The 62,703-nt window shown below is 37.2% G+C and overlaps 1 protein-coding gene across 1 annotated transcript; it reads left to right on the top strand.

Moving 5' to 3' along the window:
- Nucleotides 1–7,432: 7,432 nt before the first annotated feature.
- Nucleotides 7,433–29,684, top strand: LOC127106131 (probable sulfate transporter 3.3). Its single transcript, XM_051043420.1, has 12 exons — nt 7,433–8,070; nt 8,179–8,386; nt 8,475–8,646; nt 8,762–8,827; nt 27,428–27,541; nt 27,636–27,752; nt 27,933–28,059; nt 28,152–28,438; nt 28,652–28,842; nt 28,937–29,016; nt 29,170–29,246; nt 29,481–29,684. The coding sequence occupies exons 1-12, from the start codon at nt 7,710–7,712 to the stop codon at nt 29,649–29,651; spliced, it is 1,971 nt and encodes a 656-aa protein (XP_050899377.1). The 5' UTR covers nt 7,433–7,709; the 3' UTR covers nt 29,652–29,684.
- Nucleotides 29,685–62,703: the final 33,019 nt, after the last annotated feature.

The following is a 62,703-nucleotide window of genomic DNA, read 5'->3' as shown; positions in this document are numbered from 1 at the left end:
ATCTCAATTGGGATGTTCATGATCAAGGGTTATTTTTGAATACATGATTAGGTTTCAACATTTAAGGTGATTACACTCATCAGTCACTAGGTGATCACATTCACCAATTCTCATATCATCACAACATGTTCCATACAAAGCCTATTGATTCATGATTCAAGCGAATACTCATCCACGATTCACACTGAGGTACCTTTGTATCCAAGAATTACACCTAAGTCATCTTCATACCTAACTCGTTATTACTAGTTCATTCACCTAGTTATTAACACAGGTTCACCTCACTCATCATCATAAGTTAATTCAATTATTATGCATTCAATACAAACAATAATTCATAATATAGTTCACAACATAAACATAATAATACATCAAACATTATGATATATATATACATTATTTACATATTAATAGATAGGGTATTATATTATCTTTCCAACGCATTCCACATCGCATCAATCGGAGTTACGGATCATGTTTTATGGTGGAAGCATGAAAACAAAACATTTTTCCCAATATCAAAACCCTCGTTTAGAGAGCTCTAACCAAGGCGAATCACAATGCTCAAGCCTCTGGATTTTCCCTTATCTCACTTAGCGAGACTCAGCGAGGCCTCCAAGTGAGGCTTAGCTGAGACAAGTCAGAATGTAATATTTTATAAAAAAACACCTTCCTCGCTCAGCGAGCCCAACCCTTGGTTAGCGAGGCTAGCAGAAAATCCGCTACTTCCAACTGCTGATATGCTCGCTTAGAGGAATGTTCCCTTTCCTAGTGAGGATGACATAACTCACCCAGTGGAAAAATGTGATAGGATGAAGGAAAATCATCAACAACCTCATAAAACACATATCATACCAAAACAACATATAAGGGTCATGGAGTAACACATAGGAACATGTAAAACAACAAGATCACCATGTATTAGCAACAACTTCATGATTAATTAACCACACATAAACCTTAACCCCATTCCCATGAAATTTTCCCAATTGCTAATACTAACTATAACCCACCTTAGAAGATGAAGATGAATAGAGATTTTAGATGGAAATATGATGATCCAAGTTGTTGATTTCCTCCTCTAAGCATTCCCTCTTCCTTTCTCCTTTCTCTTCTCTTCTTTTCTTTCTCTTTTCTTCTCATCTTTCTCCTTTTCTTCTTTTGGTTACTAACAAATGGAAAGGCAGAAAGAAAAGAGAGATATAAGAAAATATCTTAAGAGAGATATTTCTCTTAGAGAGCAATTGACCATTCATTAATGTTACCAAAATGTTCCTTTCTTTTAGTAACTAATAAAGGTCAATTAGATTGAATAAGAATTAAGCTCATATGAGTTTATTAATTACTCTATTTGTCCCAACTGACAAGAATTAGAGCATATAAGAACTCAATTGGTCTCAATGGATAACGAATAGAGTATTTAAGAGGATATTTGATATTACAATGATGCATCAAATATTGGCAAAGAAAAAGAAAAGTAGAAAAATAAGAAATGGGATGATGAAGTTTCTTAAGAAAACACAAATAACCAAAATGGATTCAAGAAGGTTAATATGAATGAGGTTCAATGTTATTGTTGTCGTAAATTTAGCCATTGTGCAATAGATTTCTACTTCAACAAAGACTCCAATACAAGTGATAGAAAAAAAGTACAATTTTCACATTCAGGCAACAATGATTCTGATAAAGTTATGCTTATGGATAATACACATTTGGCACAAGATAATACCAATGTGTGGTATCTTAACACAAGTTGTAGCAAACATATGACTGAAAATAAAGACTAGTTTATCAGACTTGATAAATCAATGAGAATAGCCGTTAAATTTATGTCACATTCGAGGGCATGAGGAGCATTCTTGTGATGCGGAAAGATGGCCAAAAAGTAATAATCAACGATGTGTTATATGGTTCTTTTTTGATAAGTAACTTTATTAGCTTGGGTCAGTTACTTGATAAAAAATACACCATGAAATTAGAAAATAAGGAGATGAAGGTGTTTGGTGCAAATGCAAAACTAATTTTGAAATCACCTTTGTCAAACATCAGAACTTTCAAAATTAAGATCAATATGCTTGACCATCAATGTCTTGCATCAAGAGTTACTTATGATCAAAACTGGATATGTTATCAACGGTATGGCACCTAAATTCTAGGAGTTTAAGCCTGATGTATATGATGAAAATGATTTATGGTTCTTCTAATTAAATTGCCAAAACAATTGTGTGAAGAATGGTTCCTCTAATCAAGGAAGTCATTCAAACACGATTTTCCTATGAAGTCTAAGAAAAAATTAGAGATTATTCATTCAGATTTTTATGGACCATTTGAAGTGAAATCAATAGGAGGTAAATGTTACTTTCTAAGATTCTTATGTGAACTCACTAGATACATATAGATTTATTTGATGGAAAGAAATAGTGAAATATTCACATAGTTCAAGAAATTTAAGTTATTGGTTGAAAAACAAGTGTATTACAATATCAAGAAATTGTGAACTTGTGGAAGAGGCGAATACACTTCAAACGAGTTTGCATAATTATGTGAGAAATAAGGCATTTATAATGAAATTATAAGTCCCTACACACCTCATCACAATGGCATTGATGAGAGAAAGAATAAGAGAATAATGAATATGGCAAGAAGCATGCTCAAAAAAATACAAATTCCTAACAACTTATGGGGTGAAGCAATTTCAAATGATGTGCATATAAGAAAGGTGTGTTCAACAAAGAATAGGAGGAATATGACACCACATGGAGATTGGACAGGTCTGAAGCCCAAGTGTTGATTATTTAATCATATTTGGATCACTTTTTCCAGACATGTACTTGAACAATTAAGAAGGAAGATTGATGACACGAGTCAAGTTACGACTTTCATAGGTTATAACTCAATATTGCATAGAAACTATTCTCATAAAATGAGAATAAATTGGTAATAAGTAGGCATGTATCGTTTAATGAAAGAAAAGGATGGAATTGGATGAAATTTTCAAGTAATCCAATGCAGAATGTTGAAAACTCAAATAATATAATAATTGTGCTATAAGAAGATCAAATATAGGAGGTTGAATAACAAAAAGAGGTAAAAGGGTAATCTAGATCAAGAACATAAACATTAAGATTAACTGATTATTATAAATTTCCAAACAAAGCAGTAGCTGAAGATCGTGACTTGATAAAAGAAGCTATGATGGTTAAATCAAAACTAATTGACCAAAATAAAACTTTGAAAGATGAGAACTAGCAATAAGCTATGAAGAAGGAACTCGAACAAATTGAGAATAACCAAACCCGAGAGTTGGTAAGTATGTCAAGCAAAAAAACTATACATGTGAAGTATGTTTGTAAATTGAAGCTTAGTCCAAATGGTGAGGTAACCAACTACAAGGCAATGCTAGTTGCAAAAGGCTTCCTTCAAATTCCATAAATTGATTTCAATGATGTATATGCACAATTTGAAAGGCCTGGAACCATAAGAATATTGTTTGAAATTGCAGCATACGAAGGATGAAAAATGCATCAGTTGGATGTAAAGTCTGTTTTTCTTAATGGACCACTAAAAGGGGAAGTATATGTCAAGCAACCACCAAACTTTGAGATCAAAGGCAAGAAGAGAAGGTGTACATACTAAAAAGGCTCTCTATGGTTTTGAGCATACTCCTAAATTCTGGAACAAGAGAATTGGCAACTTTCTCATAAAATTAGAATTCACCAAATGCACATTAAAACATGGAGTATGCATGGAGAATCCAGTTAAGCCGAATAAAATTATCATGTGCCTATATGTAGATGACCTATTAATCACATGATCAAATAAAGATGACGAGATTCAAGGATAACATGATGCATGATTTTCAAGGCTAGGGAAGTTGTCTTATTTTTTGGGAATGGAGTTTATGAACACATTAAGTGGGGTCTTCTTGCATTAGAAGAAACATACATAAGACATCCTAAAGAAATTCAAGATGAGCATTTGCAGCCTTATAACCACCTCTTTAGAAATAGGTATAAATCAAAGCAAATAAATAAATGATGAACTTATAAATGCAACTATATACAAGCAAATCATTGGCTCAATCATATATTTATGTAACACAAGGTTAAATATTTGTTAGAGTGTTGGTTTTGTAAGTGGGCTCATAGAGAAGCCTATAACATGTAACTTACTAGCTGTTTAAAGGATTCTAAGTTATATAAAAGGCATAATATATCATGGTGTAATAATGAGTTATGCCAAACCAAAAGAACACCAATAAGAAAGTAATGACTTTTTCATGACTAAAGCAGCTTCAATCTCATAGAGCTCAGAGAATCAAAGGATATTGGATTTATCTTCCCGTGAAATAGAATATGTAGCAACTTCATATGCATCTTATCAAGCACTTTGGATAGAAATGCTATTTAAATAATTGAAAATCATGGGGAAATTGAACATCAAATTATTGGTTGATAACAAATATGCAATTGATTTGACTAATCACTCAACGAGTCATGGTATAAGTAATCATATTGAGAGAAAATACCACTTCTTGAATGACCAAGTGAACAAGGGCAAGTTGGAGATCGATTATTGCAAGATAAAACTACAACTTGCAGACATACTCACCAAACCTTTAAAGAAAGAAATGTTTGATTACCTAAAGAAACTAATGGAAATGAGAAATCTAGCAAATATGATTTATGAGGAGTGTCATGGATGTAATTTAGGGTTAATTGGAGTTTAGTTGGGTAGCAAGTTACTTACAACACAATTCAGTTTAAAATTGTTGGGCAATTGCGTAACTCTAGGAAGCTAGTTAGAATTATTTATTTTCTATGTGTATATAGATAATCCAGATCAAAATTGTTAGAAAATTTCATAAGTCTAGGAAGTTAGTTATAATTATTTGTTTTCTACTTGTATATATAGATTGCTCATGTAACTCGCTTGGTTAATTCTAATCAATCTATTTTGTTTTTTTATAAGCAAAAATTATATTATGAGGAGCACAAGGGGTACTCAATCCTTAATACAAGAGAAAGCAAACAAACAACAATCATTCAAAAATAAAGAGACTAGATTCTACTCGATAAACACCTACTCAAATAAGCCCATCAATCCTCCCTCTTAATAGATTGATGGCCCCTAAGCTTAACCAAGAACCATTCCCAAGTCAGATACTTAATTCTACCCAAAATGTCCCACTTAGACAACAAACCCTCTTGGAAGAGAATGTTGTTTCTAGACATCCCAAAAATCCAGCATGTAACAACAAAAGAAACTGAGTGATTTCCCTTTAAAATTTCTTTCAGTTTTATCACAAAATTTAGCCAAGTGATCCTTCAAAGTTGCTCATCACCCCCCTCAAAATCAAGCCATGATAACACTTTCACTCACACCACTTTGCTGACCAGATAATCAATGAAGAGATGAAACTCATCTTGACCTGCAAAAAGACATAAAGGACGGACAAAGTTGTATGGACCTGATAAAATAGCTTTCGACACCTAATTCAATCTGGTTAGCAGCCATTGCAACAAGAGCCTCCAACAAAAAATCTGGATTTTACTTGGAAGCTTTGATTTCTATATTCGAGATAGGCCTGTAAGAATCGACTCAGACTGCACTAGAAAATTCATATCGAAATCACAAATAATAGATTAGCTGCTCTTCACATTGAAACCTTCACCATCTTTCCACCACTTGAAAAAATCTTTGACACCTTTTGTCGGTCGGACCTGGGCCAAAATTTGAAGCATCATTTTCAGTTGGGTTTCTTGATTGTGATGCATATTATTCCTTATAGACATAACATTCCAAGCCCAATCTTCTCCTTGCCACACTACCATTTTAGATACATAAGCTTCTTATTTTGAGGATAATTAAAAAAGAAAGGGAAATTAAGACATAAGAGGAGCTTAGCCTAACCACTTTGATTTCCAAAAACTAAGAGTATTACCTTCCCCAAGTTTACACTAAATCAAATTCAAAAACCAATTCACACCAGACCTAGAGCACAATATTACAACCACCAAATCACGCCACCAAAGTGAATCCTTCTTATCTGTAAAATCCTTAGATGTACATATCATTTTTATTTAATGTTATTGTATCTAAACGTCGGCAAATCCGACCATACATAATATGGTTCTGATATAATTCTCCAAAGCCATTGGCTAAGAAGTGCTAGATTAAACAAACCACAATGCTTAATCCCCAAACCACTCTCTTCCTTACTATGACAAATCAAGATCTATATGGAACTACCGAACACCAAAGCTCCCATCCACTTCGCCCATCTCGAACCAAACCTCGTTCTATTCAAAACATATCTCAAATAATCCCAGGAAACTTTACCATAGGCTTTTTAAAAATCCACCTTCGCCGTCTAGCATTCCTTTTTGTTTCTCAAAGCATAGTTCAAGATTTCATTCACAATTAAAATTACATCCTGAATGCATCTCAGCCCTAGAAAGCCCGATTGACTTTTGGAAATTAACCTCTCAACTACGTCAAAAATTTAGTTAGGATATTGAATAGACTTAAAATTGAACAAATATGTGTACACTCCTCAAGGGTTTGAGGATTATCCGTTTTTGGGATGATCGCCAAGAAAGATTAAGTCATTGTTTTTGGAAGTTTTAGATTGGAATAAAATTCATTAAAGTTAAGAATTTCCTTTTTTTAGATCTCCCAACGAAGAAAAAATGTTAGAATTGTCTTCCCGGGGCTTTTGTCTTTAGCACTAGACCAAATTACCTAAGAGTCTTCAAAATGATTTTTTACTACCATTCTCACTTTCTCTACGTCGGAGTATTCAGCCCGACTATTCTATTTCTTATGTATATTTGCTTTATACATTTTGCTAAGTCTAATTCTTATTTTATACATTATCTCTCTCTATTGATATTCAATCTCTTCTTTCCAGTTATCCCAACAAACACGAATAAATTATTATTGAAATGATTCTTCGTGGATCGAAAAACTCTTAAAACACTCTAATTTCATCAAATACTATATTTCTCTATCTATCTTATATATTATTTAAATCTATCAAAATAAACCATCGAAAACTTCAATAACATGAAAGAGCAATATTGAAAAATTATCTTTATCATCATGTATAATAACTCCATTTAGAAAAAACACTTCAATTCATTCAAGCAGTTATACATTATATATCAATTAAACTATATATTTAAGGAAAGCAACACAATATTTAACCAAAAGCAATATATATATATATATATATATATATATATATATATATATATATATATATATATATATATATATATATATATATATATATTATATATATATATATATATATATATATATATATATATATATATATATATATATATATATATATATATATATATATATATATATATATATACTGATCTGAACTCCCTTGATTTTCTCTCTCCCTCAAATTCTCACTCACATCTCCTCCACTCAACTCAGAATACTTATATACTCCGCACAATCAAAGAAAACACAATGAATGGCAAAAAAAAACTGTTAACAACATGACTAATTCATACTCATCATTAGCATCACACGCCATGTGTTAACTAACAACTTTTCCATAGTAAATCTGAAGAAATTATCAACGCCATGCACCATTACTCTCATGCATGTATCAAGAAAATTTTACACAAAATCTCCTAGTTTTCTCCATATTCTCATGCTCCTAAGGTATTCGACGTAATTCCAATATGGACGAACCTAGTACCAGTACTAGCGGCAACGCTATGCATTCAGATTTCGTGGAAATAACTATGGATGTGCACCAAGTTGTTCCACCACCACACGTCAGCACTCTACAATTAATCAAAATCAAACTCAAGGAAACTTTTTTCCCCGACGACCCTATACGGCAATTCAAAGGAAAAACTCTTAAGACGAAACTCATCCTTGGAGCTCAATATTTTTTCCCTATTCTTCAATGGTTACCTAATTACAGTTTCAAACTCTTCAAATCTGATCTTGTTGCTGGCCTCACTATTGCTAGCTTAGCCATCCCGCAAGGAATTAGTTACGCTAAGCTCGCAACTCTTCCTCCGATTATAGGACTCTGTAAGTATGTTAATTGATTCTACCTGATTGTTATAATAAGTTCAAAAATGATAATGTGAGTGAAAATTTATTCTAATTATAGTTTTTTTTTGTGTGTATGAATGATAGATTCGAGTTTTGTTCCGCCGTTAGTTTATGTTGTTCTTGGAAGCTCGAGAGATCTTGCGGTAGGACCTGTTTCGATTGCGTCTCTTGTGATGGGGTTCATGATTGCAGAGGAAGTGTCCCCTACAACACAATCTGATCTCTTTATTCAGTTAGCTTTTACTTCAACGTTTTTTGCTGGTATTTTTCAAGCTGCTCTTGGAATTCTAAGGTAATTAATTGAGTAATTGATCACAGTATATATAATAGTATATGCACATGTATATATCATTGTCTTATATTGAGTGATTGGATTACAGGTTAGGTTTTATCATTGATTTTCTATCTAAGGCGATTTTACTTGGTTTTACGGCTGGAGCTGCTGTAATTGTGTCTCTGCAACAGCTAAAGAGTTTACTTGGGATCACACATTTCACTAAACAGATGGCTATTATTCCTGTCATGCGTTCTGTTTTTGACAATATTCATGAGGTTGATTTTTATGATGAAGTTTTATTTTATTTTATTTTATTTTATTTAGGGACAATTTTATAACTAGTAAAAAGGTAGTATATTTTCAATAATGATTTTTGTGGTTTTTATGCAGTGGTCATGGGAAACAATAGTGATGGGGGTTTCCTTCTTAGGGATTCTTCTGCTTGCAAGACACATTGTAAGATTTTAGTCTAATTTTTTGTTGTTGTAATTATTGAGTTAAATGCTATTTTCTTTGTCAATCATTCCCATCATGCTTCTCAATCTAATAAATGACTCGATCTTCAAAGCCCTAGTCATGATATCGGCTACTTGAAAACATGCTATGCAATACTCCATAACTAGTTTTTCTTTAGTCGCTTCATCCCTTATGAAAAGAAACCTAGTTTCAATATACTTATTCCTTCCATGTGAAATACGATGTTCGGTTAGATGAATGGAAGATTTGTTGTCCACCAACAATGTCAAAGCAGATTCTTTCCTGTGTCTTGTATTTCTCTATTGATCTCAACTCCTCTAGCATTGCATCAATCCATTTTGGATCTTGCAATACTTCTTCAAATGTAACTTGGTCCAATTTTTGGAATGAGTGAAAAATGAACCAATTCATCTTTGTTCTTGTTAAAGGGTGAAACCTTGCCAATGGTATATCTGACATAGGTCCTAGGTGTTTTCGGTAAAATATAACGAATGGGTTGTTCTTTTGGGGTCTTGGCTATATATAACCCCCTGGTGCTTGTATTCTCTTAAATATCATGGGATCATGAGTGAGTCCAGTTTGGGTAACTCCCTCTCCCAGCCTTCTCAAATGTGATCTTGCCCTTAGTGACCTTATCAGAGTAACTGAGTGTGCGAATGTGCAACTTGGACTAGGTAAGTATTCATTTCATGGGGCATATGCTCAGGTCATGGGTCATATGTCAGGATATTGGACCCTCGAGTTGATGTGATGACCTTGATGATGAGATGTGTTGTGTGGGTCGAGCTTGGTTTAGAGTTTATGAATGTCCAGCCTTCACCATTTTTCTTAGAATCAAGATTCACACCACACCATACATCACCCCACAACCTCGCAAATGGTTTCTTAATTTTATGAGATTCTTACTTCTCTTTCCCCGGTCATGGTATCAGTGTTGTCACTAGCACAAAGACCAACCATCACACCAGAAATTTTCTCCTTTTTGTTGTCCTCTCAATTCCAATTCTTCAATTCATCTAGTGCCACATCTCTACTGATTTTTTATGATCTCTTGTCACATGATATCTTACTAGCACTATTTGTTCTCTGTTATCGTCAAATTCATTTTTAAGTTGATCAAGAGCAGGTCTATAGCAAATAGAACCAAATACTCTTAGATGACTTACATTTAGTTTAGTTTCTCTTAGAATGTGTGGGTTAGGTCTAACTCATCCCTAAAAAAACGGCTTGTAGGGTGAGGATTGCCCCCACTTATAAGCACATGTTCAGGCCATTTATCGTCCGATGTGGGACTCTTAACACCCCCTCTCACGCCCAGGATTGAACGTCTGAAGCGTGGAACTAAATGGTGGATGATCCGATAGTAGGTGGCCCAACAGATCTTAAACGAAGCTTTGATACCATCTTAGAATGTGTGGGTTAACTCATCCCTACAAAACTGACTTGTAGGGTGAGGGTTGCCCTCACTTATAAGCACATGTTCAGGCCATATATCGTCCGATGTGAGACTCTTAACAGTTTCTGGTCATGCTTCCTCAGACGTCATTCCCTTCAATCTATTTTTAGGACACCTATTTAGTAGATAGACTACAGTTGACACAAGTTTTCTCCCTAGGTATTTTGGAAAATCCTTTCCCTTCAACATGTCTCTCATCCTATTCATGATACTTTTCTTTTTCCTCTATGCATCTCTATTGTGTTGAGGTGTGTATGGTGGTGCTACTTCATGAATTATCTCTTCCTCTTCACACAGGGCTTTGAATTCAGCTAAGACATGCTTTATTCCATCATTAGTCTTTACAACCCTGATGAATTTTCCAGTTTTCCTAGACAACACTACTTTAAATCTTCTAAACAACTTAATCACTCCGGATTTCTTCTTAATCATGTAAATTCATGTCTCTATAGAGAAATCATCTACGAAAGACACACAATATTTGTTGTCATTAAGTGAGTAGGTTTTCTTAGAGCCACATACATATGAATATACAATATATCAGACGATAGGCTTCGATCTAGAGGAGGTGAATAGATCGCAAGTTATTAACTTTAACAAAAATTTGTTTTGAAAAATGTATGGCGAGCAGAAGTAACCCGGATCGAATCGTCTAACCAAACCACTATCAAAAAGCTCGGATATGCGTAATTACAATCAACGTATGATAACGAACACAAATTAGATCAAAATCTATCAACCACAACCAATAGAATGTTATGCTAAAAGTATAGACTATTCTCAATGATAAAATACACAAAAATGCTATTGAGTCAAATTTTCGAACATCTTGCGTGCAATCGATTTCGTTAAGAAGTTTGTATAGTTTTGTTGATCTTCAAATCCAACCACAATCTAAAGGATTGTGATTAACTCAACAAAACCTTTTTCAAATGGTTTTCAAAAGAGTTAACCAAACGTATTGATCGCACAATCGATGAATTCAATAATTTGCAAATGAAATGTAAAAGAGTATATATATATATATATATATATATATATATATATATATATATATATATATATATATATATATATATATATATATATATATATATATATATATATATATATATATATATATATATATATATATATATATATATATATATATATATATATATAATATATAGAGAGAGAGAGAGAGAGAGAGAGAGAGAGAGAGAGTACACAAGGATTTGTTTAAACCATTTCCCAATCGACTTCGCTAGTGGTACGTCTACCCTCAATTCGAACTCGAATTGAGATAGTGAAATTAACCTTACTTTGCAAAATTTGCTTGCAAGAGAAATGTAGCAAACTCCCTGACAAACCATGTGTTTGATGTTGATTCTAACACTTTCTCTTCCCTTAATCTGAGCTAGATCAAGTCACCAAACAATACCAATTTGATTCACCGTCTCACGTTACTCCTTTGCAAGAAATCCTTGTTATTCAAAGCTTTCACTTGATTGAATCCAAATTACGTAATTGTTGTAACCCAAGATTTACCAAGATGATCCACCGTCTCACGCTACTCCTTTGCAAGAAACCCATTCTTCAAAGCTTTCACTTGATTGAATCCAACTTGCGTAATCTTGTCTAAAACCTTCAAATCCCTAATTGATCTTGAAGGAAAATCCCAATTTGGTTTTCTTATTTGAAACCCTCAAAGATCATTCAACCCAATTGATTACAACTTAATCCTAATTGGACCTTATCAAACTATCTCTTGATCACACAATAAAATTTATTATGTGTAGTTATTGTATGAATGCAATGAAAGAGGATGAAAATGATGAAAAGTTCTTTGAAACTTTCAGGTTTTTTATCTCATATTATGAAATGATGCATGGATGACTATATATAGGTAAGTGTGTGTAAAGTAAAAAACAGAACATAAATAGGTTGCAAAATTATAAAACTGGACATTTTAAATAGTGGGACTCGATCCATTCGAGGTGGGAGTCGACTACTAAGGGCAAGGGAGTCGACCCATCCTGGACAGGGATTGAATATCAAAAATAGCTTTCAGTGGAAGTTGACCCATAACTCGAGGGAGTCGACTCCTTAGTGATATGTGTTAACTCCAAACCCCTTATGTATCGACTCCTATTTGACTGAGAATTCTCTTTTCAATATGCTTCAGAGGGAGTCGGTCCCTAGCACGGGTGAGTCGACTCAAAACATGATTTTTCACAAAAATGCATATTTTTGACATTTTTACCTTGTCCAAATGCTTTTGACTTGATCTAAAAGTCTCCTAAGATGAAAATGCAACAAAGACATAGAGAGATAAGATCCAATGTACAAATACTAATTTCTTAATTTTGACATCAATCAAAAACCTCTAAAAGAATAGTGCATTCACAAACTCCCCATTTTTTATGATAGCAAAACGTATGGCGTATTTGTAGTCTTTGATCAAAGCTCCCCTTGAATGTGTGCGTCTTCCCTTAATCATTTGCCAACTAAACTTTGCTACTTTGATCTTGACATATCTTATTCCCCTTTGACAACATCAAAAAGAAGAAAAGAACCATAATACGTAAGAATCATCAACTAAAACATGCAACCACATGTATACCACTCAAACGCATTTGCAAAGATAAATTGTACCAACAATAACAACACTCACACAGAATGACGTTAAAGTAGAATACAAACATAAATAACCAGCAATATGTTCAAAATCCAAATAAGTTAATGACAAACTCAGTACAAGATTAACGCACGATAATGGCAATAAAATAAACAAACATGAAAAAGGATGAAATGAAAATGCATGCAAAATAGTGGGAAAGAAATTGTCCACAAGCAAGATGGCTTAATGTCCACGACTTCCCCGACGTCCACCTCTTGGTTGTGGTCTCTGTTAGACTATGGCACGGATCTAGAAGGGGGGGTTGAATAGATCCCAATTAAAAACTTGAGTCGGCGCTACCAATTTGAGAGAAAATTGGTTTTGAAAATTTGTTTTGAATGTGGAAGCGGCCGAGGAAAATTTTAGTCTAAAACGAACCGTTATTGGAAAACCGGATATGCGTTAAGCTAATGGAATAGAGATAAAATGAAATACTAATCACTACACTATTTGCACACTCAATTGATATATTTCACTAACTAGCAAGCCTAGTTCCAATGATCCAAAATACCAAATTAAACTGAGTGCAAACTTAAGACAACTTTGGCTTATGCAAATTCACAAACACTTGGTGTGCATACACTCCAAGAGATATTTGAGTTGAGTAACTAATTCAAATTTATCTAGTACAATATACTATTGTACTTTGTATTCAAACAGCAGTTTTAGTTTCTTACTCAACTTATATCAAAGTTTGGGAAAATTGCTTAAACTAAAATCACTTAATTTTTAAGCTGAAAAGCACTTATGCAGAAAATTAAAGAAGACAGAGATTTGATGAGGCAGTTCCCCCGCCGTCCTCGCTTCGGGGTACGTCTGCCCTCAATTCTAAAAATAGAATTGAGATGATTAATTAGATATCACCTGTGAAATTTAATCGTTTATACAAGGATTGCAAAGCATGTAAACAACAGAACTTCCAATGTGTTGAATGATGCTTCCTATCCTTGCTCCTTGATTCAAGATGAATCAAGACCTTCGATCGTTGTTGCTAGACCTCCGATTTCAGCCCCTTTGTTGAAGAATCTTCCGTTCTTCAAACCCTCGGCCCGGATGATCTCAAACACAACGAGTCGAACCCGAATCCTTCACTTCAATGCCACCGAATCCGCTACTAGACTGATGAAGACTTCCTCTTCTCAATCACCTTCGCTCGGCTGAATATTGAAGAACGATTCGTCCAAAAACCCCCAAACACAAACCCTTATTGGAGGACAAAACCCTAACGGTTTTATTCAAGAAAGAACCTGCCACAAGCTTCAACCCGAACTGGATTCTTCGATCACAGCTTCGAACCTTATCACCTTTAATCGATCACGAACCACATCAAAAGTAATTGTTTGCAGATGATGTGTTGTGAAATGTTGAAGATGAAGATGATGAGTCTTTGACACCTTTTTCACTCTTTCTTGTTTCCTTGAACACTTGAACTAAAATTAGCAAATGTTGGTTAATAAAAGTGTTTAAACTTCTATATATAGTAACTGACAAAACCAATCAAAAATAACAGAATTTCAAACAGTGGAAATAACTCAGAAAACTGAGTTTACGCACGAGCGGTCGACCATAGGTCGGCGTGCGCTGAGCCGTGAGTGATGCGCCGACCCCTATGGTCGACCCATGGTTCCATGTGCTGACCCAGGATAGCATCATTATGCTATGCGTTGACCTCTGGTCGACTCAAGGGATTTTTGCGCTAATCCGTGAGTTATGCGCCGACCCTTATGGTCGACGCAAAGAAGCATGAGCTGACCAATCTTCAGTTTAGCTGAGCTTTGCGCTGACCCGTGAGCTTTGAGCTGACCCCTATGGTCGACTCAAGGCCTTCAAATCTGCATAAAACTGTGTTTTGTGATTTTCATGCATTTCGTCATGATCACACTTTGTCCACATATGTTTTTAATCATTATAATAGATTTAGACAAAAGTAGAAAAGGATATGATGGGTAATGTGTTGCATTTGTTTGTAGACGTGCATGATGGTCATTTGTCATCATCGAAACTTGCGATCGTATGTTGTCGGACTCTTTGTCTTTACATACTCCCCCTTTTTTATGATGACAACCTGTATAAATCAACGTGACAAATAGCATGCGGTATTGACACATTTTGCACACTCCCCCTTTCTTTTGTAATCTAAGGCTATCTGCAGAAAACGACTGTTAGTTGTGGGCATTTTTGTCTGCCTGCTTTGTGCACTTTTCTCCCCCTTTGACAACATCAAAAAGAGAGACAGAGTGATTATTCAAGATAACAAGGAAATTTCACAGGAAAGAACATAAACAGATAATAATAAAATACCAATGTCATTTCTGAGCAATAGTCATTGATTAAGAACAAGTAAAACATAGAAATACATTCAAAATAACAATCAAACTACAGAATGCATGTAAATGTCTATGTCCTAGTGGCGGTGTCCTGGATGATAACAAATGCCCGGGTTTTTGTAAGGGTCAGCCAGAGATGATAGGTATTCGGTGACACCGTTCAGATGCTTGAGACTCTCGTCGATTGACTTTTCTTGAAGTTCAAATGAAGCCGAAAAGGTTGCAAACCGGTCATTCATGCTCGTAGAGAAGGAGTCGAGACGCTCATTTTGGGCCTGAATTTGCTCGTTGATATGAGCATAGCGCTCATCTTGAGCTTGCATGAAGGACTGTTGAGCGATCTGCATATTGCGCATCATATCCAACAGTTTTGAAGAATCTGCTTGCTGTGGAGGGGGACGGAGGAGATTCTTCCTCATCTTGGTGATACGGCTGGTAAAATTGACGGTGAGTTGACCAGCCCGTATGTTGCCATGCACCCCAGCCACCCCAGCGTGGAACATCTTCTTCATTTGTATGCGACTGCTGAACCCAAGCCGAGCCGGAGTAGTCATGAGTGTCAACGGGTGGAGGACTATCATCTCCACCATTGTGATCAAAATCGTGCCTGGCTTCTTCTTCTTCATTTTCTTCTTCATCTTCTTGTTCTTCGCTTTCATCACTGTCATCATCTGCAGGAACATTTGCTCTTCGAATAAACTTATACATTCTCCGCTCATTGCGTCAAAGATATCCCATCATAGACATAGTTTTTGTGCTGAACTCTTTGTCAGATGTGATGGAAGTGTACGGGAAGGACAGATGATTAACGTTGGCTGCAGTCAGGACCTCTTGAATGAAGGATCCGTAGGCAAGAGCCGTTCCTCGTCCGGAGTCACGTAGCCCAAACATTCTACTGGCAATGTAGTACGGCCAGTTGATTTTCATCTTATTTTTCAGAATGTAAATCAGATGAACCTCGGCCGGTTCGACTCTGGAGAGTCCGCCTTTCTTTGGTCGCAGGATTCGTGAGACAACCCACTGAAGAATCCTTTCTCTGGCTTTCAGCTTGCCGACAGTGACAATTCGTGGGAACGCGTCACTGTTCACAAACTGATCAGGATAGGGTCGTCTCAGCATGTTATTTAATGCACTCTTAAACTCATAGCCATCTATGTGGTGAGAGTCAGTTACCTCAGGTAGAGGGTTTCCAGCATTATCAACAGACATATCAAAATATTGGTTCCAGATATTTGATTTAAGCGGTACCTTTGTCGGACCAATTCTAGAGTGAAACTTGTGCCCGCGAAAGTTGTCATGAAGGCCGGCATAGAACATTCGAACAAGGTCTTCACTGTATTTAGTATTACACTCCAAGAAGTTGATAAAGCCCTGATGCTGCAGCAGAGCTAGGACTTCAGGAAGGTGCATGCGTTCAGCGGTAAGTTTGTAGAACGCATGTTGTTGCACAACGCCTCTTTTGCTGATATCTCTGTTGAAGACTTCGACGCGAGCGGGTGGAACGAGTGATACAGCAGATATGGGGAGAGATGCGGCGGATGATTCTCGGGATCTCTTGCCGGAAGGTCTGCGTGATGTGGTAGCCATTTGAGCAAGTTTGAAACTGAGTGTTTGGGTATAGAGAGAAGGTTTAAGAAGGGTTTTGAGAGTGATTCTGCTAGATAGAGGTTTCTCCCAATTTATAGTGGAAAGGTTAGGGTTTTGGGAAGATGGAAGATCAAGGAACAATAGCCACTAGGTAGATGCAAGTTACAAAGTAGTGGATAGTTTGAAAGGTGATGGAATGTAAATGCACACTTAATGATAATTTTTGAATGGGAATGCAAAAAAAACGATTTAAATTTTTCTGCAGAAAAACGAAATTTTCGAGCGATGCGTCGACCATAGCCCTGTATGCGTCGACGCATACTGTTTGGTTTTTGAGAAAATGCAGAAATTATTTTAGCTTGCGTCGACCATAGCCCTGCTGCGGTCGACTCATACAGTCCAAATTTCAATTTTTCACTATTTGCCACATGCGATGACAGGTTTGATGCATAATTAACACATCATACAGCAATAAACATCCAAAGAGAGAGATCATATATATATATATATATATATATATATATAAACAACATCATTATGAGATATAACTATTGTAGTCATGAGATTTTGCAGAGAGAGAAAGAGAGGAACAATATCACCTCAATGCCGGAGTGACTTAGTGAACGGTAGACTTGTGCTTACAACAATATAGATTTGTTAGAAGTACAATATTAAAGTCTTATATGGAATAAGGTAAAACAGCAGATTATAGTGCCCGCTCCGAAATATCGAGAATGCCAAGTTCTCGGCGGATATGAAAGAAAGGTTCAGTGGCTAGCGGCTTTGTGAAAATGTCCGCTAGTTGATTTTCAGTATTGACATGTTCAAACACAATGTCACCTTTCTCTACATGATCCCGAAGAAAGTGGTGTCGTATTTCGGTATGTTTGGTGCGAGAATGTAGCACAGGATTCTTGGTTAGGTTAATGGCACTTGTATTGTCACAAAAAATGGGAATCCGTTCAAGTTTGAGGTTAAAATCCAATAGTTGTTGCTTAATCCATAGGATTTGGGCACAACAACTACCGGCAGCAACGTATTCCGCTTCGGCGGTTGACAAAGCAACAGAAACCTGTTTCTTGCTATGCCAACTGACCAAAGAGTTTGAAAATAAGTGACACGTGCCACTGGTGCTCTTCCTATCTGATTTGCAACCGGCAAAGTCGGAATCGGAAAAACCTACCAAAGAACAATCATTACCTTTGGAATACCACAGTCCATACTTCGGAGTACCGGATAGGTATCGAAGTATTCGTTTGACGGCTTTTAAATGGGATTCCTTGGGACATGATTGAAATCTTGCACACATGCATACGCTAAACATAATATCGGGACGAGAAGCAGTAAGATAAAGGAGTGAACCAATCATACCTCTATACCGTTTTACATCTACTTCCTTACCGTCTTCATCTTTGTTCAAGTTGGTACACGTAGGCATGGGGGTGTCTATGGCCTTAGCTTTTGCCATGTCAAATCTCTTGATAAGGTCCAAACAGTACTTTGTCTGGCTCACGAAAGTTCCTTCTTTGAGCTGTTTAATTTGCAGACCGAGAAAGTATGTGAGCTCCCTCATCATACTCATCTCGAATTCGCCCTGCATAAGGTCAGAAAACTCTCTCACAAGATTCATGTTAGTAGATCCAAATATGATATCATCTACATAAATTTGCACTAATATCAAGTGCTTTCCTTGACGTTTAATGAAGAGGGTTGTGTCAACCTTTCCTCTTGAGTATTTTTGATCGAGTAAGAATTTGCTTAGTCTCTCATACCAAGCTCTAGGAGCTTGTTTGAGGCCATACAAAGCTCTTTTTAGTTTATAAACATGATCAGGATACTCATGGGATTCGAAACCCGGAGGTTGTGCGACATAAACCTCTTCATTTATGTGACCGTTAAGGAACGCACTCTTGACATCCATTTGGAATAGCTTAAAGTCTTTCGCACAAGCGAAAGCAAGGAGAAGGCGTATAGCCTCGAGTCGGGAAACCGGTGCATAAGTTTCCTCATAGTCGATGCCTTCCTCTTGGTTATACCCTTGCGCGACTAAACGCGCCTTATTACAGGTTATTCCCCCGTTTTCGTCCAGCTTGTTCCTAAACACCCATCGGGTGCCGATTACTCGATGATCTCGCGGAGGAGGGACAAGGTCCCAAACCTCATTTCTGGTGAACTGATTAAGTTCCTCCTGCATTGATAAAAACCAGTGTTCATTGAGTAGGGCTTCTTTAGGGTTTTTAGGTTCCATCTGCGAAACGAAAGCGAAGTGATAACAGAAATTACTTAGCTTAGATCGAGTTGTTACACCCTTTGAGATGTCCCCGAGAATGTTGTCTATTGGATGGTCTTTGGAAGACTTCCAAGCTTGAGGGAGATCATCATTTGAAGGCGGATGAACTACCTCGGTTTCTTCACGGTGTACATCTTTGTCCTCCTCAATTTTGACTATGTCGGGTTGATCAATCCCCGGCTCGCCACCTTTGAGTATGTCTTCGGTAGATGTACCTGCACCATGAAAAACACTACCCTTTCCGACGTTTCTCGGATTGGATTCATCAAAAGTGAAATGTACAGACTCTTCTACAGTAAGTAATCGTTTGTTGTATATTCTATATGCTTTGCTAGATTGAGAGTATCCGAGGAAGATACCTTCGTCGGCCTTGGAATCGAATTTCCCTAAGTTTTCCTTTCCATTGTTCAATACAAAACATTTGCAAACAAAGACATGTAAGTGAGAAACATTTGGCTTTCGCCCTTTTAAAAGTTCATACGGTGTTTTGTTTAGAATGGGGCGAATGAGCACCCTATTCAGAACGTAACAAGCCGTACTAATGGCGTCAGCCCAAAAGTATTTCGGTAAGCCACTTTCATTGATCATTGTTCTTCCCAATTCTTCCAAAATTCGATTTTTACGCTCCACAACCCCATTTTGTTGAGGAGTACGTGGGGCGGAGAAGTTATGATCAATACCATGGTTACCGCAATATTCTTCAAATAAGTGATTTTCAAACTCACCTCCATGATCACTTCTAATTGCAACAATGTTTGTATTTAGTTTATTTTGGGAAAGCTTAGCAAATCGTTCAAAGGCGGCGAATGTGTCGCTCTTACTTACTAAGAAAATAGTCCAACAAAATCGAGAAAAGTCGTCCACTATTACGAAACCGTAATAGTTTCCTCCTAGACTTTTAATCCTAGATGGCCCAAATAAATCCATATGGAGAAGCTCGAGAGGTCTCGTTGTTGAAACGATATTTTTGGATTTAAAAGAGATCCTCGTTTGCTTCCCCTTTTGACAAGCATCACAAAGATGATCCTAGGTGAACTTAATTTTGGGAAGACCTAGGACTAGATCTTTTGAGACTACTTTGTTGAGTAAGTCAAAGTTAACACGTGCTAAACGCCTATGCCATAACCATGAATCTTCACTCATTGTTACAAGGCATTTGTCACTTGTTAACGATACTTCATTTAAGTCAAGCATATAGACATTGTTCACACGAAGACCATTAAACATACTCTTCTTATCATCATTATGTACAATTTTGCAACAATCTTTTGAAAACGATACATTGTATCCTTTGTCACATAATTGACTGATGCTAAGTAGATTGTGTTTAAGACCTTCGACAAGCAAAACATCAGAAATAGTAGTAGAGGAGGGATTACCTACACTACCTTTACCAAGTATTGCTCCACGGTTGTTGTCACCATAAGTTACATATCCCTTCTTCTTAGCCACAAAGTCAATGAAGAGAGATATGTCACCTGACATGTGCCTTGAGCATCCACTGTCGAGAACCCATCTTCTCTCGGTAGTCTCGAGGCATTGTACCTGTGACAAGATAATTAACAAGAGAAGGTACCCAATTGCTTATTGGGTCCTGAGTGGTGAGGAACGAAATGGTTGCATTTGGGCATCCATTGATAAATGCCTTTAGGAACTAAAAACCTCCTAAATCTACATTTAGCAATGGAATGGCCTTTCTTGCAACAATAGAGACAAGAGAAAGTTGCATTTGGATTGCTTTTGCTATCTTCATCTTTTATAACATATTTATATTTTTGATATGGATTAACCATACTTTTTCGAAAATTTGATTTGTCGATAGCAAAGGTAATCTTGGGCTCAAGAGCCTTGTCAAGTTTGGCTTTTAGGTTTCTTACTTCACCTTGCCAAATGTAACAAGTATCACACCCAAAGTTCATCATTCTACTTTTAAGGTCCTCATAACTTGTTTTTGTGCTTTCCACTATAGAAGCTTTAAGTGCCTTAAGTTTCCTCTCGGATTGTTGAATTTTATGTTCCAAATGTGAAAAAAAATTCTTATTTGAGGCAAGTCTTTTAAAGGCCTCTTTCGCTTCATAGTGTAAAGTATCAAAAGCAGTTTGCAATTCATGATGAGACATACTAGAGGATTTTTCATATTTAGCATGTCGTACCTGTTTCTTTTTGTTCTTTTGATGAGCAGAGAGACATAAATTTGCATTTTCATCTTCATCACTAGAACTTTCATCATCGGAGGAGTCGCTATCGCTTTCCCAAGCTATGTATGCTCTCCTTGGCTTTGATGGTTTCTTGTGTGATTTGTATGAATCTTTTTCTTTTGTCTTTTTGTTCATCGGACAGTCCGGTTTGTAGTGACCCGACTTTCCACACTTATAGCACGACCCTCTAGTTGTTTTTCCTTTTGAGTCATCATTTTTAGAGAACCTAGATTGCTTCCGAAAGTTTACCAAGTTCTTCTCGGAATGTTGGATGCCGTTCTTTCTCACGTAACGGTTGTAGCGTTTGACGAACAACCCCATATCTTCACTCTTGTCCTCTTCTTCTTCGTCACTCGATGAATAATCACTTTGCTCTTTTGCTTGAGACTTTGAGGAGGAAGTCTTTAGAGCTATTGATTTCTTTTCACTCACCTTTGCTTTGTCTTTCTTATCTTTCTTTTCGTGTTGTTCCAGGCTTAAGAGAACTTGTTCGTGCTCTTGTAGTTTACCGAACAATGTTGTCAGGTCCAATGTGGTAAGATCATTTGCCTCTTTGATGGCGGTCACTTTCGGCTGCCATTCCCTGTTAAGACATCTTAAGATCTTATTAGTAGCAATATCATTGGAAACAGGCCTACCAAGTGAATGTAATCGATTGATGAGATGAGTGAATCTCTTTTGCATGTCAGCAATGGTTTCCCCTTGCTCCATGAAGAAGAGATCAAACTCTTGTGTTAGTGTATTGATTCTAGCCAATTTAACATCATTCGTCCCCTCATGGGCAATTTGTAGTGAATCCCACATAGCCTTAGCAGTAGGACAATGGGATACACGATAGTATTCATCTACGCCTAATGAGGAGATTAGGATATTTTTGGCTTTCCAATCATAATTGTATTTCTTTTCATCAGCATCGGTCCATTGTGCTTCGGGCTTAGGCACCACTTCGTTGTTCTCATTGGTCATGGTTATTTGAATTGGACCATTGAGAATAACATTCCATATTTTTCTATCTATGGAATTTATATGCACCCGCATACAGTCTTTCCAATAACTATAATTTTCACCATTGAAAACGGGAGTTCTATTATAAGCCCCTTTAGGTTCGTTAGCCATTTTCTATCAAACTTGTATTTTGAAGCACGGAGTGAACCGGAGCTCCTGATACCACTTGTTAGACTATGGCACGGATCTAGAAGGGGGGTTGAATAGATCCCAATTAAAAACTTGAGTCGGCGCTACCAATTTGAGAGAAAATTGGTTTTGAAAATTTGTTTTGAATGCGGAAGCGGCCGAGGAAAATTTTAGTCTAAAACGAACCGTTATTGGAAAACCGGATATGCGTTAAGCTAATGGAATAGAGATAAAATGAAATACTAATCACTACACTATTTGCACACTCAATTGATATATTTCACTAACTAGCAAGCCTAGTTCCAATGATCCAAAATACCAAATTAAACTGAGTGCAAACTTAAGACAACTTTGGCTTATGCAAATTCACAAACACTTGGTGTGCATACACTCCAAGAGATATTTGAGTTGAGTAACTAATTCAAATTTATCTAGTACAATATACTATTGTACTTTGTATTCAAACAGCAGTTTTAGTTTCTTACTCAACTTATATCAAAGTTTGGGAAAATTGCTTAAACTAAAATCACTTAATTTTTAAGCTGAAAAGCACTTATGCAGAAAATTAAAGAAGACAGAGATTTGATGAGGCAGTTCCCCCGCCGTCCTCGCTTCGGGGTACGTCTGCCCTCAATTCTAAAAATAGAATTGAGATGATTAATTAGATATCACCTGTGAAATTTAATCGTTTATACAAGGATTGCAAAGCATGTAAACAACAGAACTTCCAATGTGTTGAATGATGCTTCCTATCCTTGCTCCTTGATTCAAGATGAATCAAGACCTTCGATCGTTGTTGCTAGACCTCCGATTTCAGCCCCTTTGTTGAAGAATCTTCCGTTCTTCAAACCCTCGGCCCGGCTGATCTCAAACACAACGAGTCGAACCCGAATCCTTCACTTCAATGCCACCGAATCCGCTACTAGACTGATGAAGACTTCCTCTTCTCAATCACCTTCGCTCGGCTGAATATTGAAGAACGATTCGTCCAAAAACCCCCAAACACAAACCCTTATTGGAGGACAAAACCCTAACGGTTTTATTCAAGAAAGAACCTGCCACAAGCTTCAACCCGAACTGGATTCTTCGATCACAGCTTCGAACCTTATCACCTTTAATCGATCACGAACCACATCAAAAGTAATTGTTTGCAGATGATGTGTTGTGAAATGTTGAAGATGAAGATGATGAGTCTTGGACACCTTTTTCACTCTTTCTTGTTTCCTTTAACACTTGAACTCAAATTAGCAAATGTTGGTTAATAAAAGTGTTTAAACTTCTATATATAGTAACTGACAAAACCAATCAAAAATAACAGAATTTCAAACAGTGGAAATAACTCAGAAAACTGAGTTTACGCACGAGCGGTCGACCATAGGTCGACGTGCGCTGAGCCGTGAGTGATGCGCCGACCCCTATGGTCGACCCATGGTTCCATGTGCTGACCCAGGATAGCATCATTATGCTATGCGCTGACCTCTGGTCGACTCAAGGGATTTTTGCGCTAACCCGTGAGTTATGCGCCGACCCTTATGGTCGACGCAAAGAAGCATGAGCTGACCAATCTTTAGTTTAGCTGAGCTTTGCGCTGACCCGTGAGCTTTGAGCTGACCCCTATGGTCGACTCAAGGCCTTCAAATCTGCATAAAACTGTGTTTTGTGATTTTCATGCATTTCGTCATGATCACACTTTGTCCACATATGTTTTTAATCATTATAATAGATTTAGACAAACGTAGAAAAGGATATGATGGGTAATGTGTTGCATTTGTTTGTAGACGTGCATGATGGTCATTTGTCATCATCGAAACTTGCGATCGTATGTTGTCTGACTCTTTGTCTTTACAGTCTCATACCTCTATACTAGCCCTGACCATCATTTCCAAACTGATCATCCAGAAAATTACACATCTCACGGTAGAACATCGAGTAGTGAGAATGATTTTGATCTTGATAATGAAGAATGTTGTTGATACCAATAGTGGTTGATCCATGGTTGAATTCCATATTGGTGCAAATGCTTTGAAACTGATCCATAACAAAAGTAGGAAAATTCTCAAAGTTGGTGTCTTGAGCAGTCATGTGTTATTGAACCAAACGGAAATGCTCCTCTTGAGCTGCTTCAAAAGCAGCATGCCTACGAGACTCTTCCTGTTGGCACTCTAATTGCTGAAGACGCGTGTTCTCAAGCATATCAAGAATTGAGGGATCATGTCCACTCGAACCAATACCAGAATCATTCCTGTATGTTGTGCCATGTTGGTGTTGAGAGTTGTACTGCCATTGTCCCCAACCATGTTGGGTTTCTTCACCTTGTTGAACTGTTGAATTTCGAAGCTAAGCCTCATCTCCACTATAATCTGCATCAGGCATGTGTGCATCACAATGCTGATCATCATCATCCGCCTGTTGCTGTTCAACATATGTCGGATCACACTCAATTGGATCATCATAATTGTAGATACGTCTACGAGACCCCTTTATGCAAAAGTAGTAGACTTTTTTATCCTTAACCTTTTTGTATCCCATGTTAGCCATGGTAGTTTTACTAAACTCTTGAGTCAGACCAGGAGAAATGTTGAAAAGTTCTTGCGAACCAATACGAAAATGCTTAAGGATCTTACTAATCATTGAGGCATAACAAAAAGATAATCCTCTGTTACACTACGAACCGTAAACATCCTATAGACGAAGTAGTATGGCCAACAAATCAACAACTTATTTTCAAGAATATACATCAAGTGTACCTCTGATTGATCAATCCTAGAGTGACCTCCCTTCCTTGGGCGCAACACATGGGTAACAATCCAATGAAGTATCCTTGGGTTTCTCTTCAAATTTCCTGTGGACATTTTTTCCAAGTTGTCATATGACCTAGGAGCCTTGAGACAAGAGTTCAAGTAAAGCTTCCAATCAAAACCACTAACTACTCAGTGACACGAGTGTCTTGAGGAAAAATTGAGAAACCATATAAAGCTTTCCATACTTCTTCAGTAACATGATAAGAAATGCTTCCCATCCGGAACCAAAATGTAGCACCCCTTCTTTTCTCCAAGCCAACATAAAATATTCTTATCAGGTCTTCATTGTAATATGTTTTGACCTTCAAGAAGTTGTCAATCTTTTGATGTTCCATAAGTGTCACTATCTCTGGAATATGCAAGGTTACAGCTGTGGCAGGGTCAAAGACGTGTTCCTTCACCACGATCCTATTCTTGCAGAATTTTTCAAAATCACTGACACAATCAGGATGAAGAAAAGATAGAGCACTAATAGATGCTGATGAAGATGAACCGAAAACATTCTTGCCTTTGTTTGACTTAGGAGGCATGATTTTGAGATGTAAGATTGTGCACACAAAGTGTTTGACAAAATGTGTCAAAGAGAAAGTGATGAAGTTGAGTAAGTTTGAAAGACCTACTAACCCAACCTGTTATAAAACAAAGAAAGCAATCCACAAATGAAGAAAATAGATGAAAATTTGATGGAATTTGGGAAGATGAGGGAGATTTTGGAAATAAGGGTTTTGTAGAAAGGAAATATGAAACAGGATGGATTGAGAGAGAAATGGAGTTAGTGAAGAGTTGTAAAGGGTGAAAAGAGGAATTGAAATGGATGGGTTTAATGAAAATGAAGAGTTGTGATGATTGAGGTAGAGGTTTGAGGAGATGAACTCGGTTGAGAGGAGGAAGATAGTGTTTGGAAGTGTTTTGAATGGAATGTGTCGACCCCTAAATCATAAAAAATTGACCAAACAAAAAATGTCTCAAAATCTTGCGAATGAGTCGACCCATAGCTTGAGGGAGTTGACTCCTACTAAATTAAAATTGAAAACTACACCAATGTGTTGACTCATACAAGTTTGGAGTTGACACAAAACGTCCAGAACCAATTTTTGAGATAATCCTTGACTATACAAAACCTTAAGTCGGCTTATGAAGTTTTGAGTCGAAGCTTGATTTGTGGACATGGACAAGTTAATGCAAAAATGATATTTTTTTCATGCAAAAATGAGATAAATAACATGCTAAACAAAAAAAAATTAACAACTAAAACTGCTAGCACCTCCACGTGAGTGACTAGTGCTCTCACCTCTATTATTGTTGCTGCAAGAAGATTGATTTGAGTGCCACTTTCCTCCATTTTGTAGTGAGGTTTCTTGATGAGATTCTTCATCCATTTTCCTTTGCCTTTCTTGAACTTATTTCCTTCAATGCTTGCCTGAACTTGCAAAGCCAGTTCAGTCACATTTTCTCACTTGCATTTCTCTCATTCAATTGTTGCTCGTATTCCTCTAACATTCCTTACAGTTCATCCACCTTCATTCTTCTAAGATTCTTTTTTTCTTCAATAGACCCCACTATATGATCGAATCTCGGACTGAGACTTCTCAAAACATTTTTTACAATAAGTTTATCTGTCAAAGGTTCACCACAGTTCTATATTGTTTGTTTGAAGTTTCACTTTCGTCAACTTCCCCGCGCCTCCATACACCTTGTAATCCTTTTCCGTTGCCTCCTTGTACACCGCCTTCTAAGCAATTTTTGGTTTTCAGCCAACACCTCTACGTCAGAACTCACCACTTCCAACACATCTTGGAAGCCAAAGAGTACCTCCATCTGTTTAATCCATCTGTCATAGTTCTTTCCGCCCTCGGCCATTGGAAGAATACCAGGAATATTGTTCAGAGATGTTGTCATGGTTGCACATACATTCTTGTCACGGTAGAGCCGAGCTCACGATACAATTACTGGAACTTAAACATCAAGAACTGAATTGAAAGAAAGAATAAGACTCAACAACATAATTTGAATTAACCTTAACTAACAGTATTTATATTTAATAATGTATTTTGAAATTATATATAAATTTTATGAGTAACACTTGGAACTTCAGAGCTAAAACAGAATGGAAAATGTCTGCAGAGCATAAGGAAGCCACATTTATTCTGGGTGTCAGCTGGAGCTCCTCTTGCATGTGTCATCATCTCCACTATTCTCACTTTTGTAATCAAGGGTCAAAAACATAACATCATGATAGTAAGCCTCTCCTTCCTAACGAATTAAAGCTTCTTTTGTCGATATTATTCTGAGTAAGTTCTTAGCTAAAAATCAATGTCGTGTTATTTTCTAGGTTGGGAAATTGCAACAAGGAATAAATCCTGCTTCAGCCGACATGTTGCTTTTTCATGGAGATTATCTTAGTCTAACCATCAAAACCGGAATTGTCAGTGGCATTTTAGCACTCACCGTAAGTTTCACTCTCTTTTACGGGGTATTTATAGGCATTAAAAATATATTTAACCGTATGTTCTTTTATTTGTATAATTAACATTGATTAACCCTTGATTGTTTGTTTTACTTGGAAGTGTCGAAGTACCAAACAATGTTTGAACCTTAATAAATATTAATGGATAAGTATATGAAACAGGAAGGAATTGCAGTGGGGAGAACATTTGCAACTCTAAGAAACTACAAGTTGGATGGAAATAAAGAAATGATGGCAATTGGGTTCATGAATGTGGTTGGATCTACCACGTCATGCTATGTCACAACAGGTTCTTGTTAATCTGTACTCTAAAAACTAATAAAATTAATGAAGTGTGTTGATAAACACATTATTAACTTACTTAAATGATTAAAATTTCAGGATCTTTTTCTCGGTCAGCTGTAAATCATAACGCGGGTGCAAAAACAGCAATGTCAAACTTAGTAATGGCTGTGACAGTCATGGTGACACTCCTTTTTCTTATGCCGCTATTTCGATTCACGCCTAATGCTGTCTTGGGTGCAATCATAATAACAGCAGTAGTTGGCCTCATTGACATCCCTGCTGCTTATCTCATTTGGAAGCTCGACAAATTTGATTTCGTTGTGTTGTTGACTGCTTTCTTTGGTGTTATTTTCATCTCTGTCCAATACGGCCTCGCTCTTGCGGTAAGTTCATTCTTCTGTTCTACAACATGTTTTAAAATGATTATGGGCACAATGAAACTTATATAGTCAATGAAAACAACAAGCTTCTAACTAATATAACTAATTTGTAACTAACTTTTATATCTTTGATGAATACTTGGTAAAAAAAAATCCAAGATCTCTTTGATGAATGAATTATGATTGACAAAGGGAGATGTTCATCTTGTTAACCAGGTGGGATTGTCAATTCTTAGGATCCTACTGCAAATTACAAGGCCTAAGACAGCAATGTTAGGGAACATACCAGGGACAGCCATATATAGAAATATTCACCATTATAAAGAAGCTACAAGAGTACCTGGTTTTCTAATTCTAAGTATAGAGGCTCCAATCAATTTTGCTAATCTTACATATCTCAATCAGAGGTTGGTTTCAACATATTTATCAAATTTTTCTAACTTTTTTACCTGCGTTCGATATTGTTTTCTCAGTTATCAAACCATTGATATTTTTTATTAGGATATTACGGTGGATAGAAGAAGAAGAGGACACCAAAACAGAAAACTCGTGCCTTCAATATGTGATTCTTGAGATGTCAGGTAACATCATCATCAAATTGACCTTATTTACATCAGGTTCAAAGTAGCTAGAAATGAGATTTTTTGGAGCATACTGCTTAACATGTTTCATACACATCCAATCATAAATGATATGCCATATATGTATCAATTATGTGATCTTTGAATTTTCAGCTGTGAGTTCCATAGACACAAGTGGAGTCTCCCTTTTCGAGGAGTTGAAAATAGCATTGAAAATAAAAGGTGCTGAGGTAAGATTGCTGAATTATGACAAGCTTATTCATCTACACCTATCAAGGACCAACACTTTTGATGAAGGCATGTCTGATGTCCGTCACTGACACTTAATTAATTTACTTTCTAAAATTAATATCGATATCAACATATCAGTGTCGTGTCTAGTGTTCGTCTGTGTTAGTACTTCCGCACCTTGACAGTTTAGAATCCATATATGAACTATGGCTAATTGGAACAATTTATGACAGCTTATATTGGTGAATCCTCTAGCTGAGGTTATTGCAAAGCTGAAAAAAGCAGATGAAGATAACGATTACGTACGACCAGATTGCCTTTTCTTGACGGTTGGAGAGGCCGTAGCTGCACTTTCATCAGCAATGAAAAACCAATCAGAAACCATAGAAGAAGAGATAGAATAGAATAGAGGTTGTATATATACTAATCATTGTATATAATATTTCTTTGCATTATCTTCTTTCGCATTATCTTCTTGCTTTGCATCTTCTTCAAAAGTTATACACATGATTTTCTATTTACGTCATATAAGAAAAATTAATAAATTACAATTTAAAAAATAAAGATATCCACGTGTATCTGCAAATACATGCAGATATCTCAAAATCCATGCAGATATCTCAAAATCCATGGATACCCGTCTGATGGGTGGGTATTCGCACGGTATGAGATGGGTATGAGTACTATATTTACTAAACGGGGCGAGTAATGGAGGACTAATACTCGTGCTCTGATTGAATAGGAAAGCTCTAATGAAGTTGAGTACAACCATACAAAAAAGACTTTTAATAGAAAAATAAACTTTGCAAAAAAACTTAGTTCTAAGGCAAGTGGATCATTTGTTTCTCCATAATTTCAACTATATAAAGGCTAATCCCATTATTACAAAAGTAATTTTGTGCCTTTTTGATGCTAGGGTAGGGACGTCTCTTTACAAAACAAAGTAGCCGAGATAAAAAAAAAGTGAGAGAAAACGTAACAAAAAAAGAAGAGATGTAATTGCTTAGGGGCTGTAGTGCATGCTACAATGTAAATTAATTTATCAAACTTCCTCATATTTAAATTATTGTTTGTCCTCAAGCAACTTAACTTACATAAGCAAAATTCAGACAAATCATATCAACGGATAAAAGCTCATGAAAATGTTATCAGCGTTACTCATATGTGAACCCTAGTTTGAATCGGCCAAAGGTTAATTCTCGGGGTACTCAATTTAACACCAAGGGCATTGTAAGAACACAAACGGTAAGAATACAGAATAAAGTCTCCCTCCCTAAATACCAATTGGACTATGGATTTGTCCTTAAGTCTTTACACCCGTTTTTCTTTTCTTTTCAAACATTCAAAACAATCGGTTTAAGGCAATGAGAATAATGATAATCATCGCATACATGTAAGGTCAAACCGAGGATTTATTATTAATTTTAAACTTATTCGCATGACACAAATGAGATAACGTTTGGGGAGGGAGACCTTTTGAGGGTGCACCCGACATACTCTGATTAGTTTCTTTTTATTCAAATACAATTGCACAACTTTATATATTTTTTCGGCATTGGGGATCAACCACAGTTGAGTTGAATAATCGGGTGAGGATTATCCAACGTAATAAGTGCAGTTGCCTTTTACTGCATTTTTTACTTCTTTTTTTTCATTTTTGTTTTCCTCGATCAACTAATTACAGCATGCGAATCAAAAATATGTCAGACTGTTCTAAACAAAATACTTCTCAAAATTTCGGCGACTACGAGACCAAATTAGTCAAACTGATACCTGGTTCGGGAGGCTTTAGGTGCTCAGACAATACAATTTTTATCAAAAATTTCTCAGTGTCCTTAACCTCATCCTCTCCTATCTTGCACTCGATATACTTTCACAACAAAGATACAATCCCAAACTATTTAAAAAAAATTTAGATAGTTAAAATGTAGGAAAATTCAAATAGCGTTACACAGACCCAACTAATGAAAATTAAATAGAAAATTAAAGCAAATAAAGAAAATAAAAACAGAAAGCAAATAAAAGCAAATGCCCATATACTTGAACCAAACATTGTCTGTAATGTTTACAGTGAAAGCAAAGGGAGACAGAAAGCTCACAATTTTATATGGCAGAGGGAGTGGAAAATAACTTATATTTGTTGCTCCGCTTGTATTATTTACCTCATTCGTGATTAGCGTTTGTTGACGCATATCGTCTTGTAGGAGGTGGTGGTTTTTGTGTAACTTTATTTTTATTCCTACAAAAATAAACCCACAAGTAAAATAAGACACACAATTTCGTGGGGTGCCTCCCACGTTGCACTTCTTTAAGGTCATTAACTTGACCCTTTGACTCTCATGAGCAAGAGGATGCTTCCTTCAAGCTTAAATCATTAACATTGTGCTAGCACTTCAGACTAGAGGGTAGTATTTTTAATTGACAACATTCCATAGGTCTTAGCTTCTTCATTTCCACCTTCCTACTTTGCGAATTTTCCCTTTTTGACATCTCTTGATTAATTATGTTAAGACAAAAACAAGAGTCTTTAAAGGAATGATTTTTCAATGATTTGACCAAAACAAAACTCAATCTTCTCATCCCTTACTTCAACTGTGAGATTTCCTTATTTTACATTTATTATAATATCAGTTGTGGCTAGGAAAGGTCTACCTAAATACTAGGGATATGAGAGTCTTCCTCCATCTCCATGATCACAAAGTCGGTGGATATAAACAACTTCAAAATCCTTATGGGCACATCCTCTAGTATTCTAACTAGTTACTTAACTGGCATATCCTCCAGTTCAACATAAATAGTGGTGGACTTCATCTTACTAAGGTCAAGCTCTTTATACATAGATAGGGGCATCAGGCTAACTCTGGTCCCTAATCACATAATGCCCTCTCGAAACTCATTGTTTCTACAACACAGGGTAATGAAAAACTCCTTGGATCCTTAAGCTTGGGTGACAAATTATTTTGAATTATGATGCTACAATATGCAATCAGCGTTGTTGTCTCATGATCCTCCAATTTTTGCTCGTTAGAAATGATATCTTTTAGAAATTTTGCATAAGAAAGCATCTGAGATAAAGCATGTGTGAAAGGAACATTGATGTATAATTTTTTCAAAAACTCCACAAACTTATTAAATTGGCTTCTACATTGATGTAATATGAAGTATCCCTTGAAATATTTGATCAATTGATGAAGAAACTTGTTGAGGAAGTCACACAAGATACCCAAATGAATTAGGGTTTCCAAGGCAAACAAACTTCAAACTCTTGATGAATTCTTGATCAAAATGATATGTGAAGACCATGGGGATCCATATATGATGTATAGAGCTAATGTGAATCATTTCTTGATTGAACTCCTTGCCTTGAGGGTCTTAAACCCTATATATGAGCTTGATGAAGCATGGGTGAACAAACACACTACCTACAAAAGCAACAAACTATACATTGACATATTTTTGGGTATTTTTTTTAGTAAATAATGAAAAAAAAGTATGATATAATCAAATGTGCTTGGTGATCTCTCTCAATGTAAACCCAATGAATGAGGGGTAAGGAGGATGCCAAGGTGTGATCGTAAAACTAATGCATATGATGATATAGCATGAGGGATCTTAGGGTCAAAATTGGGATCTTACAGCTACCCCTATTTAAGGACATTCTAACTGAGGATGTGAAGGTTAAAATCTTCGTATCAACTCAGTAGAATGGACTTAAATAAAAACATATAGAAACAAATTTTGGTCCCTAAGAGACCTCATGATGCATATGATATGAATGTTAAAAGTAATCTTTGTGGGGAAAATGTTGCCACAAAGGAAAAGAATTTGGAGAGACTGAAAGTTCGCAGGAGCATAATGCATTCATAAGGAAACACTCACTAGGGAGACAAAGACTCTGAGGATAAACTGTTGTGCGTAGGTCAGGCCACGACTTACAAACTACTGGAGACACGAGGGAATTCCATAAAAATAAATCAATGGAAGGACTCGGCCGGGGAATAAGGGAAAATCTGTGGGAGAACTGGGTAAATCAGAACGAAACTAAAATACCTAAACCAAGCAGGGCATGGCGATTTCACTGGGGAAATACGCACTCAAACTCAACTGCGGAAAAGTGAACTTCAACACAGGAGTACTAGAATTACATTATCTATTACCGGTTACTGGGTAGGAAGATAACATAATCTGACAGAGAGGCATCCGTTACCGGTTAGAGTAAACATATCAAGTATGGCTCGCTGAGGGAAACAAGAGGTGTATTCATTACCGGTTATTGGGTAAGAATATCCTACTGGGGAAAATAGGATTTATAACTACCAGTTACTGGGTAGAAGACCAAAGAGAGAATATTTGTCACCAGTTAAAGTGAACATATCGAGGATAGACTCGAGGGAAGAATATCCGTCATCGGTTAAGATGAACATATCAAGGATAGACCACCTGGGTAGAAATAGGAATTATATCTATCAGTTACTGGATAGAATACCAAAAAGAGAATATTCGTCATCAGTTAGGATGAATATATTAAGAATAGACTCAGAGGGAAAAGTAGGATTTACAACTACCGGTTATTGGGAAGAAGACCGCAAAGAGGAGAAAACCCGTCATCGTTTAGGATGAACATATCAAGGATTAACTCTCTGAGGAATGAAATAGGGATTACAACTACCTTTTTACTGGATAGAAAACCAAAGAGGGAGAATATCTTTCATCGGTTAGGATGAACATATCAAGGATATACTGCTTGGGGAAACATGAAATGAATCCGCTGGGGAAAATAAAGGAAGTAAATTACTATTATCGGGTATTGGGTAAAAGTAAAGTACTCGCAAATTGAAAATAATATTACCGGTTACTAAGTAATAGACTTTCGAGGGACTAAAAATATTTGTCTAGGTAAGAGCTAGAAAGAAACGGTCAAACAAAGACTCGACCTAATGAGGATATAACTCAGTGGGAGTGGTTCCATCCAGATAAATAATTGGGGAGGAAACTGAAATGATAGTCATCCACGAGGAGATAACTCGGCGGGGAATGAGAAAGGTTAAATTCTTTCTGCTTAAGGGGCTGACACTTTATCATTGAAAGAGGACAGACGCATCAAATCTGCACAGGGAAACAACATCACCATAGAAGAGGATCATAAAATAAGGAATCAAATGTAATAACATGCATAATGAAATATCTGATGTATGAATGTGTATGTGTATGATTGACGATTATGCTGACAAAACAATCATAAAGGATACAAATGTCACCGATTTGAACCATCGCTACAATACTCAGCTACTCTCGACAAGATGGAAACACCAACTAGAGAAACATGCTAGGGATGGACACGAATCAACTAGTGTTGAACATCTCAAACCTAGCTGGGGAAAGAGGGAAGATCTGTCGAGGACCTGAATTGTCAACTCTGCGTGGGAATCTTAGGTCAACACCATATCAAATGGGAGACAACCTCGCAGGGGACCACATCGAATACTTGCTCAAGAATCAACACTGTCGAGGATCAGAAGTGAACTCAACTGGGGACTTACAAGAGATAAAACTCTGTATTGAGTCCATGCAAACCGTTGAGAATGTGAGCCTACAACTCCGTTAGAGGGCAATTACAAACTCAGTTGGGGAAACTGACTTGTCGTTGGGGAGGAAAAGGCTACCAAACCAACCGCTTGGGGAAGACCAACGATGCTTCGCACTTTAGGACTTACCTGTTCTCAGATTACTGTTGATATTCCTTACTATAATCGATTGCTTTTTAAAAGTAATTGCTTTCACTATTACTTAAGAAAAATGATTTTTATTTATTAATTCAAATTCAAATTCAAAATTACCATCATAAAAATTCAATTTTATTTAGCTGAAAAATAAATAAGAGTAGAAACAATTGGATAAAAAATCTCAACTTTATTTAATAGAATGGTAGTCTGTAAATGACAAGACTCCATAGATCTTTACAAAAGTTGAAAAATGGTAATTTACATGGAAACGGGGTACATTAAATACAATGATCACTAATCCTTCTATCAACTTCAATATCTGGTGCGCTCTTGGCTTCGGTTGAGAATGATGAATCAGAACTGACTGACTTGCTCAAAACTGTCATTATGGCTAGGGATCAACCAAATGCAGTTACTTACCATAATCCCTATTTTTTGCATAGATTGCCCCAGGGTGGGGTACTCAATCTATCAGGATAAATTTTCTATTTTATGTCTCTAATTTTTTCCTGGATCGCCCTTTCGGGTTTTCAATCCACCGAGACGCTCATTTTTTCCTAAGCCACCCTTTCGGGTTTTCAACTTAGTGATCCGTTCTTTTCATTTTAGGCGAAGTATTTCTTGACTGCATCGACATTCATAGGTTGAGTGAACTCTTCACCATCCATAGTTATAAGAATCAAAGTACTGCCTGAAAAGGCTCTCTTAACAACATATGGGCCTTCATAATTAAGAGTCCATTTTCCCCTGGTATCATGTTTAAAAGATAGAATCTTTTTTAGCACAAGGTCACCTTCTCTGAACACACGAGGTCTAACCTTCTTATCAAAAACTTTATTCATTCTCTATTGATATAACTGACCATGACACATGGCAATCAACCTCTTTTCTTCAATTAAATTCAGATGATCATATTTGGTCTGGCACCATTCAGCTTCAATCAACTTGGCTTCCATCAACACACACAGTGATGGGATCTCAACCTCTACGGGGAGCACAACTTCCATACCATAAACAAGTGAGAAAGGGGTTGCCCCTGTTGAAGTGTGGATGGATGTACGGTACCCATGCAAAGCAAATGGGATCATCTCATGCCAATCTTTATACGTCATAACCATCTTCTGAATATTCTTCTTAATGTTCTCGTTTGCAGCTTCAACAGCCCCATTCATCTTAGGTATGTAGGGAGAAGAATTATGATGTACAATCTTGAAGTCTTTACAAAGAGCTTCCACCATGTTATTATTCAAGTTCGATCCATTGTCAGTAATGATCTTAGTCAGCACACCATAACGACATATAATCTGATTCTTGATAAACCTTACAACAACTTGCTTGGTCACATTCGCATACGATGCCACTTCGACCCACTTTGTGAAGCAATCAATAGCCACAAAAATGAAACGATGTCCGTTCGAAGCTTTAGGCTTAATCATGCCAATCATATCAATTACCCACATGGAGAAGGGCCATGGAGAGGAAATGACACTCAAAAGTGTCGGAGGAACATGAATCTTATCTGCATAAATTTGACACTTGTGGAATTTCTTCACAAACTTGCAACAGTCAAATTCCATTGTCAGCCAATAGTAACTTGCTCTCATCATCTTCTTTGCCATAACATGTCCATTGGAATGAGTACCAAAGGAACCTTCATAGACTTCAGTCTTCAATAAGTCTGCTTCGTGTCTATCCACGCATCTGATCAAAACCATATCGAAGTTTCTCTTGTAAAGCACATCATCATTCAGGTAAAAGTTTCCAGCTAATCTTCTCAAAGTCTTTTTATATTTCAAAGATGCCCCAGGCGGGTAAATCTGACTTTGAAGGAAACATTTGATATCAAAATACCACGGATTTTCATCTTTAGCTTCTTCAACAACAAACACATGAGCTGGCCTATCAAGATGCATCACAGTCAAATTAGGAACCTCATTCCAGAATTTCACCATGATCATTGAAGTCAATGTTGCAAGAGCATCTGCTATCCGATTTTCATCTCGGGGGATATGATGAAACTCAACCTTTGTAAAGAAAGTTGAAATCCTCCTCGCATAATCTCTACATGGTATCAAACCGGGTTGATTCGTCTCCCATTCACCTTTAATTTGATTCATAACCAAAGCTGAATCTTTATAGACGTCAAGATACTTGATTCTGAGATCAATGGCCTCTTCAAGTCTCATAATGCAAGCTTCATACTCAGCCGTTTTATTTGTACACTTGAAATTTAACCTAGTTGTAAATAGAAAATGAGTGCCTTGAGGAGTAATAATCATTGCCCCAATGCTATTACCATACTGATTAACAGCTCCATCAAATACCATGCCCCAACGGGGACCAGGCTCTTGCCCTTCTTCAAGCAATGGTTTATCATAATCTTTCATTTATAAGTACAAGATCTCTTCATCAGGAAAGTCATACTGCACTGACTGATAATCTTCAATCAGTTGGTGATCCAAATGGTCAGCCAAGACACTACCTTTAATCTCTTTTTGAGATCGGTATTCAGTATCATACTCTGATAACAACATCTGCCAACGGGAAATCCTCCCAGTTAAAGCAGGCTTCTTAAAAATGTACTTGATTGGATCCATTTTAGATATCAACCAAGTAGTATGATTTAACATATATTGGTGCAGACGCTTAGCAGCCCAAGCCAATGCGCAACAAGTCTTTTCTAGCATAGAATATCGAGTCTCACAGTCGGTGAATTTCTTACTGAGGTAGTAAATGACATATTCTTTCTTTCCAGTTTCGTCTTGATGACCAAGAACACAACCCATGCTTTCATCAATCACAGTCAAATACATGATCAATGGTCTTCCTTCAACAGGAGGAGACAGAATCGGAGGCTCAAGCAGATACTCTTTGATACTGTCAAAAGCTTTCTGTAAATCCTTGGTCCAATCACAAGATTGATCTTTCTGAAGAAGCTCGAACACAACCCATGCTTCTCTATTTTGGGCGCATGCATCTCTTGTATTGCCTTAACCTTGGCAGGATCAACTTCAACACCCTTCTCGCTGACAATAAAGCCCAACAACTTACCAGAACGAACACCAAAAGTACACTTATTAGGATTCAAGCGGAGTTTGTACTTCCTCAAATGCTGGAATAATTTCAACAAATGCTTAACATTCTCTTCTTCATCACTTGATTTGGCAATCATGTCATTAACATAGACTTCAATCTCTTTGTGCATCATATTATGAAAAAGAGTGGTCATAGCTCTCTGGTACGTTGCACCCACATTCTTTAAATCGAAAGGCATCACTTTATAACAGAATGTTCCCCAGGGTGTAATGAATGTGTTCTTCTCCATATCTTCAGGTGCCATCTTGATTTGGTTATAACCGGAAAATCATTCCATAAACTGAAAAGACTTTGAATTTAGGTGTATTGTCTACCAACATATCAATGTGTGGCAAAGGGAAATCATCTTTCGGACTAGCTTTGTTTAAATCTTTGTAATCAACACAAATACAGACTTTTCCATCCTTCTTCGGAACAGGCACAATATGTGCCACCCACTGCGGATACTCGGAGGTAACAAGAAAACCAGTATCAATCTACTTTTGTACTTCGTCTTTGATCTTCACTGCCATATCAGGATGAGTTCTCCTCAACTTCTGCTTGACCGGCGGGCATTCTGGCTTCAACGGAAATCTATGCTCCACAATCTCAGAATCCAAACTAGGCATGTCTTGATAGGACCAAGCAAACACATCCGAATATTCTCAAAGAAGATCAATCAACCCCTTCTTAGCCTTTGGACACAGTTGATACCCAATCTTGACTTCCTTCACATCATCTTCGGAACCCAAGTTGACTAATTCAATCTGCTCTTCAAACGGCTGAATGACTTTTTCCTCATGCTCAAGTAGACGAGATAATTCACCAGATACTTCATCATCAGTCTCTTCCTCAACCTCAAACACAGGGAAATCAAAGTTTGAAGAGGGTGCATGATCATTGTATTAAATGGGGTTGAGAACCAACTTGCATAATGATTCGATATTTTGATTTTAAAGAAGTGTATTATGAACAAATATTATGCAGATGGAAACTTGCAGATGGATATTTTTATTTTTTGTGATTACCATTTTCTGAAAAGTAAAAAGTAAAAATAAAACATCATAGATGTGGATGAATAAAATTGTATTTTATTGATGATAATTGGGATGCCTAACAATGTTCACTTCTCCCTTAGGCATATGAGAAGGATTTTTCTTTAAAAAATGAAAACAAATTACTTAGAATGGTGAACAATAATAGGAATATCAACAGCAACCCAAGTGTTGCAAATCTGGCCTTGCGTCACAAAGTTGGCGCAAACTTCATCTTCATTGTCACCATCCTTAATCACACCAGCTGAGTGTTGATCATTACCATGAATGAACCATCCACTGTGGAAACTCGGTTGCACATCTTCAGCTTTGATGTTGAACGATCCCAGTTGAAATTCCAATCCGGCCATATTCTTGTTCTCAACAATCTCTATCACACGACCCCACTTATCAATGTTGCCAGTCTTAATAGCTTTCTGAGCATCCTTCAAAGAAGACATGGGTGCCCCAGTTTTCTTCACTTCAGCAATAGACAAGGCTTGGAACGAAGTTCCAACATCCTCCTCAGCTTCAACAAACGAAAAGGATGATAGATGGCTCACTAAGAGCGCCTTCTCTCCACCAACAATGACAAGCTTGTCGTTCTTTACAAATTTAAGCTTTTGGTGCAGAGTAGATGTCACAGCTCCTGCTTCATGAATCCATGGCCTTCCTAATAAATAGCTATAGGCCGGGTGGATATCCATTACTTGAAAAGTAATCTGAAAATCACTCGGACATATCTTGACTGGAAGGTCCACTTCACCAATGACAGTTTTACGAGAACCGCAAACACTTTGACAATCACGCCATTTTACCTCATAGGGGCACCTTGGTAAGAGAGTTTGGATAAAGTTGATTTCGGAAGTACGTTCAAAGAAGAACCAGTATCCACTAACACATTGGACAACGCATCCTCCTTTCAGTTCATCAAAATATGTAGCGCCATATTGTGATTTCTACCTTCCTCAAGAAGTTCTTCATCACAAAAACTTAGATTATTGCAAGAAGTGATATTAGCCACAATGTGGTCAAATTGATCCACAGTAACATCGTGCTCAACATAGGCTTGCTCTAACATTTTCTGCAATGCTTCTTTATGTACTTCATAATTCATTAACAGAGACAGCACTGAAATCTTTGACGGGGTTTGGAGCAGCTGCTCCACCACATTGAACTCACTTATTGTAATAAACCTTAAAACCTCATCATCATCATTAGGCTTCAGCTTGCTGGATTCACCAGACTAACATACTGGAGCATTAACTGGATTCATCACAGGCACATCCACCTTCTTACTAGCTGAAACATCCTCTACCTCCCTCGGAAAGACCGGACCGAAGATACAACCACTACGGGTCACCTTTGCAATATCAGCTATATTCACCACAGAATCTGCTACGGGTAACAGAATCTCTTGACCATTCTCCACCATTATGCCATTATACTGATAAGGCACAGCTTTATCGGATGCATACGGGACAGGGCCCGCTAACCATATCACTAACGGCGATACTGATCTATTGTTGTTGTTGTTGCTACTATCGAACTGGATTACTACCTGCTCAGGGGTTTTGAACACAGGAACAATCACATTCACATCATCTATCTTCCTTGACTGACAAATTTGGATAAGCCCTTCATCCATCAACCTCTGAATATCCCTCTTGACAATAACATGTCCTCAAGTGTTTACACTGCAAATAGCACAACCATCATGGTCATGCTTACAATCACTGACCAAACAGATATCTCTATGAATTGCAACCAAAGACTGTCTGATATGGAGGATATCATAAACCTTATACTCTCCAGGACAACCATCTACTATATTGATAGAAGCATTACCATAAGCGGGCAACAAATTAACTTTCACATTAGGCGCACGGTCCTCAAAGGACACCATCCCACTCTTCACAAGCTTTTGTACTTCATATTTCAATGGATAATAGTTCTCAATATCATGGCCAGAGGCACCCTGGTGAAAGGCTCAACGAAGTTTAGGTTTGAACCACCATGGAAGTGGTTCGGGAATTTAAGGTGGATTTCTGGGTTGAAGTAGGTTCTTGAGAATCAAAGATGGATATAATTCGGCGTATGACATAGGAATAAGGTCAAAAGAGACCTTTTTCCTGTCAAAGTTTTTCTGGTTATTATTGTTGTTGTTGTTGTTGGTTCTTTGTTGCGATTGTTGTTGTTGAGTCGAAACTGATTGATTGTTGGAATTGTTTGAAAACACGGGAATTACTGAAGAAACTTGATGTTGATCTTGATGCGGTTGAGAACTCTTTCTGACATGAGGCCTCCTCTTCCTCCCTATAGATACTGAATTGGTCTCCCCCTCCTTTATCTTGGAGAAACCACTCCCATACTTCTTATTAGACGATGCTTCTTCCTTAGATAGACGTCCTTCACGGACTCCCTCTTCTAACCTCATCCCCATATTTACCATTTTGGTAAAGTCACCGGGGGAACTGGCAATCATATGTTCGTAGTAAAATGAACTCAAAGTCTTCAGAAAAATCTTTGTCATCTCTTTCTCTTCCAATGGAGGATTAATCTGGGCAGCAAGCTCCCTCCACCTCTGAGCATACTCTTTAAGTGTCTCCTTATCATTCTAAGACATAAACCTCAGTTGGTCTCTATCATGTGCCATATCAACATTGTACTTATATTGCTTAACAAAAGCTTCACCCAAATCAATGAAAGTACGAACACTTACACTGTCTAGCCCCAGATACCATCTTAGAGCATCACTAGTTAAATTGTCTTTAAAGTAGTGAATCAGCAACTGATCATAATCAATTTGAGTTGACATCTTTCTGGCATACATAACAAGGTGGCTAAGTGGACAAGTATTTCCCTTATACTTTTGAAAGTCATGGACTTTGAACTTCATAGGGATCTTCACATTCGGTACCTAGCAGAGTTTAGCAGCACTCTTACCAAACAGGTATTTTCCTCTCAATGTTTTCAACTCCTTTCGTAGCTCAAGGAACTGATCCTTCATTTCATCCATCTTCTCATAAACATCTGGGCCCTCAGATGGCTCAGAATGGTAGGTGGTGTCCTCAACACGAGGAAAAGTATGAACAACTGGAGGAGGCACATACATGGTCGGGCTAGATGTCGGCATAGAGACAAAGGTAGGTGCAAACCCTTCAGGCACAAATTTTGGTGGCATTCCCTATGGGAATCCAGCAAGCATAGACGGGCCGAATTGGCTAGCAGTAACGAGAATAGTCGAAGTAGCAACCTCGGAAATAATAGTCCTCTAGGGAGGAGTTGTGGGAGTTGGTGAAGACTGATTCTGCGCAGCAATAACAGACTCCATCATAGCAATCAACCGTGCAATCTCATCCTTCAGCTCTCTGTTCTCTTGTTCCAAATGTTCCATGATCTTGGGTTGATTGGTGCGAGTGTTGTATTGGTGAGTCAGCTTGGCTAAGGCACAGAAGAGTAACCGATAAGACATCTAGCAGAAGAAAACCTGTTATGCAAATGATGCATGAAATGCAAAGTTTTTGTTTGCTTTTAATTTCAAGGAACACATGAGGTTCTATTTGCAAATATATTTAAATAATAATAGTAATGACAATTTGATTGACCATAAAATCTCCTTTTATTCATAAAATTTGGAAGGATTACACTGAGTACAATTTCAGAAACCAAAGTACAAATACAAGTGAAAATGAAACTAATCATCCTAAGGATCCCCTGGTAACAGTGTTAGATGATCTGACTGTGGGCGCGTACTTCCTTCGGATCTCAGACTCCAAAGATGTCTTCATCTGAGCCTTCTCAAGGACAAGCTGATCAACAATCTTCTTCCAAGCACCGTAAGGTTGAGTCATACTAGAGGAAGATGGACCATCTGACTCTCTATGTCACTTCACTGCTCGGTCTTCAAGAAGTTCAATAAGCGCATCTTTGTCCCCCGACTCAAGCTGCAACTCCTCATGCTTTCGGCTTAAAGCATGGATCCGCTCTTCCCACATGTCCTTCTCTTGCTTCATCTTGGTGAGTGCGTCTTCCAACTCCTCTACATCTTGGTTAGGGAGAGTTAATGGCTCAGCCAAAACCAAAGACATAGGTCTTTCACAAGCATACATCATCTTCAACTCCAAAGCTTTTTTCTTCACACAAATAGTGTAAGCTTCCAAAGCTACACGGTTGCGTGGACCAAGCTCAGATCTTCCTTTCCTATGCATATTATGCCAAGCATGTATCATCTCCTGCTTCAAATGTTGGGGATCTTTACCCTCTTGATAGAAAAGACCTTCTAACTGAGTGTTATTAGGTTTGTCTCTCAAGGGGAACCCAAGTTAACGACGAGCCAAAGCAGGGTTGTAGTTGGTTCCTCCTTGTGTACCAATGAGGGGTACATTAGATAATTCACCATAATTGTCAATAATATCCACACTACTCAATGCAGAATCATACCAAACAATATCATCATTAGTGAGAGACATGAGTCTCTAAGACCACCGTAGACATTGCTTGTTCTCCAAGAAAGTAGGCGCCTGCGGTAAGTGCGAAATAAACCACTTGTACAAAAGGGGAACACAACATACAATAGTCCCACCGCCCTTAGAATTCCTCAAATGCAAAGAGAAGTACATATCACCCAACAGAGTAGGTATAGGATTCCCAATCAATAAATTCTAATGGTGTTAACATCAACAAAACCGTCAATGTTAGGGAATAAAGCTAGACCAAAGATGAGCAACACAAAGATAGCTTCAAAAGCATCCATACTACCGGCTTGAGCAAAGATAGTAGCTTTTCCAATGAGGAACTCAGAAGTCAACCCAAAAATACCTCCTTTCTTCACCCAATGAGCCTCAATCTCAGACTTCTTCAGATGAAGAGCTTCAACTATGATATGAGATTTGGGAACCTCCTCCAATCCACTAAAAGGTACCTTGTCAAAAACCAGTATCCCCAAGAGATGGGCATACTCCTCTAATGTAGGCATAAGCTGATAATCGGGAAAAGTGAAGCAACGGTAGAGAGGGTCATAGAACTGAACCAACACGCTCAAGAGTCCTTCAACCACATCAGCAGATAATACAAACAAAAGCTTCCCATGATGTTGCTTGAATCCCAAGGGATCTAATACAAAGGATGACAACTTCCTTAGCTCTTTTAAATCAGGACATTTGAGACTGTACTTGTTAGTGTTCTTTCGTCCATAATCCATGGTCTGAAAATATTTGCAAATAAGACCTCAGTTCCTTGAAGTTATTTTTCTTTGATGAATGTTATGATGCGCATGTATGTATGAATGAAACAATCACAAACAAGGGATCGCACACAGAGCAAACACAAACAAAGGTCAAGGGATAGATCAAGTCATTGTCAAGATCAATCATCCATTTTGGTGTATTATGGTTTTCAGCTTATCAACACTCAAGTTCCATTGATATTGACAAGACTTGATCGGATCAACCAAGAATCAAAGGGTTTGTTGCGAGTCACGAGCATGGGGTCAGGTTAATAACCATCCCAAAGGAGTGTACTAAGGATAAAAACATGTAGATCCTGTTCTAAAAAGTTCCCAGAGTATTAAGATTTGACCAATGGGATGCAATCCAACAGACAAGAATGTTATATAGAAAACCAAATTTCCCTTTGGACTTTGAATCAAGCAATTATCAACAAGCAATTAACAATATCAGACATCATGAAGATCCATGCATCAAATAAAGATGGCCACATCCAAGCAAGCAAATCCCATATCTAGTAGTCTTTTTTCCTTCTCATGTATCAGATGAAATACTCCTTGATTATCTCAGAATAAAACATTAGATACCAAATCAAAATAACAGTTGCATCAAGACCATGTAGCAGATGAATTCAAGTGGATTCCAATACTTGTATTAGATGAAAGCTCAAATCACAATCACTTAGTCTCAGAAATGTAGGCATTGGCCAAGTCCTTTTGCATATGGAATGTTGCCTAATCCTAAGTCCAAAAGTTCAGATCAAACCCAACCGTCCAAACAAACATTTTTTAGGGGTTTTGTTGTTTATTAAGTATTTTAAGGTCCTAAGACCACAAGCACAAACAAATATATGCAATCACAATAAATGGCTCAAATGAGCAAAGTGAAAATGATATAAACATAAACAAGTTTAATGATATGTAAATGACAATGAATGGTAAATGACTAGAAATTAAATTGCATAAAGTAAATGACTTGAAAATAAAGCAATATTAACAAGAGTTAGTCAAATGTTAGTCAAAGTTAATTAGATGTTAGTAGTGTTTTGCTTTTCAATTGATTAAGTCATTCTTTGGAGAACACTCAACCATCCATTCACAAGCATGAATCCTTGAACCAAGACATCTTCCAAAGGAAGGAAAAAAGGCCAATTTTCCATACAATACCATGAAAGATGGGAGACTTACAATCTCACTTACTAGAATGTTATGCCTTTAGGGTCAAAATTTAGCTCTATGTTAAGCAATCGTAATTGGACTTATGTAGAAGTCACAACTATTTGAGGTCGGGAAATAAAAATTTAGGTGCTAATGCATGTTAGAGATTTGGTATAATGAATCAAACTCCTAAAACATACCACACACTAAAAGAAAAAAAGATCAAAGGATGGACCTATCCCATTCATACTTGTATTGGTTCATCTAACACAAGGTTATTGATGAACCAACTAGCCTTAGGATCTTGAGATTTCATTGGTCAATGAAAGGAATGGGAAAGAATAGGATGAAGATGAAGAAGGATGGGAAATGAGAGAAACACAAATTGGTCATGGGAGGAATTTTATCAAATTAAAATCATTCATTCATTTTGGGAGATGAAATGTACATTTCATCAATCCCCTAAATCCAATGATTTTAACCCAACAAAAGTCAAATCAACCTTGACCACGGCCCAAACAAATAGTCAAACATCACAAGACCATAAAAATGGCTCAATATAATTTTTACACAATTAATCAATTAAAAATCAAATTAAAAATGCATTAAAATACAAATTAATTTGGTCAAAACCTAAAATCTCTTTAAAACACCAAATAAATGGCCAAAAGATTTATCCTAGGTCAAACAAGGTCAAAGGATCTTAGATAAAAAGTTTCATGTTTTTTGAAAAGTCAGAAGTATTTTTAAACAATTAAAAATATGCACAAAAACAATTAATTCATGAAAAATATCAAAATTAATCCAAAAAATAATTTTAATTCAGAAAATGAAAGAGGAAAATATTTAAAGATTTTTGGTGAAAGTCCCATATTTTTTGAATTAAAAATGAAATTATTATGAATTAAACAAAATAAAGCAATTAAATGAAAAATCAGAAAATACAAAAAAACAAGAGTCGTCAGAACCCCCTCATTAATTGAGGTGGCGGATCTGATGGACAACATGCGCGCTCCATCATGTTCCCAAGTCAATGTCTATACACGCTTGGTAATCAGAAGCGAAGGCTATGATTAAAACATTTAAAACAGATCTGATGGTTGAGAGGCATGACAACACACCGCCAGAGTTAGGGCTCCGGTCTTCTTCTCCGGTGGATCTCACCGGACTGGTCCACCATCAACCATCACGAAAATAAAAAACAAAGACATGGATTTAAAGAAAAAATGCTCAAGAGCTCGAATCTGACCTCAATTTTCTCCAATTCGAAGTATATAAAAAGATACAGGGATTTGAATTTTAAGGATCATGAACTGAGTTGATTCGATTTAACCTCAAAGCAACTCAATCTTGTTGCCTACATTGGTAGGACTTCAGCCAGCCAAAAATCACAAATAATGGTGAAGAATTGAGAGAGAATCGAAGAGATGAAGTTTCTGAAAAATCACCTTCGAGTTACTTCAAATTCACTTGATCTTGATCTGGATTTGCTTGCTTTCTCTTCCTCTTGCTTGTAGAAACCAATTGAGATGAAAAGGGCAATCACTTTTGTGAGTTTGAACTTCCAAACAGAAGATGAAGTTCAAGCTCAATTTCAAATGAAGTCTTCAAGAATTCTATGAAATGGAGGGTTTGTATTGTTCTGGAAAATCTTGGGCAAGGTGTTGATGAAGTTCTGATCACATTGCTCCTCTATTTATAGCCAATGCATATGCTTTTCACACACTTCCATTTGAATGTCCAAAATTAGCAACATTCCTTCATGATCTAGCATGGGTGTGTGCAAAGCCCATATAATCATTTGAAAAGGTCCAAAATCGTGCATAGGTCATGCTGAAAGCATTGCATTAAGCCGCAATGTTAAAATGAGTTTGATCATGAAATCCTTCCAAATGGTACCATGCATTGCACCCATGTGCAAGTCCTTCAATATTGATCCAAATATGATAATTTTGGACTTTTTGGAAAGGTGATATCAATGGGAACAAATTTTATATTAAACACTTTTCCTTTTGAAGCTTGGATCATGATGAATTTTGAGGTGGAAGTTTGGAAAATCAAACATATTTGAAAATTTTCTAAGTACCAAGTCAAATGTTCACTTCTTCCACCTTTAACAACTTTTTCTATGGACTTCAAATGGAAAATGTTCCTTCATAAAAGTTGTAGATATTTCAAGTATCTTCAATTTGGTCACCCATTTGACCTCATTTGGATTTGGCATGAAGGAGTTATACATTTTAGAAGTTGAGGAAATCACTTGTTCAATGATAATGACCCAAAATGACCTATAATGTTTCCTCTTGGCACATGCATTTTCAAGTTGAATTTTAACTTCCTCCAAACAAAAAAGGTAAATTAGACATCTTGAATTTGATCATGGAATTTGAATGGCTTTCACCTCATAAAAATTGAGCAAGTTTTGGTCTTGGGAAGTTGACCTCCTAACTAGGATTCAGACAAAATGACCTATAATCTTTCACCATAAAAAATGACTTTCCAAGCAAAACTAGCTCTTGATTAGATTTAATTAGGATTAAATCTTGATTAGTTTAATTAGGATAATATGTTTTTTTAGAATATTAGTTAATCAAATATTAGAAATCAATTAGGTTGTTAAATTTTTTAGGAATTTAGAATAAATTAGAATTGTTTATATCTAATTGGGTTAATTAGTTTCATGATCTGAAATTAATTCGTTAATTTGTGAATATTGACCATTTTGTCCTTAGGATTTAAAATCTCGATTTTAAATACATGTTCCCTTAGTTTATGGCCTTAATCAGATTTATCTGATTTTATTTAGTTGATTAATTCAATAGGTTTATTTTGTATATAATTCAACTATTATTTTAAGCCCATTGATTTGTATGGACCAAAGGACACTTTGGTCAACCAAATCCTTTGTAATCGTTTTGTAAGCCCCAAGCCTATTTCAAGTGTTCAAAAAACCCTTGATCACTTGTGTGGCAAGTTCATTGCACTCAAGCTGTTGTGGATATGCTAAGTCTCAGAAGCTCAAAAACTCAAGGTTCAAATGCAAGATCAAGACTTCAAGTCAACATCCATCAAACATAGCTAGCAAAGTGGACTACTTCTCAAGCACTGCAAAGATATCAACACGTGTTGATCGTGATTCAAAGTGTGCGACACGAGCCTTAAGAAATAGAGGGGACTAGAGAATTCCTACCCTCATTCTGAATATCTTTGGGTATGGGACGAATGACCCAGTGCTCATTGATCGGTCTCCAATTCTACTTGTTTTCTGACACTCATTCGGCAAAATTTTACGAAGTCGATAATACATTATTCTACCTGTTATGTAATTTTGTTTAGTAAATTAGATGTTTGCATTTCTATTTCAGTTTTTATGATCATCTTTGGTTTGCGCCATTATACTCCATTTTATGTCTCCTTGTGGTAGTTTTACTGGTTTCAGGTGTAAGCAAGAATACCAAAGGACTCGCCAAGGAAATCGGACGTTCCGAGCTCGTCGGAAGAAGAAATTTGACAGTACAGTAGCCCTGACACAGCCACCCGTGTTGCCCAACACGGCCCGTGTCAGGAGAAGAGGAGCCATGGGCAAAAATAGGGAGCTGACACGGGTGCCCATATGTAATACCCCAAAATTTACCCTTCATTTTTCCTGGAAGGGTGGGATTATGTTTTACACTTCATTAGCATCATATTAGGTCATACTCATTGCATACTGCATTAGTGACATGGAGATCAGGTTTTGATCGATCACTCCTTAACAGAAGGGGCCCACACAAAGAAAGATTGAGAATTGGACTTCATTTTCTAAGTATACAAGTCTCAAGGGTCTCAGGGGGGGTCCAAGTATCTTATTATGGTCCTTAGTTCATCAGTGAAGGATTCAAAGCTATCAGAGTGTTCATCTGGATTTAATCAGAAATTAGGGTTTCATGGCTACCTGCAACAGACAATGTTTGGTTGGAAGTAGAGGAGCTCATCCATGTCATTATTAGAGAGGCATCTTGACCTAGGAAGATTCACAATTATCTCAGAAAGATCCATTGGCAATCAGTGCAATCAGTTCCTGATCATTTTACCCTAAAACTAGGGTTTGGTATAAAATCAGTTTATTTCTAATTCTTTGAGTGAAACTCTTTTCCATGGCCCTCCATATGTTCATAAGGGTCTACATACAAAAAATTAGCTCTTTATTTGAGCTAGAAGTGCTTCAATTGATCAATGGAATCAGGAATCAGACAGTTTGGGAAAAGTCAACTGTGGGGCCAGAAAAGTCAACTCCTGACATTTTGAGAGTGGAATCTCAAAATCCATGCCTAGGGGATCCTACATGTGAAATTTGATCAAGGTTGGATCATGGATTCATCATTTAATCAGGAATTGGAAAAGTTACTTAATTTGAAAATGGTTGACTTTCCATTTAGGGCAAGTTTTCATGATCGTTGCACTCACTTTAAGCCCATTTTGCATCCAAATAAAAGCTCCATTTGCAAATTTCTCCAACATGAAAGTTGTTCCTATTGTTCCAAGCTTTCTAGAGATATAAAATTTGCTCCATTTGGATTAGAATTGAGGAAGTTATGCTTAGTCAAAGTGAGACATTTTTTTAGGACACTTAAAAAAATTTCTAAGTCCAAAATCTTCAAAATTTGTCAAGACTTCTTGGCCAGTTTTCTTGCACTTCAAGGCATTATTTAAAAATACTTTATTCACAACAATTATACCTTTCCATGTCCTCTTTCACATACTTTTAGAATCATCTCATTTGGATCCATGGTTTGAGAGATACATTCATTTAAAGTGGGCACCATGACTTGATTTTCTAGGCAGATTTTGGGTCTGGCTGATCCAATCAGATTTTCTAAGCATATTGCACAAACCAATCACGTTTTTTTTACCTCTTTTGGCCATGCATTGGACATCCATTCACTTAAGTTTGGCCCAAAATAACAACATTTTACACCTCACTTCACACTTTTATTCTTATGGATAAATCACTTATTAAAAAGCTCATGAGAACACCTAATCCACCCTATTTAAGAAGCTGAAACCCTAACCCTAGAGGAGCATTGGAATTTCGTGGCAAGGAGGCAAAGCTTCATCACATATCAGATTCCATTCCACTTCTATTTTCCATTAGGTAATCATCTCTTCCATGGCCATGTTTTGAAATATCTACGCTTGCATACCATGTTCATCACCATTAATCCTTCCATGTTCATATTTCTTTTTCTTATTTAAAATATTTTCTTCATCCATAAAATTACCAAAAAATATTTTTCACTTTTCTTAACGTTTTATTTAATTTTATATAATTTTTATTTTCGTATTTTTTTAATATTAATATTTTATTTTAATTATTTATTCTAAATGGTCCATTTTAACACACTTATTTTATTGATTTTATTTTTATGACTTAAAGTTATTGTTAGCATTTGATTTTTGGGATGAACCTGACCTTTTCTTGGAATTTTATTTCATATTTTCAATTTATTTTGGATTTATTTTTGACCTAGTTTGGTTGGTTGACTTTTAATTTGACTTCTATTTTATTTTAATTAATTCACATACCAATTTTCATTATTTTTAAAATCTTTTTGGAGGATGATGATATCCTGACTCCAGCTTATTTAGTTTAATTTTTCATGATTTTTTTGATTAATTTACTATTTCTTATTGATTTATTTCTAACCCAGTCTCATTAATTGACTTTTGGTTTGACCTCGGTTTTATTTTAATTAATTTATGTACCAATTTTTGTTATTTTTAAAATCTTTTTGGGGGATGATAATGTCCTGACCCCACCTTAATTAGTTTAATTTTTCATAATTTTCTTAATTAATTTACTATTTATTCTTGATTTATTTCTAACCTAGTCTCATTAATTGACTTTTGGTTTGACCTCGGTTTTATTTTAATTAATTTATGTACCAATTTTCGTTATTTTTAAAATATTTTTGGGGGATGGTGATATCCTGACCCCACCTTATTTAGTTTAATTGTTCATAATTTTCTTGATTAATTTGCTATTTATTTGTTATTTTTTAAGTTGACTTGAATTTTCAGTTGACTTCTTTATGATCGATGTTTGACTTAGGGATTGCTTATGGCAATTGAAGAGATCTTTTGATCCTCCCTCGTTTATCTCATATGCCGTGTATTAGAGGAATTTTACCTTGATTTTATTTGGTCCTTACCTCATGTCCTGATTAAATTATTCAGTGGACCCTTCGTGTGCATATTTTCATCTGTTTGATTCATCTGTTATCTTTTATACTTGTTTCTCTCATTCATGCTTTCTATTGCTTGATTATTTAACATTTTCATACTCCCATGCATTGTTTAAATGCTCCATTATTTGATTCTTTGGTTTGATTATATATTATTTATTTATTCGATCTGATTGATAACTGTTGCCTACTTGTATGATGTATGTGGCATATATTCTTATTGTTTGTTTGCCATGAACAATCCCCATTCATAACAAATGTACCCCTCTCCCATAAAGTGTATAATATTTATTTCTTTATTTCTTTAGTCACCTGTTAATACAAGAATTAAAATGAATATCCGATAACCATTTCAAAATAAGATCAAAAGCTCGATCCAACGTTGAGTAATCATTTTCAAAACTTAACAGAACCAACACGCATTCATCCATCCTCTTGTAAGTCGATTGGCTCAGGCATCGCCATCTACCTGTAAGTCGATTTCCTCCGGCATCGCCATCTACCCTTATCTGTAACTCCTCTCCGCGCTCCATCCGTTGACTCTTGTTCCGTTTAGGTAGCACCCATTAGGTAGAACCCTTTGTATGATAACATAGGTAGAATTCCCTTATTATTTGCATGCTAACATTAGGTAGATGTTCCCATTTGTAAATCCTAACACATAGGTCCACATTGCATGACAACTCTAGGGCAGAGCTTCCCCACTTTTTAGACCTTCCATGCGTCTCCGATCTTGTGGCATGTCAGTCCGTTCTATTGCAAAGAGGTAACTGCCTAAGACTCGATTTAGCGAGCTGCGACACCTACTGCTAGGACGTTGAACACACTGCCCACCCTCCTTTGACACAACTAGTGTCCTCTTTTGTAAGTCCGTGTTCAGATAGAAATCCTTAACCCCTAGTTAGCCGAACTACGTTTTGCTCTGATTCTCATTCCAGATGAGATACGTAGGCATAAGACGCGACGTCTTACCGAGCACACTTCTCTTTAACCCATAGGTAGCCGAGCTACGAAGACTCTGATTCTCATACTCAGATGAGATACGTAGGCAGTGAATGCGACATCCTTGCGAGTCATTTTCTTTTAACTTTCCTTTTAGTAAATAGTACTTTAGATATACCTACACCCTTTAGACTAGAACAACACTTATGAAAAGGGCTCCCTAGGAGTACCTAGGATGTTTTGGGTGCTTAAAACCTTCCCATTGCATAACCAACCCCCTTACCCAGATCTCTGACATTTTTACTAGTTTTTTATTCGATAAAACTTTTAGGTTTTTTGTTCGCTTTCTAACCATTCCTTTGGATAAATAGAAGTGCGGTGGTGACTCGACTTGTATGGTTTACCTTAGATTTAGTCAATATCTCTAATGGTAACGAATACCCCGCTACAGAAAAGTGGCGACTTCACTGGGGAAAACATCATTTGCCTAGTGGGTTTTGCCTACTTTTCATATGTGTTGTATTGTATTGTATATTGCTTTGTGACATATTTTTTGTGCAAATTGGGATTACTGTATTGTATGTAATGATTAAATTGTTTGAATATCAATTCCTTGTATGCTTGGTGATCTTCGTGAGATGAGTTCTATACCTGAACTCGAGTGCACTTAGGATAGGAGAATGGCATAGTCTTGTTGACTTGCGTGGATTTATTCCTTAGCAAGTTGACTTGCAAGCCCATTCACTTGGTGGAGGTTATGTTGGGATCAATAATGTCACACGAGTAGTCGTGGTTAGGCATTACTCTTTCCAATATATGCCTTAGAAGCCAAGGACCTTAGTTTACCACGCCCATCTTGGCCTATTTTTAGGACGTAGTGCGAAGATCGTTCAAGTGTAAGATTTGATACGATTGTTACGCGATACTACACTCATAAGAGTCTCTCTTGAGAATATTTTTGGAATACGAGTAGTCGTTTATCCGATAATATCCGAAAGATGGGATGATGACTATGGGAACCTCTTGTAGAACATGATTGTCAGGTTTAACTATAGTACACTCCCTTTGGGTGGTTCTTAACCAAGACTCCATGCTCGCGACTCGCAACAAACCCTTGATTCGTGGTTGATCCGTTCTTGTGTATCCTTAATATCAATGGAACTTGGGTGTTGATAAGGTGTAAACCATAATCCACCAAAATGGATGATTGATATTAAGGATGACTTGATCCATCCCATGATCTTTGTGTGGTGTGGTTTGCTTGATCCTTGAGTGTGATTGTTGCATCCATGCATTCATGCATTCATACACATCCATATCATCAACAATGAGAAAACTTTTAAGGAACTTAAGAGGTCTATTTGCAAATTTTCAGACATGGATAAGCAAAGAAGAAATACGAAGAAGTACAGTTTCAGACAACCCGACTTGAAAGAGTTAAGGAGTTTGACATCCTATGTATTAGATCCCTTGGAATTCAAGGCTCGTCATTGGAAGCTTCTGCCTATTCTGGCTAATCAAGTGGATGAAGGTCTAATGAGTGTGTTGGTGCAGTTCTATGATCCCTTGTACCGTTGCTTCACTTTTCTGGATTTCCAGCTTTCGCCCATGCTTAAGGAGTATGCCTATCTTGTGGGCATACCTATCCTAGACCAGTTGACGTTCAGTGGCTTGGAGAGAGTTCCTTCTTCTCAAGAGATTGATGAGCTGTTGCATATAGATGAATCTATTATTGGTGCTCATATGACTACCAAAGGTGGAATTCAAGGTCTCCCGTCTGATTTCCTCATTGATCAAGCTACTATGTTTGGGAAGGCCATGAGTGAGGACGCCTTTGAGGCCATATTTGTACTTCTCATCTATGGGCTAGTGTTATTCCCCAACATCGACAAGTTTGTGGATGTGAACGCCATTAGGATTTCCTCTACTCTTAATCTTGTTCCTACTCTGTTGGGTGACACTTATTTCTCTTTGCATGTGAGGAATGCAAAGGGCGGTGGTACCATTGTGTGATGTTTGCCTCTGTTGTACAAGTGGTTTATTTCGCACTTGCCTCAGACGCTCGCCTTCAAGGAGAACAAAGGATGTCTACGGTGGTCCACGAGACTTATGTCTCTCACTAATGATGATATCTTTTGGTACAACCGTGTATATGATGGTGTGCAGATTATCGACTCTTATGGTGAATTCTCCAATGTACCTCTTCTTGGTACATGCGGTGGAATTAACTACAACCCTATTTTGGCACGTCGCCAGCTTGGGTTCCCCCTAAAGGATAAACCCAATAACATTCTGTTAGAGGGTGTGTTCTTTCAGGAGGGTAAAGATCCCCAAAGCTTGAAAGGCAGGATGGTCCGCGCTTGGCGCAAGATCCATAAGAAAGGAAGGAAGGAGCTAGGTCCGAAGAACTGTATCGCTTTGGAACCCTATATCTCTTGGGTTAGGAGGAGCGCTTCCGAGTACCTCATGCCTTATGAGTATCCAAGACCCACACCTTTGGTTGTGGCTAGGCCTTCAACCCTCCCTAGCCAAGGAGTAGAGGAGTTGAGAGACGAAGATCGTTCACGTGCTTGGATCCGTGAACGAGAGGAGTTGCTTCAGCAGATTAGAGAGAAGGATGCTTTGATAGAGTTCCTTGAGCACCAGGTTATTGATGATCCTGATGACGCATTGACTTCTCTACTTCCTCTGTCTTCCAAGTTTTGGAAGAGGAAGTATGATCGACTCGCCAAAGAGAAGGCAGATATGGAGGCAGCCTATGAGAGGGAGGTGAAGAGGCTTCGTGCAGCTTATCTTCCCGTCTCGAGGGCTTTGGACGATTGCTTCTAGGGATCCATAGGATATTCATTTTCCTTCTCTCTTGTATTGTATTTGGTTACCATGACTGTACTTCTTTGGCGTAAAAACATTTCCAAATATTAATTGACGTGATATTTCCGTATGTGATAAACGTTTAATATTTCCAAAATTTGCAAATAAGACTCTAAAGTTCCTCTGATATAAAAATTAAATCATAAGCATTGCATGTAGGAGAATTGCCATCCAAGGCGCAGCGGAATTTAAAATTTTCTCCATTTAGTGATCCTTACGAATGGGCATGATCAGTGATAGAATCGTTACCTCTTGTGGCGATTCAAACCTTTGGTGCAGATCTCTGATAATGATCAAAACCTTTGATACAGATCCACGGGGCGATCACGAACGTTGAACGATGACAACGTCTCTACTCAGTCCACACGAACGGATTCCTTCAATCACAGTGCTAGCTGTTATGAATGAAGGCTTTGAGTGAGAGAGAGATACGAAATTCCAACTCTTCAGTTGTGTTGTATTCCCATACAAAGCTTCTGCACAAGAGCTCTATTTATAGAACCACTTGTGTGGGCTTCAAGCCAAAAAGCCCACTTAAGTGCATTTTGGCCTATATCTCATAATATGCCAAAATCACTTAAGTACTTGGTACCTTACCATATTTCGTATTCTACTTAAGTACACCGTACCTTACGATGTTCCTTAATTATTCTATCTCTCATCAATCCGTCCTTTGTGTGTGACCCTATAGGTTTTCGCGGCGTTGGCAATTATATTAAATCACGCATTTAACATAATAAACAGTGAGCGGTATCTAGCAACACATCACTGCTACCCAAGTCACGAAAATGTCATGTGATCTGACAAAACCTCCTGTGATAATAATTATGTGTATAATTACCCCTTTGCCCTTATGTCTATATTGAACACAAGGTATAGACCGTGTCACCCTTGTCCAGTTCAATATTGGGCCCATAGACATTTATCCTGTTACGCAGGATTGGTAAATTCCATCTAGGACACTCATGTCCCTTAGCATGCTTCGTGGAGTACCCATCAACTGTCTTTATGGTTATCCAGTTACGGACAACGTTGGATCAGCAATAAAGCACTCGACTCTACATCTAGGATCCATAGTGGTTTCAGGTCGAAGAGTGGTATACACTATTATCACCATGAGAATAACTTATGACACTTTGCATAACTTTCTATATAGTATTCTCATAGTGGGTCAATCCGGTATAAATATTACTCCTAATATTCATACCTATGTTTAAGACTTGATAACTCTTTATCCATGATCCATGAGATGTGATCATCAGTCTACAAACATAATAGTCTTAATGCTTTAATGTTATCCCACTTCACATTAAAGCTCGACTACGGATACTTTAAGAATAGTGTCCTTATGTTTAATGTGTTCTCATGATTAAGTCACACTTAATACATTAAACGAACTATCTATTCTAGGGACTTTATTAATCAACCATAATAAAGAAAATGCCTTTTATTATTAATAAATAATTCGATACAAGTACCAAAAGTATTGGCCTCTAGGGCTTACACCAACAATCTCCCACTAGCACTAGAGCCAATCAGGCATACCCCGTATGCCCATTGATCTAGTATGGGCATCATGCTTCTGCTGCGCAATAGGCTTTGTCAGTGGGTTAGCAACATTGTCAAGTGTAGGTACTTTACATATTTTCACACAACGTCTAAGTATGTGTTTGGATCGTTGGTGAGATCTAGGCTCCTTAGCTTGTGCGATAACACCATTGTTATCATAATATAGACCAATGGGATACACAACACTAGGGATTATGCCAAGTTCACTAATGAACTTCCTGATCCAAACAGCTTCCTTTGCTGCACTTGAGGCAGCAATATACTCGGCCTCAGTTGTAGAATCAGCAATTGCATCTTGCGTTGAACTTTTCAAGCTCACAGTGCCACCATTTAAGCAAAACACATAACCAGATTGGAATCATTCATTTTAAAGCGTCTCAGCACTTTGTTTATGACTCTGACTTAGGCCAAGCATTTCATGATCTATCTCTATAGATTCTGATAGGCTGCTTCACCCAGGTCCTTCATAGAAAAGCATTTCCCCAACCAAGACTTTACTTGTTACAGGGTAGGGATATCGATTCCAATGAGTAATATGTCATCTACATATAATATCAGGAATACGATCATGCTTCCACTAACCTTCTTGTAGACACAAGTCTCATCTTCGTTCTTGATGAATCCATACAGTTTTACTGTTTTATCAAAACGAAGATTCCATGAGTAGGTCACAGGCTCATCTTGATCCATGAGTAATACATCACCTTGATCAGATATCCATATATCTCACGTAGGTGACGTGTCCTGCCTGACCTACGCTGGTCTTGTTCTATTTGAGCAGGTTGCTCTTACACAACTACTTGTGTTTCCTGCTCTGATTCCTCCATAGGTGTATCAATGCCTTGTGATTCTTGAATTTCTTCAAGCTCTACTTTCCTCCCACTGGTTCCTTTGGAAATAAAATCCCTTTCCAGGAAAACTCAAGTTCGAGCGACAAACACTTTGCCCTCAGAAGGATTGTAGAAATAATATCCTCTTGTTTCTTTAGGATACCCCACAAATAAGCATTTGTCAGATTTGGGCTCAAGCTTAGTTGAAATTTGTCGTTTCACATAAACTTCGCAACCCCAAATCTTCATGTAAGACATATGTGGTCTCTTACCACTCCATATCTCATATGGTGTCTTTTCAACCTTTTGGATGGAACACGGTTAAGTGTGTAAGCTGATGTTAATGGTGTATGTCCTCAAAAGGAGTTTGGAAGATTGGTGTGACTCATCATGGATCGGACCATGTCCAACAGGGTTCGATTTCTTCTCTCAGATACACCCTTCCATTGGGATGTTCCAGGAGGAGTAAGTTGGGATAGGATCCCACACTCTTTCAGATGGTCATCAAACTCTAGGATTAAATACTCATCATTTCGATCTGATCGAAGAGTTTTAATATTCTTACCTAGTTGGTTTTAACTCGTTAGGTTTCACCCTTTTGTATTAATGTTATTAATAGGCATTTCAAGATCAAGGACATATAGTCCATTGTTCATTTGTGCAGTAGCATAGAATATATCATTCAAATAAATTGAGCAACAATTGTTCTTTATTATAAATGAAAAACCAAACTTGTCCAAACAAGAAATGGAAATAATATTCCTGCTAATTGCAGGTACATAATAACAGTTCTCTAACTGAATTATTAAACCACTAGGTAAAGTCAATACAAAAGTTCCTACGGCTAAAGCAGCAACCTTTGCTCCATAGCCAACTCGTAGGTCGACTTCACCTTTTGCCAAATCTCTACTCCTTTTTAGTTCCTGCACATTTGTACAAATGTGAGAACCGCATCCAGTATCTAGTACTCATGATGTAGAAGTAGATAAGTTAATAACAAAAATACCTGAAGTTGAAGTCTCTACTCCATTCTTCTTATCTTCCAGGTACTTTGGGCAGTTCCTCTTCCAGTGTCCGGTCTTACCGCAATGGAAGCAGGTGCCTTCTTTTGCTATGCCTCCACTAGGCTTCAAAGCAGCAGTGGGTCTGGGATTGGCAACTTCCTTGCCCTTCCCCTTATCACTCTGCTTAGTGGGCCTTTTGTTCTGTCTCTTTCCATTTCCGATCATCATAATGGACTTCCCTTTTGACTTCAGATTCTGCTCGGCAGTTCTTAACATGGCGAGCAGTTCAGGAAGAGATTTGTCCATATCAATCATATTGAAATTTAGGACAAATTGACTGAAACTATCTGGCAACGATTGCAAGATCAAATCAGTTGCAAGTTCCTTTTCGAGAGGAAAACCCAATCTCTCAAGGTTTTCCACATACCCAATCATCTTGAGTACATGGGAACCTACAGGGGCTCCCTCAGCTAACTTGCTTTGAAAAAGGGCTTTTGAAACTTCAAACCTCTCATGCCTTGCTTGCTCTTGATAGAGCAACTTCAGGTGTTCGATCATATCGAACGCTGACATGTTCTCATGTTGCTTTTGCAATTCTGAGTTCATGGTAGCTAGCATGAGACAAACAGTTTCATTGGCATCATCGACATGCTTCTTATAAGCATCTCTTTCTGCCTTAGGTGCAGAACTAGGAGGTTCCTCTTCAGGAACAGGTGTCTCCAAGACATACAGCTTTTTATCATGTTTGAGGATAATCCTCAGGTTTCGGTGCCAATCCAGAAAATTTGTCCCAGACAATTTTTCCTTATCAAGGATTGATCGCAGGATGTTGTTAGAGGTGTTTGCTGTCATGGTAATCTACATAAGGATTAATGAAAATATAAGTATCATTGACATATTCAATTAGGCCTTTAACTAAATATGCTCCCACTATTTTACTCAAAACAAATGACCCTCATCATCTGATTCGGAAAATCCCGTTGGAAGATTTTCTAGTGGGTCGAGATCCATATTTCACTTTGTTCTAAGTCCGCGTAGGCGGATTACACAAAACTAGGTTATTTTAGGTAGGAACTCCTTCCAATTGTATCTCATACAACTCTCGAAAATTTCAGTTGGGTGAATAACTCCTTATTCCAATCCATCATATGGATTATTCCCAACTCTTGCTTCTAAACATATATATAATCTTATTATAATTTGTTTAGTTAAGTTTTGACCCATTGTTTTAACAGTTGGATATTACAATTATCCCATCGCACCTTACTAATATAGAACATGCACCTCGCGTAGGCGAAACCTACATTATTCGACACTAGTCTTGATGAGTGTTAAAACTTGGAAAGCTTAAAACTTAATATTTAGTTTTGAGGGAATTGCAATTTTCTGATCTCACCGGTTTGTTTATCATATAAACCGTCTCTCACATGCATCAACATACATACATACAAAATGAAACAGTTATGGCCCCTAGCGCAATTGTTCTCCCAAGCCAATGAGAGAACCTAAGCTAACCTACAACGATCTAAGCTTCTCCAAGCAAGATCTTCAAGGTTGTCCTCCTTTGGCACTGACTTCTTTGCTTTCTTCATATCATTACATTACATGAAAGAAACTCGTTTTACATACGAGGGAGTGAGATGAGAAAAGAAGTTACATTTGGGAGATTAAGAGAGAGGCACGACACGCAGGTCGTATTTTAAAAACCCAAAATAAAACAAAGGAAAACTAAGGCCATAACCGATCACCACAAGACAATAATAAACACTTTATTATTATTATTATTATTATTATTAATTCCTTTAATTAATTAAAATCAAATTAAATTTCGACGACCGATCACACTATGCAGAGTTAGCCGGGGGTCCGCTGCCCGGACAGCGGGAACGGGTGTTCCGCTGCCCGGTCAAATTAAAATTGACGTCGTCTTTCGTATCAACACTTGATACTTCAAAGCACTTTTTCTAGCCGAACCGGTGAATTTTTCCTTGCGTTAACCGGTTAACCATATGTGTTAACCGGTTAACACTGTTTGAAAACTTTTAGAAAATTCTTTTCTGCCTTGCATTAACCGGTTAACCATATGCGTTAACCGGTTAACACTGTTTGAAAAACTCAGAAAACTGAATTTCATCTTGCGTTAACCGGTTAACCAAAAGCGTTATCCGGTTAACACTGTTTGAAAACTCAAAAAAAAATTATTTCGCATTGCGTTAACCGGTTAACCATAAGCGTTAACCGGTTAACACTGTTCGGAAAAGTGTTTAGAACGCACAACTCTTGTGCAGTCATACCCCAATCGCATAACTCTCTGACAACACAACCCTTGTGTCGTCACTAACCCTGATGCACCAATTTCAGACCGTCAAACACATCTCGATTGTTAATTCAGTATGATTGATCAACACGTCATTGCTTCACCATACTAATGTCGGATCAAGAAGCAAACGACCATTGATCGCTCAAAGGAAAACAATCATCGAGGGTTTGAATGAACGAAACAAGAACACTATATCATATATAATGTATTTTGCATCAGGGTTACATATATCACATATATGTAACTTGATCGATCTCAATTTAACCTTTGATTCATTCTGTCTTTAATCATATTATTACAAAACAAAAACAGTTATCAGATTCATGGTTTCGTAAGTGGCTCTGATACCACTGTAGGAGAATTGCCATCCAAGGCGCAGCGGAATTTAAAATTTTCTCCATTTAGTGATCCTTACGAATGGGCATGATCAGTGATAGAATCGTTACCTCTTGTGGCGATTCAAACCTTTGGTGCAGATCTCTGATAATGATCAAAACCTTTGATACAGATCCACGGGGCGATCACGAACGTTGAACGATGACAACGTCTCTACTCAGTCCACACGAACAGATTCCTTCAATCGCAGTGCTAGTTGTTATGAATGAAGCCTTTGAGTGAGAGAGAGATACGAAATTCCAACTCTTCAGTTATGTTGTATTCCCATACAAAGCTTCTACACAAGAGCTCTACTTATAGAACCACTTGTGTGGGCTTCAAGCCAAAAAGCCCACTTAAGTGCATTTTGGCCTATATCTCATAATATTCCAAAATCACTTAAGTACTTGGTACCTTACCATATTTCGTATTCTACTTAAGTACACCGTACCTTACGATGTTCCTTAATTATTCTATCTCTCATCAATCCGTCCTTTGTGTGTGACCCTATAGGTTTTCGCGGCGTTGGCAATTATATTAAATCACGCATTTAACATAATAAACAGTGAGCGGTATCTAGCAACACATCACTGCTACCCAAGTCACGAAAATGTCATGTGATCTGACAAAACCTCCTGTGATAATAATTATGTGTATAATTACCCCTTTGCCCTTATGTCTATATTGAACACAAGGTATAGACCGTGTCACCCTTGTCCAGTTCAATATTGGGCCCATAGACATTTATCCTGTTACGCAGGATTGGCAAATTCCATCTAGGACACTCATGTCCCTCAGCATGCTTCGTGGAGTACCCATCAACTGTCTTTATGGTTATCCAGTTACGGACAATGTTGGATCAGCAATAAAGCACTCGACTCTACATCTAGGATCCATAGTGGTTTCAGGTCGAAGAGTGGTATACACTATTATCACCATGAGAATAACTTATGACACTTTGCATAACTTTCTATATAGTATTCTCATAGCGGGTCAATCCGGTATAAATATTACTCCTAATATTCATACCTATGTTTAAGACTTGATAACTCTTTATCCATGATCCATGAGATGTGATCATCAGTCTACAAACATAATAGTCTT

Source organism: Lathyrus oleraceus, chromosome 7 (assembly GCF_024323335.1).
Source record: "Lathyrus oleraceus cultivar Zhongwan6 chromosome 7, CAAS_Psat_ZW6_1.0, whole genome shotgun sequence".
NCBI lineage: Eukaryota > Viridiplantae > Streptophyta > Magnoliopsida > Fabales > Fabaceae > Lathyrus > Lathyrus oleraceus.
This window is presented reverse-complemented; position numbering and strand designations above follow the sequence as displayed.

Excerpts from the sequence above, each read along its gene's own strand:
- LOC127106131 (XM_051043420.1), top strand. The coding sequence starts at position 7,710 with ATGGACGAACCTAGTACCAGTACTAGCGGCAACGCTATGCATTCAGAT. Across the intron at positions 28,439-28,651 it reads AATACGGCCTCGCTCTTGCG|GTGGGATTGTCAATTCTTAG; the intron begins GTAAGTTCATTC and ends CTTGTTAACCAG. Across the intron at positions 28,843-28,936 it reads CTTACATATCTCAATCAGAG|GATATTACGGTGGATAGAAG; the intron begins GTTGGTTTCAAC and ends ATTTTTTATTAG.